Here is a 72089-nt window from a genome sequence, read left to right as displayed (position 1 = left end):
TGGCTTGATTTTTCTTTTTTCTTTCTTTTCTTAGAAAGGGAGGTGGGGGAGGCGCCTGGGTGGCTCAGTTGGTTGAGCGACTGCCTTCGGCTCAGGTCATGATCCTGGAGTCCCTGGATCGAGTCCCGCATCGGGCTCCCTGCTCGGCAGGGAGTCTGCTTCTCCCTCTGACCCTCCCCCCTCTCATGTGCTCTCTCTCAAATAAATAAATAAAATCTTAAAAAAAAAAAAAAAAAAGAAAGAAAGAAAGAAAGAAAGGGAGGTGGGGAGGGGCACAGCAGGGAGAGGGAGAGAAAGACTCTTAAGCAGGCTCCACACCCAGCATGGAGATCATGACTTGAGCCGAAATCAAGAGTTGGATGCCTAACCGACTGAGCCAACCAGGTGCCCCCTGATTTTTCTTTAATCTCTCTATTCTCTAAAAATTTCAGAAATAATCTCATGCTCACCCACTGGCTAGTGCTACAAATCCATCCAGAGTGACAGAGTTTATTTTTTAAAAGCTCAAACGGAGGCTTCCACTGCTAGGAGAAATCCTTTTAGTCACACAGAAAGGACTTAGGTTTCTAGGCCATGCCCAAAGAAAGCACCAAGATTCTTTAAATCACTACTTAAGAAAATTTTAGTATCCAAAATGACATCCTAAGATATAATTTTGATAGTCCTGTGAACATTCTCTCAGACCAACCACATGGAGAACATTTTCATTCCATCCGCAGCAGCTAAAAATGTGAATTTATGCTACTCCAGCGGCTCTTGCTATGTCTCACTGGTTTCATTGACGTTTATATGGTGCTTAAAATATACCAAAAATAATTTTGCTCCAAGTAAGCCTCAATTCTAACACTGTCATTTATTTCATAATACTTTCCTATCTTCCTTCAAAGCTTACTCATTGATGGATAATTATTAAGCACCTTTCATATTCCTAACAATATGTGTGTTATGAAACAGAGCCTTGAAATCTGACAGGCCCTAAAACTCATTACAATCTATCCAAGCCATAGAAGCGGTGGATAATCTCGTACAACTCAATCAAGGTCATTCCTGGATGTGATGGCAGAGAAGGAGGGCTGGCTGAAAAAGGGCTTTACTTTTCCAGGAAAGTGGGAGAGACAATGGATACCCTGGGTCTAGGTGAGCAAGAACTCATGTCCAGAGACATCAACCAGAGAGGAAGGAGCCCATGATTATAAAGGCAGATGCAGAAACTAGCAGGTGAGAGGATCAGCAGGAACGGTCACCTGGGTACACATCTGCCTAGCACTTGCAATGGGGAGCTGCCCCTCCCAGTTCCAGCCTAATGGTCCCCGGCCATGGCTTCCTCTCCTCTCGTCATCTCCCCCCCACCCAAACCTGGGCACAGGTATGGATTTCTGAAACAGACTGTGTACATCATAGTGCTCATGCATTAGGGTTACCTGTGCTCCTGGCTTCTGAGCTGGTGTGACACCATCCTATCTTGAACTTCTGCTTCTACTCCATTGCTGGAACAAGATATCAGACGGGTGAGTGGAGACTGGAGAGGGGGAGTTGTAGGTAAGAGTTGGGCCAGAAGTGGACTGAGCCAGTCTCTTCTTCTCATCGAAGGCTTTCTCCAGCTGTAGCTCATCAACAGCTGAGGAAGCCGAGACCAACTAGCAAACCTAGAATAGTATTTATCTCTACCACTGCAGCCATGTTCTCCTGGCCTCCCGGAGAAAGGAAATCAAATGATTTCCTATTGTTTTTCATTTGAAGATGTAAGAAGTTATAGGAACAGAAAGGGTTGATGCCTTTGAAACACAGACCAAGAAAACTTGTACTGAAATAAATTTCCAGGCCCAAGATGGAGCTGCTCCCGCACTGGGGTGCTGTGTCAGGATACAACTTAAACAACTTCCGTGTCCCTGTAAATGTTCCTCTTGACCAGAAGTGCAGGATATCCAGTCAGCCAATCCCCAAACCCAAGCCACCCCTTGGGCCTTCTCACCCCCAACAAGGGTGACTATGTGGCCTCAACCAACCAGATATTTTTATCTGTCTTTCTTGTTCTTTGTTCTATATTCTATAAAAGCTTCTAGTCTTATGCCCTATTTGGCAGCTCCCCAAATGGAGACTGTCCACTCCATGAAGTGTCAAATTAAATTTGTATCACCTAATCTGTCTTCTTTAACCACTGTTTAAACTCTGTGATACCCTTTCACTCATAAATGACCTAGAGAACAGTAACACGGGTTTCTGTACCACAATTTAACATTGACATGACTTACTGGGGGAAAAAAAAATCTTAGAAGAGAAAATGAGAAAATAAAACTTATTTCTAAAGAAATTAAGATTTTTTTTTTTAAGATTTTATTTATTTATTTGTCAGAGAGAGACAGGGAGCACAAGCAGGGGAGCGGCAGGCAGCAGGAGCAGACTCCCACTGAGCAAGGAGCCCGATGTGGGACTCGATCCCAGGACCCTGGGATCATGACCTGAGCTGAAGGCAGACGCTTAACTACTGAACCACCCAAGAGCCCCACTTTCCATTATTTTATTTTTTTTAAAGATTTTTTATTTACTTATTTGACAGAGAGAGACACAGCAAGAGAAGGAACACAAGAAGGGGGAGTGGGAGAGGGAGAAGCAGGCTTCCCACTGAGCAGGGAGCCTGATGTGGGGCTCGATCCCAGGACCCTGGGATTATGACCTAAGCCCAAGGCAGACACTTAACCAACTGAGCCACCCAGCATCCCAAGAATTAAGATTTTTTACAGTATTATATAAAGAGACAGATATAGATGTGATACAGTAAGTGAGCAACCACTAAAATGATAGGACTCTTCTGACACAAAACCAGTACTAGATTTATATGTTTTCTATGACACTAGAAATAATATTCTCGTCTTTCTCAGTAATTGTAATTACGAATGAAAAATTCAATGTTCTGGGGCGCCTGGGTGGCTCAGTCAGTTAAGCATCTGTCTACAGCTCAGGTGATGATCACGAGGTCCTGAGATCGAGCCCCACATCGGGCTCCCTGCTCCACAGGGAGTCTGCTTCTCCCTCTGCCTCTGCTCCTACCCCTGCTCCTGCTCTCTCTCTCTGTCGAATAAATAAATAATCTTTTAAAAAAAAAGAGAGAGGGCGCCTGGGTGGCTCAGATGGTTAAGCGTCTGCCTTCGGCTCAGGTCATGATCTCAGGGTCCTGGGATCGAGTCCCGCATCGGGCTTCCTGCTCCTTGGGAGCCTGCTTCTCCCTCTGCCTCTCTCTCTCTCTCTCTCTGTCTCTCATGAATAAATAAATAAAATCTAAAAAAAAAATAAAAATAAAAAAATAAAAATAAAAATAAAAATAAAAAAATAAAAAAAAGAGAGTTCTGTCCCACTGCATTCTGTAAAACAGCAACAGTCCCGCCCAGTACTTGAGGCACACTCTCCTCTGTCCCTGCCCCGACTCCCTCCACCGGCACTCCAGGGCACCCCGGACTCAGGACCCAGTAATTCTGTTCTTGCTGAGCTACTATTTGACCCTCTGAGCTCTGAGATCCCAGTGGTTGTGCTAACCTAGGAAGCTGCACTGGCCAGTTCTCTCTGAGCTAGAGAACCTAGACCCAAACCTGCAAAACTGAGACCTGGGAGGGAGCAGAGAGCAAGGCAAAGATGAAACATGGAGCCTTGCTGCAGTTTCTGGAGCGGTCCTTGGTTATTTGGTTACCAAGCCGAAGGCAAAGTCAGCCCTGTGAGTTGACTGGCACACACTTCCAGAGGTGACAGATGCAATTAATCTTTAAAGCCAAAGACGTAGGCAGACTGGGCTTCATGGGTGTGTGACCTGGGTTCCACTTTCAGAAAGACAATGTCTTCAAATTATTTTATCTTTGAACTTGGGTTTTGCCAATGAGGTGTGATGGGGCATGGAGTGTGCACGTGAGCAGCAGAACAGAGAGAGGCCGGGCAGCACACAACTGTAAGCTCAGGTCCCCGAGCATGGCCTGCAGCACAGAAGTCAAGTCACGAGACCATGCATCCCAGTGACTGGCGTGCACCAGCGTGCCTCAGGGTTCCAAAGTGATGAGAGATGGGCCATGGCAACGGTAGTAGCAGAAGCAGCAGAGGAAAGAGGAAGAGTGGCTCCACTTGGGGACAGTGCTGGGACCCAAGGTGGGAGGGTATCAGCCAGTACATCCCCCAAACCAGTCCATCCTCTGAGCGTGTTCCTCCTGCGGGGCACAAGCATTAACTCTCTGACCTGAGGCTCTGGAACTGGAACTGCCAGCTCTCAGGTAGTAAATTCTGTCTGTAATTATTACAAAATAAAAGTATATGCACAGACTGTGGGCTCCTGGATGCAATTCCAATGTTGGGGGGCGCTTCTTGCCACATGCCACCAAGCTTGGTCTTGTGAGACTGCCCCCCACGTCCAACACACATGCACACTTCAGACGTCTGCAGCAAGCCCGGGTTGTTGCCTGTACATTTGACCAACTGGCTGTAAATCAGAGCTCCCCACAACCCCCATCTCGGGTTCGATTAATTGGCCTGGGTGGCTCGCAGAACCCAGAGAAACATTTTACTTACTAGATCACCGGTTCCTTATAAAAGGATGTAACTGAGGAACAGCCAGATGGAGGAGCTTCATAGGATGAGGTCCTGGGGCGCAGAGCTTCCGTGCCCTCTCCAGTGCCACTCTCCCAGCACTTCCACACGCGCTCGCCAACCTGGGAACTCTCCAACCCCGCCATTTTGGTTTTTTATGGAGGCAGCATTGCACAGGCATAACAGATTAAATCATTGGCCATTGTTGACGGCAGAGCTGAAGGTTCTAACCCTCTAATTACAGGTTGGTGCTTCTGGCAACTCAGCCCCTGCCCCTCAGTGGGGTCTAAATGTCACCTCATTAACATAACAAGAGACACCTTTGTTTCTCTCATCATTTAGGAAATTCCAAGGGTGGGGTGCCTGGCTGGCTCAGTCAATGTGTGATCTCACAGTTGTGAGTTCGAGTCCCACATTCGGTGCGGAGCCTACTTAAAAAGAAATTCCAAGGGGGGGCGCCTGGGTGGCTCAGTTGGTTAAGCGACTGCCTTCAGCTCAGGTCATGATCCTGGAGTCCTGGGATCAAGTCCCATATTGGGCTCCTTGCTCAGCAGGGGGTCTGCTTCTCCCTCTGACCCTCCCCCCTCTCATGTGCTTGCTCTCTCTCATTCTCTCTGTCTCAAATAAATAAATAAAAAATCTTAAAAAAAAAAAAAAGAAATTCCAAGGGTTTTAGGAGCTCTGTGCCTGGAATAGGACAAAAAGAAACATATTTCTTTTTTTAATTAATTAATTTATTTATTTATTTGACAGAGAGATAGCGAGAGCAGGAACACAAGCAGGGGGAGTGGGAGAGGGAGAACAGGCTTCCCGCCGAGCAGGGAGCCCGATGCGGGACTCCATCCCAGGACCCTGGGATCATGACCCGAGCCGAAGGCAGACGCTCAACGACTGAGCCACCCAGGCACCCGAAACATATTTCTTATTATAAATCATGATATCACAGACATGAGAATCATGAAGTCTAGATGGACTAAATTTTATATTCAATATAATTGATCAGAGGGGCACCTGGCTGGCTCAGTGAGTAGAGCATGTGACTCTTGATCTGGGGATTGTGAGTTTGAATACGACCTTGGGTATAGAGAATACTTAAAAGATAAAATAAAAAAAAAATGATAATAATTGATCAGAAATTTATCCCAATATGTCACAGCCTATAAAATACTCTTAAGATTTATTTGAGAGAGAAGAACACATGCGCAAGAGCAGAGTAGGGACAGAGTGGGGGGAGAGGGAGAGAGAGAAACAGACTCCCCTCTGATCATGGAGCCTGACATGGGGCTTGATCCTACAACCTCGAGCTGAAATTAAGAGTCAGCTGTTCGGGGAGTCTAGGTGGCTCAGTTGGTTAAGCATCTGCCTTCAGCTCAGCTCATGGTCCTGGGGTCCTGGGGTCCTGGGATCGAGCCCTGCAATGAGCTCCCTGCTCAGCAGGAAGCCTTCTTCTCCCTCTCCCCACTGCTCCTGTTCTCTCTCGCTATCTCCTCTCTCAAATAAATAAATAAAATCTTAAAAAAAAAAAAAGTCAGCTGCTCAACCAAGCCACCCAGGTGCCCCAGTACTCATAAGAGCTCCAGTAACAGTTGCATCGGCAGATCTCAAAATTTTAAATTATAAAAATATATGTGTGATCTTGCATTTGCCAAGTGTGACTGGTATTACTTTCAATTATATCAATTGAAAATAAAGTTGTTAAAAGTATAAATTTTAATGACCTAATAAATGTATTTGGAGAAATATGAGCAAGAAAAGTCTTATGATCAATCAAGATAGCACATTAATCAAATATTATGTATTGCAATAATAAAATGACATCAAAAATATTATTTTAAATTTTGTTAGTTATGTTGTTACTCAGTTATCACTATTTTCCCAATTACTTTTCATAAGCAATATAAGCATTTTTTAAAGGAAAAAGTTTTACATTTTAGTTCCTTTAATGGCACTTTTTCATTGCTCTTTGAACAAGGGATTCCACAATTTTATTTTGCGCTGGCAGCTGCCAGTTACGTAGCCAGCCTGGAGGTAGAATTAAACCAAAGAAATGGACCTCTCACAATTTAGTTTTCCACATCATCCCAGAACTAAGGGAGTAATTTTTTTTTTTTAAAGAGATGGAGCAAAAGAGCCTTCATAGTGTCTCTAAAGTTACATCAGAAAAAGGGACTACCACACCCACTCTGCTTATTCATAATTCCATTTTTAGTGACCTTACTCGTATCTCTGGTTTAAAAAACCCACTAACTAGGAGCAGCTGGGTGGCTCAGTCAGTTAAGCATTCACTGTGGATTTCAGCTCAGATCATGATCTCAGGGTCGGGAGATCAAGCCCCACCCTGGCTCCTCACTCAGCAGGGAGTCTCTCCCTCTGCCCCTTCCCCTGCTCTCTCTCTCTCTAAAATAAATAAGCAAATATTTAAAAAAAAAACCCACAAACTAATATTCAAAATAGGGAAAATAATTAATCTAAGACAATTATGCTTCGGCTTCCAAAGATACTATTGCATTTAATTATTTAATTCAACAAAGTATTTACTCAGGGTCACTATGACGAAGATGTGTGAAATATAAAGTAAAGTTAAAAATTAGTTAGGAGGGGCAGCTGGCTGGCTCAGTCGGTATAGTATGTGACTCTGGATCTTGGGGTTGTGAGTTCCAGTCCCACATTGGGCCTAGAGCTTACTAAAAAAAAAATATATATATATATATATATATATATATACTTAGGATGTAGAGGTCGGGATTTAGGATGGTATATGGGATAGTTAGACAAGAGGAACCACAGGAACTTCCACTTTAATTTTCCTAACTTTCAAATACCAGTAAATGAACTAAGTAATAGGACATCCAAGGAACAATTATTCAGTGCCAATTCTTGCTACTACAAATTTGAAACTATCTATACCATACCTTCAAAGAAGTGTTAATAATTATTCTTTTTCCTTTTTTAGCTTGGATCCTAGACATCATAGTGCTTAATTTAAAGATTTGTTTATTTATTTGAGAGAGAGAGGGGACAGAGGGAAAGGGAGAGACAAGCCGACTCCCCACTGAGTAGGGAGCCAGACATGGGGCTCGATCCCAGGACCCTGAGATCATGACCTGAGCTGAAATCAAGAGTTGGATGCTTAACTGACTGAGCCACCCAGGTGCCCCTGCAGTGCTTAATTTAAAGTTCTATCATAGTCATCCTATTAGTTTGATGCAATTACTGCTCTCTTTCTGTTTTTTATATTTCCATTTTTGTTTTAATGGTGTTAGTCTGTATATGACATGAAGCTTGGATATATATAGAGGGACTAATTGCTTCATCACTTCCTGATCACAGTGGTCGGACAAGGTGAGCCAACCTGAGCCAACCAAATGTTCTCTACTGTGAATATGAATCTGGAGAGATTTTAAAGACTCTGAAGAGCAGAACTAGGAAGCGGCATAGTTCTATATGGTTGTTTATAAAAACAAGGTAGGGCGGCGCCTGGGTGACTCAGTCGGCTAAGCGTCCACCTTTGGCTCAGGTCATGATCCGGGGTCCTGGGATGGAGCCTGCTTCTCCTTCTCCCTCTGCTCTTCCCCCAACTCATGTTCTCTCAATCTCAAATAAAATCTTTAAATTTTTTTTTTTAAATCTTTTTTTAGAAAAAAGAAAAAGGCGAGCGCCTGGGTGGCTCAGTTGGTTAAGCAACTGCCTTTGGCTCAGGTCATGATCCTGGAGTCCCTGGATCGAGTCCCGCATCGGGCTCCCTGTTTGGCGGGGAGTCTGCTTCTCCCTCTGACCCTCCCCCCTCTCATGTGCTCTCTCTCATTCTCTCTCTCTCAAATAAATAAATAAAATCTTTAAAAAAAAAAAAAGAAAAAAGAAAAAGGCATAAAGGAGCTAACAAAAAGACATAGTAATCTCTGATATTGTTTGTCTTTCCTTTTTGGGAAGATTATCATGATGTCTGGTCACCAGATGGGCAGTCATAAACTGATTGGTTAGATTTTGCCGTCTAAACATAAACTGTGAACAATACTCTGAAAATATTCAATGACAGAATCAATAACTTGTTAACATTAACAACTAGCAAAAAAATGCTATTATAATACCAAAATGGGAGATACTGCTTTCAGATGCCTGAGCACTCTTCCATTTGAAAAAGAACAGCTCGGGCACCTGGGTGGCTCAGTTGGTTAAGCGACTGCCTTCGGCTCAGGTCATGATCCTGGAGTCCCAGGATCGAATCCTGCATCGGGCTCCCTGCTCAGCAGGGGGGGTCTGTTTCTCCCTCTGCCCTCTTCCCTCTCGTGCTGTCTCTCATTCTCTCTCAAATAAATAAATAAAATCTTTAAAAGAAAAAGAACAGCTCATTAGTTATTACTTATATTTTTTCCCCTAAATCAAAAGGAGATTCATAGCAGTAAGGAACACTGTATTTACCTAAATGAAATGCAAACGAGAATTAATTTTCTGAAAATGTCTTCTTTATTTTCTGTATTGGAATGCTTTGAGATCTGGAGACTTGCTGACCCTGGAGAAACTGCCCCTCCCAGGGCTAGCCAATTCCTAGAGATAGTAAACAGTCTACAGTCTACCGCTCCAGTTAACCTTTCAAGTGCAAAGCAACCAATCCAGAGTCCACATCCCCAACTACCTCCTCTATCAGCTCCCACACTCAGGGCTACTATCCACCTGTCCTAATTACCCCAGGGCCAGCGACCACACAATGAAGGACAACTCCTGTGCACCAGAGCCCACAGAAATTCTTCAAACTAACCAGTCCTAAATGTGTTTACCCAGCCTACCCTGTTTCTTCCAGTGGAAACCACAATAAAGGCTCTTGCTCATTGTCCCCCTACTCCATCTGCCTCCTGGCTGACACTGGTGCTTCCTGGGAGCCCCACCCCTGGTGGTATGGCACGGCCCTTCCGCTTAGAGGGATCTATGAGTATAACAAATTATTTTTTCTATGGCATTCATCTCCTGATCTATTGGCCTTGCCATACCTACATAATATTAAAACCTATATTCTGGGGGCACCTGGGTGGCTCGGTTGTTAAGCGTCGTCTGCCTTTGGGTCAGGTCATGATCCCAGAGTCCTGGGATTCGAGATCGAGCCCCTCCTGCTCAGCGGAGAGTCTGCTTCTCCCTCTGCCCCTTTCCCTTCCCCCTGCTCGTGCTCTCTTTCTCTCTCTCTTTCTCAAATAAATAAATAAAATCTTTTTAAAAAAACAAAATAAAATAAAACCTATATTCTAAAACAGTCCTGAAAATGTCCACCGTGATTTCTCTTAATAGAATATTAGAGTTGCAAGCACTATATATAAGTAATCTAGGTCTATCTAGTTCACATATTCATTATACTCCAAGGCAAATAAGGGCATTGGTTAAGTTTAATAATATGATACAGGGTGGGCCCTGGTGTTCATCAGTCATGGCATGCTTTCCTGCTAAATCCAGATGTGGCCCCAGACCCTTCTGACTGGAGCACTCCACACAGCTTCTATCAGAGAGATCCGGCTTAAAGAGATGAACCTATTTACCACCCATGGCCCAGCACTGCTAGAAGCAATGCCCAGAGTGGACACAGGTCTTCTTTCCACTACTTTAGTCCCCTTTATGGTATGTCTACATCTCCTTCCTCCTCCCTCACAGAGCAGGGTAGGTGGTGGGGAAGAGAAAGTTAATGAAGAAAAATAGACTTTAACTGTTATTTTTCTTTAGGTTCCATGGTATATGAAGTTTAAAGTTTCAATATCTAAGTATTTAATTATAGATTGTTAAAAAAATTCAACTGAGTACATTTTTTTTTCAATTTTTTTGAAGTATAATTGACATATCCAAATCTTTTCTTCTTTTTTTAAGTAAATTGTATGCCCAACGTGGAACTCAAACTCATGACCCCAAGATCAAGAGTCACATGCTCTACCAACTGAGCCAGCCAGGTGCCCCAAATGAGTAAATTTTAAAGATCTTACCGGCTTTACTGAGTGATTCATGAATCAAGCAGCATCCAATCCAGCAGAGAGAAAGGAGCTCCAAAGAGCTGTACAAAATGAAAGACTTTCATAGTCAGAAGGGAGTAGGGAAAAGGAAGTTATCCTAGGCAAAGAAGCAGATTGGTTATTGCAAGATTACCTTCCTTTGGCGGGGGCAGGGGTCTATCAGGCAGATTATGTAACTAGTGCTGATCAGGTGATTCCTGAGTGACTGACTGATTTAAGATTCCATTTCTGGGAGAGCTGAAATTCTTAAGGTTTGGTGACATGGGGCTTAGCATAAATGATATCATTTTGGGTCTGTTGTCTTGTTTTTAACACTATAATGAGCATATACTACATTTAAAGTCAGAAAAAAATTAAAAACAAATAAAAAAATCTGTTTATTACATAACATGAAGACTTGATAAGCTGTTAAAGAATGCAGCCATAACATTTGGAGAGTGTTACGTTATGGCTGCATTCTTTAATAGCTTGGAGAAAATGTAATAGCCAACAAACATGAAATTTAACTTCCAAACACTTATAAAGCTTAGCTAATACAACATCATTTGTCCTTTTTGTCTTCATTTTTATATTCTGTAAATTTTTTTCTAGGTCTTAGCTTTCCCCTTTTAGTTACCTTTTAGCTAACCCAGATCTTAAAATTACTTATAATGTAATCTTCATTTATTTCAGAACTACCTCTAATTCTTTGTGAGACAAGGCAGGAAATGGCTAACTAAATGAAAGAATGAATTATTAAATTATAAACTTACAAATGAGTCCCCTTGTAAACTTACCTTTCAATCTATCTGCTACATATGAATATTCCGTTCTTTTTTTTTTTTTAATCTCTACACCCAACATGGGACTCAAACTCATGACCCTGAGATCAAGAGTTGCATGCTCTTCCTACTGAACCAGCCAGGCACCCCATGAATTTTCCACTCTTTTTTTGATTCTCAGTGTTTGGACTACCTCCAGCCTCTGGAGGATGTTATTTCAAATGTAATTATTTCAAATAACCTCAGTGAAATGCCTCTATTCTATAAAAGGAGATATGTAATATTTGAAGCATTAACCAACACCAAAACTTTGAGAAACACTCCTAATCAACTAAATGTTTACCCAATGGGCAGGGCCATGCATAGTGACAAGAAAGCTAAAAATATAGATTTTGATGGTTTATTAAGTATATCAATTTTTAGTTATTAATTTAGTTACTAATTTTTAGTTTATTTATTAGATGAATTCTTTCTTTTCCCTCATTGTTTTCTTATTATAAATGTGGCCCCTTTGACAAATGTATCAGTAGTTGTTGTCCATAAAATAAAACAAGGGGCAGCTGGGTGGCTCAGTCGGTTGGGCATCAGTCTCTTGACTTCCGCTCAGGTCATGATCTCGGGGTTGCAGAATCAAGCTCTGCGCCCGGCTCCACGCTTGGCGCAGAGTCTGCTTGGCATTCTCTCTCTCCCTCTGCTCCTCGCCTTGCTTGAGCTGTCTTTCTCTAAGTAAATAATCTTTTAATATATATATGTAAAACAAAAGACTTCATTACTTTTTTTAAAGTTTTATTTATTTAAGTAATCTCTGCACCCAACATGGCGCTCAAACTCATGACCCCAAGATGAAGAGTCCCATGCTCTCCTGACTGAGCCAGCCAGGCGCCCCTTCATTACCTTTTCTAATTAAACAAGAAAAAAAAAAATCTACTTAAGTAGTGTTGTTTTCCTCAGACTCCTGTTACGTTATTCAAAGATCATTCCTCAAATGGATAAAAAAACAAGATCCATATATATGGGGCCTTCAAGAGACTCACTTCAGACCTAAAGACACACAGACTGAAAGTGAAAGGATGGAAAAAGATATCCCATGAAATGTTAGTGGGGAAAAAAAGCTGGTAGCAATTCTTGTGCCAGACAAAATATATGTTAAAACAAAGACCGTAACAAGAGACAAAGAAGGGCATTATGTAATGATAAAGGGATCAATCCAACAAGAGGATATAACAACTATAAATATCTATGCACTCAACATTGGAGCACCTAAACACGTAAAGCAAATATCAACAGAAATAAAAGGAGAAATTGCCAGTAATACAGTAATAGTAGGGGACTTTAATAGCCCACTTACATCAATGGATAGATCATCCAGGCAGAAAATCAATAAGGAAACAATGTATTTGGATGACACATTACCAAATGGACTTAGATATATAGAGAACATTCCAACCAAAAATAACAGAATAACACACAAATTTTTTACAGTATAGTTTTGTGAATGTATTTTCTCTTCCTTATGATTTTCTTAATAATATTTTTTTTCTCCAGCTTGCTTTATTATAAGAATACAGTATGTAATACTGTATAGCATACAACATATGTTAACTATTTTTTATCTGTTAGTCTATTAGTAAAGTTTTGGGGAAGTCAAAATGTGGATTTTCAACTGCATGGGGGGTTGGCACCCCAATCCCCATATTATTCAAGGGTCAACTGTATTCGTGGAGATCCATCTGCTATGTGCTAGGCCCCTTACCATACTGGGATACAACCGTGAGCCACAAAAGACAAAGTGCTTCTCCTTAGGGTACTTACAGTCTAGTGGGTGAGAATAATAAAATAAAAGGATTACACAAATACATTTAAAATGCAACCTCAAAAAACACTTGGAAGAAAAGAATATAATTGGGAAGATCAGGGAAGTCAAGAAAGGTTTTCTTAGGTGATTGAGGTATCTGTGTTTCCCCATTATATTAGCTAGATTCAAATGATACAGAAGGGAATAGCTTGTGAGCCTACCACTGCGTGCCTCATTGTGCACAATCAGTTTTAAAATAGAATTTTTAAAAAAGATTTTATTTTATTTATTTGAGAGAAAGAGCAGAGCTAGAGAGAGAGAACACAAGTGGGGCAGGGGCAGAGGGAGAAGGAGAAGCGGGCTTCCCACTGAGCAGGGAGCCTGATGTGGGGCTCGATCCCAGGACCCTGGGATCATGACCTGAGCCAAAAGCAGACACTCAACTGACTGAGCCACCCTGGCACCCTTAAAATGGAATTTAACCTCTTCATCTGTGCTAATATTCTATTAACATACCCTCTTTTTTTTAAATTTATTTATTATTATTTTTTTAAGATTTTATTTATTTATTTGACAGAGACAGAGACAGCAAGAGCAGGAACACAAGCAGGGGTAGTGGGAGAGGGAGAAGCAGGCTTCCTGCTGAGCTGGGAGCCCGTTGTGGGACTCGATCCCAGGACACTGGGATCATGACCTGAGCTGAAGGCAGACGCTTAACCAACTGAGCCACCCAGGCGCCCCCCTCTTTTTTTTTTTTTCAAGATTTTATTTATTTGACAGAAAGAGAGAGAGAGCACAAGCAGGGGGGTGGCAGGCAGACGGAGAGGGAGAAGCAGGCTCCATCCCAGGACCCTGGGATCATGACCTGAGCCGAAGGTTGTTGCTTAACCAACTGAGCCACCCAGGCGCCCCTAACATGCATGCTCTCTTAATCTTTATCTTAGGGGACCAGCACCATTCCTTTCTACATCCTTCATCCCTGTTCCCCACTTGTACAAGCATCCTATTCTGTCTCAATTCTGTCTACAGCCACCACCATTACACACACACACAAATACACACACACACACACACACACACACACCCTTGTCCTTCTCATCTCCCCACCAGTTTCTTTTCCTGTTCCCAGTCAATTAATAAGGGGAAAATATTCAGTGGTGAATGACCACTACCATTTGCATTTTCAGAGCATATGTAATACTGACATTTGGAAAGTGTAAAAATGTGAAATGGTGACTTACAGACTGCAGATGAGAGCAGACTGAACATTAGGAACCTTCTAAGAATGTCTTTTGTTTTACAGGTGGCTGGCCTTGGTAGATGGTATTTGGCTGATACCAAGCTGGGAAATATGGGTTTTGGAACAAATAATATCATATTGTTTGGGAATATCTATGAGGTTCATAAAAGATATTTAAAACAGAATTTCTAGTTCTTTTCCATAAGAAATCATTCCTAAAACAAAACTCAAGGCAAACGTCACTGTGAGATTGCCTGTGATCACTTCAGGTACAAATACAGATCAGATTACATCATGGCTAAATTACAATGTAAAGAGCCTGGGCTTTTTCAGGGCTCATAAATAAAGTCTGGGCAACAACTTGGTTTAACACACACACACACACACACACACAGGCACATGATTTGTTACTAATCTTCCTCGAGAGTTAAGAAAATACATACCCTAAGATGTCATACAGTAAGAACTTTATAATTGTTTACACCATATTAGGAAAAAAGCTTATGCTATGATTAACTAGCATGTTTTCCCTTTTGATTTGGTAACCATCATACTGGTTTAGGAAAACATGAAACAATTTAAGTCAATTGTAAGTTATTTGATTTCCATGTTGTAGCTACGCAACTATAATTCTTTTCAGTTGTGATTAGAAGTAACCTAATTATATTATAATAATTCTCTCAAGGAATATTTGTTGGTAGACAAAACAAAATCAAAACATTTCCCTTTTTTATTTGTTTTTTTTTAAAGATTTTATTTTATTTATTTGACAGAGAGAGAGAACACAAGCAGGGGGAGTGGGAGCAGGAGAAGCAGACTCCCCGTTGAGCAGAGAGACCGATGTGGGACTCGATTCCAGGACCCTGGGATCATGACCTTAGCCGAAGGCAGCCGCTTAACGACTGAGCCACCCAAGCGCCCCTCTTTTTTATTTGTTAACACAATATAGTATTATAATTTATTGGCAGGAAATTTTTAATGCTTTTATTAGAGGCTTTTACTGTATTTTGACATAAAGGAAGTTTGAGGTACTTCCATTTAGAGATACTAGAAGAAAGAAATCATTATTTATTGAGCATTTATGAGGTGCCAAACTATGCTCTGGACATTAATATGTCAGATCTCATTTAATTAGCATGAACATTGTACCAAACCAAATGAAGAACCAGTCATTGTTAATACTATTATTACTTTTTCTAAAAAAAGATTTTATTTATTTATGAGAGAGAGTGAGAGAGAGCAGGGGGGAGGAGCAGAGGGAGAGGGACAAGCAGACTCATCGCTGAGCACTGAGGCCCCCGACTCGGGACTCGATCTCAGGATTTCGAGATCATGACCTGAGCTGAAATCAGAGTTGAACACTCAACTGACTGAGCCACCCAGGCGCCCCCTATTATTATTCTTTTTAAAGACAAAGCTTTTCTACTTTTTTTTCCTTTCCTTTTCCCTTTTTTTTAGAGGGAGTGTGCATGTGCAAGTGTGGGGGGTGGGGCAGAGGGAGAAAGAGAGAGAATCCCAAGCAGGCTCCACCCAGCGAGGAGCCTAAGGCAGGGCTCAATCCCTTGACCTGGAGATCATGACTCCAGCGGAAATCAAGGCAACCAGGTGCCCCTTTTAATACTATTTTAAGTTTCCAAGAATTCTTTTTTGTTCTCATAATTTTCCTTTTTTTACTCATCTGTTGTTTCACGGGTGTGTTATTTTTGTATTATGTCTCTGTAGATTTTAATGAGCTGTTGTGTGTGGTTTTTTGTTTTTAGCTTTTATTCTCCCTCTTAGTTTCTGTTTTCTCTAAGCTCTAGCTTACCCTTGGGTTTTGTCCCTGTCTTTGATGTTGGAGGCTTTGTTCAAAAGTATGGGGATCCTTGACAATTCATTCACATTTAAGAGCGGAACATTCAAACCTGACTTGAAGCTTTGTGTGTGCATGAGCAGGCCTTTGTCAACTAGGGATCCGGTTGAGGTGATTCCTGGGGAGACCCCCAGTTATCAGTATCTTTAGGCCTTTTCTTCGGGGCTTCTTAGATTTCCAGAGAAAGCATTTCCAGTGTTGTATGTGAAGGCTCCAAGCCTGCTTGCTACGGATCTTGGAGCTGAGTGGATCTAGAGTTTCTCCCTTCAGTATGTAGACTTGTACTTACTAGTCTTGTTTTCAGTGTGGTAGCCTCATCTAGCCGAGCCTGGAACTCCCCCTGGTCCACATTTATTCAGAAAGCAAACAAAATCTGCTGTAAAGGAAGAGGGGCAGTTGACAGGCTATACGTGCTGGTAGGCAAGGGTTGGGGGAGTAGAGAGATAGCAAACGAGAGCCGGAGTATCTAATGCTTCTTATAAAAACTTGCAAACATTCCTCCTGCTTTACCCTTCTTTATCAGAGATTCTTGGTTTTTAAAATTTAGGTCTTATTATTATTTAGATCAGGAGATAATTGCCATTGAAACGATAGTTTGTTATTCACCATTTCCAGAAGGAAGCCTGCCACACCTCAAAGAGCCACAGGGGAAACACCAGGGTTGGGCAGATGACAGAGGGAGCAAGGGAGAAGCAGCCTTTACTGCAATTTCATGAGAGGACTGGGAGAGGCAGGGTAAGCGGGCGAAGGACTGGCTAGTTTAAATAATTTCAGCAGGCTATGGGGCATAGGGACTGTCCTTAAGGGTCCATACTTGGCCCGGGATGATTGGGGCAGGAGAATGTTGACCCAGAATGTAAGAACCCCTTAGAAGTGGGGGGGAGAGGAGCCCTGGGAGGGGTGGTCTCCCCACTATCAGTAAGGCCTCAGATGTCAAAACATCAGAATAAAAAGTTATGCTTCATACACTTGGTACTGCCAATTTCTATGCCTCTGGGAGGTCTGTGGTGCAAGATGGCTCACTTCTGGGGCTCCTCCACGGCCTGCTGATAGTTCTGCTTTCCTGTATATAATATGATTATGACAAGTGAGGACTTACCCCAATCCATCCTCTCTCCAGCTTCCCAAATTTTTTGCTGTTGTTCTCTCCCTGTTCACTTTGAATATGAGATATTTATGCCTTTTTAAACATCCTTTAAGGTCATTTTAATGGGATTTGGAGAGGTGGCAAAGGTGAATGCTTGTGTTCAATCCATCATCTCTTCAACAGATAGTCACAAAGTTAGTACCAATATTTTCTTCTCTTAATTGAAAGAAGGGAAGACTATTTCACCACCATACTCCACCCCACCCCACACCTGCCCAAAACAGAGTATGTACGAGGCCATATAACGATCTTAAAATATTTGAAAGGCTACTGCATAGAAGAAAGAATAAACTTACCCTGAGCTCCTTCGGAGTGCATAACTAAGAACAATGAGTAGAAGTTTTGGAGAGATCTTTCAGTTCAGTAAAAGAAAAAATATTAGAGCAGTCTAAAAATGTAATCTGCTGCCTCATGAAATAAAGAGCCTTCCATCATGAAACATTTGTATTCACTCACGAGCCTCTTTCAAGTGCCCATCACAACCAACATAGTTCTCCCTGATCTCAAGCTGCTAATGGTCTAATGGAAGGATAGAAATGTCTGAGCCTAAAGATTTTTGATCTCCCAGGTCTTCCTGTTACACTTTCCATTGAATATCGAGTTCTCTTTTGGAGCACTTACAATTCCTTGCTTAATGTCCACCTTCTTTTCAGTCTCTGAGCTCCATAAGGGCATAACTGTGTCTTGTTGATCATTACTTTACCACTTACATTTAGTATGGTGCCTGATACACTGTAGGTACTCTGAAGCAGACCAAAATTTAAATAACAGATTAAGGAGTAGTATGATGTAAATATAATCATGCACTAGAGTATTCTAGAAGTAGAATCAAATGAAGACACTTAATTTAGCCTGGGATGATAAGGGAGGACTTCCTGAAGGGTGATGGCACTGAAAGGAATCCTCAGAGAACATTAAAGAGTTAGTAAGGTGGGGCTCCTGGGTGACTCAGTTGGTTAAGCATCTGCCTTTGGCTCGGGTCATGATCCCGGGGTCCTGGGATTGAGTCCCGTGTCAGGCTCCCTGTTCAGCGGGACCCTGCTTCTCCCTCTCCCTCTGCTCCTCACCGCACCCCTGCCACTCCCCCCTCCCCCCTCAATGCGCATGCTCTGTACTCTCTCTCAAATAAAATCTCTAAAGAAAAAGGCAAGAAAGGAGAGGAAGAGAATTCTAGAAGAAACAGAATGATCAAAGTCACAGAGATATTAAATAACATGATGCAATCTGTGAACTACAATAGCATACCTGCTATTCTCTATAGCAGGTTAACAAGGAGCACAGTGAAGGACATAGAGTGAAGACCAGAGAGCAAAATCAAGGCAAGGTCATACTAAAGAGTTTGACAAGATGGCAGTGAATATTATGCAAGGCTCTGAAGCAGAAGATTTTATAATTTAATTTAGAAAGATCATTCTGGTGGCAATGTGTAGGTGGCATGAGAGGTGGTAGGTAGAGGCAAGGAGACCAGTTGGGAATGTGGAAGGTGGAACAAAACTAGAACATGAACATAATTCAGCCAAATTCTTTGCCACTCTATAACAAAGACTGCCTTTCCTCCAGTTTCCAATAACAGGGTCCTCGTTTCAGAATGGCCTCTACTATCCACATTTCTTTTCCAAATTACTTGGGTATTCTCTAATTGGATGGAAGCTCCCTCTACAGTTCTCATTTCTTTCCAAGTTCTCACCAGCCAGAATCACCCTTAGTGGCCCATTCATGGCAACACGGGATTTTTCTCGCATGCACCTCAAAATCCTTCCAGTCTCTGCCCATTACCCAGTTCCAAAGCCAATGTCCACATTTTTAGGTATTTGTTACAGCAGCACCCCACTTCTCAGTACCCATTTTTTGTCTTAGTTCTTTTGGGGCTGCTATAGGAAAACACCATAGAATCCATAGAATGAATGGCTTAGAAACAACAGATATTTAATGCTCACAGTTCTGGAGGCTGGGAAGTTCAAGATCAAGGTGCCAGTAGATTTGGTGTCCAGCGAGGACCTGCTTGCTGGTTCACAGATAGGCATCTCTTGCTGTGTCCTCACATGGCAGAAAGGGCAAGGGAGAGCTCTGGAGTCCCTTTTATAAGGGCTCTAATCTCATTCCTGAGGTCCCTGCTCTCATGACCCAATCACCTATGAAAGGCCTTACCTCCTAATACCATCACACTGGAGATGAGGACTTCAGTGTATGAATTTTTGGGGGTGGAGGGGAGGGGACACCAACAATCCGTCATAGCATCTGGCATCTATAATTAGTCAAAGATAGAATCCACCATATCTCTTGCCATGCTGTCTGTTCCCTGTTATTTACAGAATTAGTCTTCACTACAAACCCACAGACTTCTTCAGTGTTATTTCCTGACTCTTTTTTTTCCCTTCAGATTTTTTTAATTTATTTATGAGAGAGAGAGAGAGAGCATAAGCAGGGGGAGGGGCAGAGGGAGAGGGAGAAGCAGGCTCCCCACTGAGCAAGGAGCCTGATGCGGGACTTGATCCCAGGACCCTGGGATCATGACCTGAGCTGAAGGCAGACGCTTAACTGACTGAGCCACCCAGGTGCCCCTTCCTGACTCTAATTAATCATTAGCTGACACTGCTCATGCCTTCACCACCTAGTGCATCATGATCTGGTTCAGGGTGACAGTTTAGCTCACTTTCTTACATGTGGACCACGGGCACTAACTCAGCTCATGTGTCAAGAGATGGGCTCCACATACTGTCACAGTTTACAATTTGATATTTTTAAGCATCTGAACACACAAAATATAGTTTTGATCAAAGAAAATATTACCTTCCAAGGTCTATGATTGGTTTAAAATGACAATATTACTATTTACAGTGTTTGGTATGTGGAAGGCAGTCAACAACTATATGATAAATGAATGGGCATTTCAGGTCAGGAAATCAATAAAAAGGCCCAAGATGGCAAACTGTCGGTATTTTCTAGAAATGGTAATGGTCAAAATATCGGATACATAAAAGCCCACAGTAAGAATGTGAGCTAGAGTGAAACGCTGAGGAGTCCTGAATGCTCAGATGAGACATTAAGATTACCATCTGAGGGCGCCTGGGTGGCTCAGTTGGTTAAGCGACTGCCTTCGGCTCAGGTCATGATCCTGGAGTCCAGGGATCGAGTCCTGCATCGGGCTCCCTGCTCGGCAGGGAGTCTGCTTCTCCCTCTGACCCTCCTCCCTCTCATGCTGTCTCTCATTCTCTCTCTCTCAAATAAATACATAAAATCTTTAAAAAAAAAAAAAAAGATTACCATCTGAGCGTTCACAGAACCATTAAAGTTCGGTTATAATCAGATATCTGCTTAAGAAAGATAATTCTGAAATCTCCCATTTCAGAGAGGCGCTTTCAAATGTCATTAAAATGACCAGTATAACACAAACATAGCAACAATTCTGTTTAAGGGACGGAAAAAGAGAAGGTGTGGACCAGAGCAATTTCTACAAGACAATGTGCAAACAAGACCAGAGTTGGGGGGGGGGGGACATGGAATGAGCAGCCTGAAATTCAATAAATGAAAAAGGAAAAGCCTGCTTGGGAAATAAGTAATGGTGTCCATGACAGAACCCAAACCCTCACACGGCGAGCGGGGGTTGCAGAGCTGCAGGGCTGTCAGCCAGAACAGCCGCTCATTCAACCTGCCCCTACTAAGGGGAGCACAAAGGGGACTGATGGAGTGAAGCTCTAAAAGGATTGGTGCCTGTTGCCAGGGAGAGTGTGGGAAGGTGAGGATGGGGGTGGGGCAGTACCAAGGAAGAAACCTTGAGAAGCAACCAATTGGCACATCATTGAAATTCTCTGAGATAGCTTCCTCCCTACTTCAAACAAGCTGTTTATACTCTAAATCTTGCAAAATCACCAAAGAAAATACAAACTTTTACCTCTTCTTTGAGCCCAAAAGATTTGCCCAAGATTTGCCTAAAGCTCCTCTGTTAGGATGAACCACCAGAAAAGTTAACAAATTTCAACGTTTACTGACAAATACACACACACACACACACACATACAGACTTGAGTAAATCAAGTGACACTATGATGTTCCTCAATCGGAAGACTCAGTATGACAAAGATGACAATTCGCCCCAAATTAATCTATATTTATGCAACCCCAACCAAAATCCTAAAGGGTTTGTGTGAAGCATTTCATCAGAACTTCACTCTCTGAAGTCCAACACTCCTTCCTCAGGAAAAGGAATTATGAGCAAGCCCTACATGTCCTCCTTTGATCTGGTTCCATATATATCATGTGGGAGGAATTCCTTGGAATTTGTGCCATGTGGGTGGTATCTTTCTTATCCCAGTATTAATGCAAGTTGTTTTTAATTATCAGTTGCTATGTAATACACAACTCCAAAATTTAGTAACTTAAAGCAATAATCATTTTTGTAGCTTGGGCAGGGCTCAGTGGGGCAGCTTATCTCTGCTTCATATGGCATTAGTAAGGTTGGTTTGACTGAGGCTTGGGGGATCCTTTTCCAAGATGGTTCCAGGTTGGTGCTGGCTGTCACATGGGAGCTCAGCTGGGACTGTTAGCTGGGGCCCTTTATCCTTTGCCACATGGGCCTTTCCACTTGACTCAAGTTTCCTCAGCGCATAGCCACTGGGTTTTAGAGGTAGGAAGCAGAGGCTTATTAATGCCTTGGTTCAGAGATCCCAGGATGTTACTTTTCTGCGTTCAATTAGATGAAGCAGTTACAGGCCCATATCAGATTCAAGAGGAGACATAAGCTCTCCCTTCTGATGGAAGTAGCTGCATGCAGGTATAGGGAAGGGCAGGATTATTTGGGGGCCATCTTTGGACACTATGTACTACTCAGGTTAGGTTGTTCCTCGATTTTATATTCCATTGGCCATTTGGTCAGTTTCCATAAAGGATATCCAAATGTTAGTGCTTAAGCCATCACCCTTCTTAGAAGTAGTCCCAAATAATAATTAAACATAACTCAACATTAAAGCAGCATTTCCCAGAAAAGCACATTATTTTTCTAATTTTTTATTGAGGTGTAATTTACAGTGAAATATACAGATCTTAAGTATATAATTCAATGTGTTTTGACATACCCATATAGCTGTGTATGCACACATACATATGCATATGCATAGCTGTGTAACACATACCCATATCAAGATCTATCTCCCTCACCCAAGAGTATTCTCTGTGCCTTTTTCTTGTCAATGCATGCTCCCAGAGGCAACCACCGTCCTGATTGTTTAATTTTAGATCTGCCTACTTTAGAACTTCATATAAATGAAATTTATATAGTACATAGTTTTTTGTGTCAGACTTCATTCATTCAGCATTAAGTTTTTGAGATTCATGTTTTATATAGTAATAATTTGTTCCTTTTAATTATGAGCAGTATTTCATTTTATGAATATACTACAATTTGTGTAACTATTCATGGGCTGGTAGATATTTGGGTTGTTTCCAGTTTGGGGCTATTTTTATTTTATTTTTAAAAGATTTTATTTACTTATTTGAGAGAGAGAGAGAGAGGGTGGGCGAGCACAGGTGGGGGGTGGAGAGCCAGGGAGAGGCGGGGGGCTGGGTAGAGGGGCAGAGGGAGAAGCCCGGGACCCTGGAATCAAGACCTGAGCACAAGGTAGATGCTTAACTGACCAAGCCACACAGGCACAATCTGGGGCTATTTTAAAGCTGCTATGAACATTCTTGTACAACTCTTTTCATACACATAAGACTTTATTTCTCTTGGGTAAATACCTAGAAGTGAAATTTCTGGGTCATACAGATGATGTATCTTTAATTTTACTAGAAATTGCCAAAGTTGTCAAAGTGATTGAACCGGAGTTCCAGTTACTCCACATCTATACAAATATTTTGTCAATCTTTAATTTTAGCTATTTTAGAAGTTTGTGATGGTATCTTATTATTGTATTAATTTGCATTTTCCTGATGACTAATGATTTTGAACATTTTTCCGTGTACTTACTGCCCATTCATATACCTTTCCTTGTAATGTGTCTGTTAAAGTATTTTGCTCATTTTTATTTGAATTGTCTTTTATAAATGAGTTGTAGGGTTTTATTTTTGGTTTTTAAAAAATATAATATAGCTATAAGTCCTTCATGAGATATGATTATACAAATACATTCTCCTGGTATATGGCCTTATCTATTCATTTTCTTAACCATGTCTTTTGTTGAGTAGAAGTTTAAAAGTTTTTATTATGTACAACTTACTAATTTTTCTTTTAGGAGTTAGCACTTTCTGGGTCCTAAGATATACTTTGCTTACCCTAAGGTCATGAAGATATTTCCTCTTTTCTTCTTGAAGCCTTAGCTTTATAATCCACCACAAATTATTTTTTGAGAATAAGATGAGGTAAGGCATGAGATTCAAAATATCTAGTTATTCCAGCACATTTTCCCTTTCACCATGGAACTGTTGTGAAATCTTTGTTAAAAATCACTTGACCATATTTGTGTGGGTATACTTCTGGAATCTAGTCTGTTTCAATGATCTATGTGTCTTGTTTACTGTACCCATACTGAGAGTCTTAAAATCATGGAGTCTCAGTTCTTCAACTCTGTTCTTTTTCAAAACTGTTTTGGCTATCCTAGGTTCATCACATAACTTTTAGATAAACTTTCCAATAAAAAGCCTATTGGGATTTTGATTGGAATTGCATTGAATCTATAGATCAATTTAGAAAGAGCTAACAACAAAACAATACTGAATTTTCCAATCATGTACATAATATATCCATTTATTTAAATCTCCTTTAATTTCTCTCAGCAATAAGTATCACACATTTAAATTGTGTTTGTTTATAATCTGCTCTAACTAGTGTGATTTATAAATCTGTGTAAAAGACATACTAGGAAATTTCAAGATTGGTATGACATGTTATTTTTTCTTACAATCTAATAGAAGAGCAAAGTATTCTCATTACAATTTTGAAAGTAGAAAAACTCGAGTAACATTTTAATTAGAAGAGATGAAATATGTACACATTTAATAATAACATAAAGATAGAATATAAGAATTATAGAGGAGTCACACATACTACAATACAAAAACCAAGGGGTAAGCAAATTCAGCCTTTGATTTCTCTTAAACAATTAAAAACAATAGAAATATATTTAAGTCAATCTCTCACTTGAATATAGGAAAAACTGAATTCTATGAGATAGAAGAATTGGGAAAATAAAAAATCTTTTTATGACAACTTCTGCATCCAAGTTGGCATTCAGCATGGATAACATTCTTTTTTTTTTTTTTAAAGATTTTATTTTTAAGTATTCTCTACACCCAAAGTGGGGCTCAAATTTACAACTCCGAGATCAAGAGGTGCATGTTCTACCGAGTGGGCCTGCCAGGCGCCCCTATTTTTTTATTTAAAAAATTTATTTATTTATTTTTTATTTATTTTATTTTCATTTATGAAGATTGCTTAAGTTACTTCATTAAATGATTGCAGCATTTAATAATGAATATAACGAAGCTAAATCCTTTACTTTGATCTTTAATTAAAAATGGCTGGTCAGGGCGCCTGGGTGGCTCAGTTGGTTAAGCGACTGCCTTTGGCTCAGGTCATGATCCTGGAGTCCCAGGATTGAGTCCCGCATCGGGCTCCCTGCTCGGCGGGGAGTCTGCTTCTCCCTCTGACCCTCCTCCCTCTCATGCTCTCTGTCTCTCATTCTCTCTGTCTCAAATAAATAAATAAAATCTTTAAAAAAAAAAAAAAAATGGCTGGTCAGAATTCTCTTTACATAAGCTTTTCATAACGTAATTGAGAATGGTTAACTTATTTCTTTTTTTTTGGTACATAATCCCAATTCAAAAGCTTTTCTTCATATTTTTAATTATTTAATTTTTTGGATGAAACTATCAAATATACACTAAAATATGATTAAATCATTCTTTTGGGATACTTCCTTCCTCATTTCAGATGAGAAATTAGACTTTTGATTGAAAAATAGTTATTCTTTATTATTTTAATTCTCTCTTTAAAACAAATGCATCAAATAAGAAATCAATATTATGTTAGAACATTCATAAGCTGAAAATGTTCTTAGCAGTAGTAATTCCTCCATAAAATATAACTGCATATGTAAAGCAGTATCAAATCCACTCATATATTAGACTGTAAAGTATAATGGAAGATAGCACATCTTTTTATGTCTGGGTTGCATAAACATAATAGTTACAAAATGGGATAGAAAATGGCTTTATCGCTATCAAATATGTGACTTTGACAAACTTATCTCAGCTCTTCATTCTCCTCCTCTTTTGAAAAGAAGGGAAGGAATAATAATACTCACCTCCATAGAACTGTTGTAAAGATTAAATTATTGTTTGCAAGGTATTTTGTACAGTTCCCACCTGCTAGTAAATACTAAATTAATGGCAACGAATTCCATCTTATGGCACTAATAAAGCTAAAATACAGTTGATCCTTGAACAACACAGGGACTAGGGGCACCGACCCCCCACACAGTGGAAAATCCAAGTATAACTTTTGACTCCCCCAAAACTTAACATAGCCTACCGATAACATAAGCTGTCCATTAACAAATATTTTGTATGTTGTATGTATTATATACTGTATTCTTATCATAAAGTAAGCCAGAAAAAAGCAAATGTCATTAAGAAAACCATAAGGAAGAGAAAATACATTTACAGTGCTGTAAAAAAATCCACATATAAGTGGACCCGTGTAGCTCAAACTGGCGTTGTTCAAGGGTCAACCGGATACTGCCTTCTCTGGGCTACTCCGTGAGCTATTCAATTCGCTAGGCGGACTGAGAGAGGAAGGAGAGCTGAGGGACCAGGCAATATGGCAGCTACCTCACAGCTCTCTCTGTATACTAACCCCCAGCCAGCATGTAGCAGAGTACGTGAGAGCACAAACTGCACAAACAACATCTTACACAGTGTTTTCTTTCGTATCCATTATTCATTACAAATTAACAGTAAAGTTATTTAAAAGAATTAAGGGTCTGGGGTGGGGGGAATTTAACGTCAATTTTGGAGGTTTTAGAATTAAATTGAGAAAGTATTTAACATATCACCTGTGACTGATTTTCAGACTTACTTCGTTATTTAAAATGACCAATTATGGTTAGGTTTAAAATACACGAGTGCAAATAAAAATTCAAATGGGTAACAAAAGATCTCTCTTCAGTTCCTATAAAAAAAAAAAGGACAAAACTAAATACATAAAATTATATTACAAATATCAGGGAACTTAAACCATCAACGGTGATTATCTTTTTTATATAGAAAAGTAGCAATCTCTTCCCCACATACATTTAATTAATATGAAATAGAACTACAACATATTACATAACATGATTTTTTTTTTGGCTACTAAAGACCACAAAAGTACTCGCCGCAAAGCATGTTTTGTGCAAAAATTAAAGAGACTGTATTTGAACAGAGCAGAAAAGGAAAGAGGAATCATTAACAGGTACCCATTGTTAGGAATGGAGTTGCTTCCCCCCAACACCTAACCCACTGCCAGCAATGGGAGTGGAGGCAACGGGTGGCAGAAAAATGAACATTTTATATTACTTTAAAATCGATAATGCCAGATTGTTTCAGTATTATGAAAAGCAAACATTCACTCTTGACCATTTAGCAAGGACACGCCCAGAAAATTCTATTATCTTCTCAACATGAATCTGGACAGAGGGATGCGGATGGTGCAGATGGAAGACTTAAAGAGAGAGAGAGAGAAAACATACAGAGGAAATACATACAACATTATGCATTTAGTACAAATAATGAAAAACAACTTTCATCACACGTTTTCCAAGAAAAGTTATTTTTACAGGTTTTGAAATCCTGTAAAAACCAGGTATATAGCAAGGGTTAAAAACAAAGTCACTGATGAATGATAATCACTTTTTAACAGAGTTCATGCAATTATCTTAGTTGGAAAGCTACTGTCCCAAGTCACAAAATGTATGCTCTGCCGCATGATAACATATGAAAATCAGTTCTTAAAAGAAATTATTTTGCATTTGGTGCTGACAGAGCTCTTGAGAAAGTGCTATACAAACTGAAGTTTATAGAAATTTTTAAGTGATAATCTTAAAATACCATACAAAAATGTGTAAACAAAAAGATGTTTTAGAGTTGCAGGGCATTATAAAATCCGCAATGCAGATTAAGATAAAAGATCGTCTCTTCTGCATTTAAAAAAATCATTAGCATAATCTTACAAGTTCAAAATTGCATTTTCAGTCAGCAGCAAAAGGTGCCAGGTGCACCAGCACACTTCACAGGACCCCACGAACGACCATAGGGGCGCTGGACCTTTGGAAGGGCTCGGCCGGCACAGCTCCCCATGCTCATGGGTGCACATGGGAGAAAGAGTTTGCAACAAGTCTCACCTGGGAGATACTCTAGCATTAAAACGTTTATACCCCTCTTTTATCTACCCTGTCAGAGAGGAAAACTGCTTTTTAAAGATATTATAAACAATATAAATTCTGATAGTAAAGCACTGTAAAAATTAGGTATGATATTTTTGGCACAAAGCACTTTTAAAATCTGAGCTCATTTTGCAAAATATATGTCTGAAATTTCTTACTTGAAAATAAAAACTTTTAACATACACACAATGTGTAAATGATTTTATGAATGAATGAATTAGATTCTGTGTTTCCTTATATACTGAACATCCCTTCAGTATACTTCAGTACCAGATATCTGCATGCAGACCTCCACATTCTACATCATACAGATATTGCCTTTCAATATTATCTTTTTGTATGTATTTGGATTCAATACTACTTTCCAGAAAAGCTATATGACCAATTTCAGACATACCATGCTTGCTATCTTTCATGGACCAATAATATTAAAATCTGCACCAATATATTCAGGCATTCCATTTATGTTTTCCAGCACTTAAAATTCAGCAAAACCTGTTTTTGACATTTCTTATAGCATTCCTTCAAAAACAGGAGAAGCTTCGTCTGATGTAAAAAAATTAAAATGAGTCCACAAGGCAGTAATTTTTCCACCAAAGATCTCACTCCATCTGAAAAGCACTGCAGAACAATATTTAAGGCTGTCAACTTTGACAGAGCCATTAGGTGCAAAGTCTGCTAAAAAAAAAAAAAAACTTGTAACATACCATGACAGCTGGGTGTATTTCTTACTGAATTGCACAATATAATTCAATTTTTTTCCTCCCTAAAATGTTTTAGGGTATGCTACAGCTGCTAAAAGGATTTCTGTTTTTCTTGGTCCTTTGTTTGTTGGGTCTAAGATTGATGACATCTCCACCATTAAGGGTACTTGAATTTTGACCCGAGTGACTTCCAATAGATGTATTAAAGACACCTGTATAAATGGAGGGAAAACAAGAGAGTGATACTGATATAGCTCAGAGTTAGCAATTACAGATGGTGCATCCAGCATCTTAGTAAATCAGTAATATTTTCAATATTTACAATTTTAAGCTTTTGTTTTCATTTCATATATTTTTTAAAATAAAGTAAATTCTACCTCCCCCCACCCGCTTTTTAAGTAAACATGGGCTCGAACTCACAACCCTGAGATCAGGAGTTGCATGCTCTCCCAACTAAGCCAGCCAGGTTCCCCACATTGAACTTACTTTTAATAGCCAGTACACATTGTTTGTCAAAGTTCAAAGGTTACAAAAGGGATTAAAGTCTCCCTTTCAAATCACTAGTTTACCTTCCTAAAGCATGCATCTTTTAGCAATTTTCTCATGCATCCTTCCAGAGATATTTTATGTATATTTAAGCAAAAATGCATACACATTCTTTTTTCCTCCCTTAATTACCAAAATGATGATTAACTGTACACACTGTTCCGCATCTTTTCATTAACAATCTATTTCTGAAATTTGGAAACAGTAAATATGATAATTTTAATAATTTCTCTTATTATCTTTTACATCACATAATTTCCTCAAGCATATCAGATTTGTATTGACAATAGTATTTGTGAGATTTTATGTTAATAAAAACACTGCATATGTAAAAGCTGCAGTAATGTAGGATTTTCCTATCTTGGCTAAAACAACAACGAAATGGTCTACAGATAATTAAAGTGATAAGTAGGTAAAAAGATGAACTAAAAGAAAACTTTTAACTGTTATAGTTTCCCTTCTGAACTGTGCTGCTCTTAAACTATAATCTCTAATTTATAAACTACTTATCACCCACGATACACAAAAGTCTGGGCCCGGGACACTGTCAGCAATACAAAGATGACTAAGGCCAATTCCTGCCCACAACAAGCTTACAATCCAGGAAGTGAGGTGAGCTGGAATACACATAAGAAATGCTATAGATCCTCTAGCTTAAGTGTCATAAAAGAGACCCAAGATCCCACAGACGGGTCCAAGGAAGGACCAGTTATAGCTACTGTAGAAGAAAGGACAAGCTAATAAAAAAGGTAGCACTGGACAGCTGGTAGTGCATTGGACTCACATCTCTCTTCGCGGAGAAGCAAAGCAGAGTGGCCATGGCTCTAGCTAGATACATAGTGAGCAGAGAGAGCTTTCTAGACAGTCCTTGAGGAATGAATAGTTCTTTGACAGGGATAGGAAAGAGAGAGGTCATTCTTTCCTTTTTTTTAAAAAAAAGATTTTATTTATTCGAGAGAGAGAGCACAAGCGGGGAAGCGGCAGGCAGAGGGAGAGGGAGAAGCAGGCTCCCCACTGAGCAGGGAGCCCGATGTGGGGCTCGATCCCAGGACCCTGAGATCATGACCTGAGCCGAAGGCAGACGCTTAACTGACTGAGCCACCCAGGAGCCCTGAGAGAGGTCATTCCTGATGGAAGAACCAAAATAAGCAAAAATAAAGAAGATAGTACTAGAATGTTTAAGAAACAGCAAGACCTCTGGCAGAACTGAAAAACGGGGTACATAAATAATAGTGGGGCATAAGGCCACACAGAAGGATAGACAATATTGTCTTTAGATCTCAGAATGAAGAGAGCTGCATTTAAAATTCTCCACAATATGAATCTATCAAAGGGCTTTACTCAGTGAACTGGAAGAGACAAGAATGGAGCCCAGAAGACAAGACCAGACAGAAGCTTATTACAACTGTCCTATTTTTGTTTCACAGAGCATTTGAGGTGTCTGACAGTAAGAACATATGCACTAAAAATGGCAAAATAACAACAAAAAAGAAGCCAGAACCAAGGGGAAAAAAAGTTAAAAGAGGTCAAGAAAATAAAGTATGTGATCACATGTATGTAGTGGGGGAGTTGGGGACAGAATACAGATATGAAGTCTCTAAGGGACTACACAGAAGCTTTAGAAACAGAAAACTTGGATCTAAACTTCCTGGAAGCCAAAACAAAGAGCAAGACATGGTCAGTCAGTTATTGTTATAGAGAGACAACATACTTATTCTTCAGGAAATGTTAGACTTTGCAGGCATTTATTTTTTATTTGCTTGTTTGTTTACTCATTTATTAAGATTTTACTTATCTACTTGAGAGAGAGAGAAAGCTTAAGAGAGAGAGAGAGCATGAGCAGGGGGGAGGGGGATAGAGGGAGAAGCAGGCTTCCCGCTGAGCAGGGAGCCCAATGCGGGGCTCGACCCAGGACCCTGGGATCATGACCTGAGCCGAAGGCAGACGCTTAACTTACTGACCCAGCCAGGTACTTCTTTGTAGGCATTTAGCATTAAAAAAAAAAAAAAATCAGTAAAGTGTATGGAAACAGTACAAGTATAGAATCAGAAGAAAAAGTGTTAAGACCTCCTTTATGCAGAGGACAGATCTTTATAAAAAGTCTTTATCTCTGCTCTCTTAATATAGAAAATGGATTTAGAAAATTCAATAGTTAAAAAAACCTTTTAACTCAATATACCTTTTAATTTGAGACCTGATATTAAGTTTAATAACTGCTGATCTAATACTTTCTAATCACATTTCTTAAAGAAATGAACATATTATATTAAAAAAAAAAATAGTAGGGGTGCCTGGGTAGCTCAGTCGGTTAAGCATCCAACTCTTGATTTCAGCTCAGGTCATGATCTTGCGGTCCTGAGATTAAGCCCCGCATCAGGCTCTGCGCTCAGTGTGGAGTCTGTCTGTCTCTCTCCCTCTACCCCTCCCCCCACTTGCTCTCTCTCTCTCTCTAAAATAAATAAATCTTTTTTAAAAAATAGTAAATATGGGTGCTTGGATAGCTCAGTTAAGCATACACTTTTTTTTTTTTAAAGATTTTATTTATTTGACAGAGAGAGACACAGCGAGAGAGGGAACACAAGCAAGGGGAGTGGGAGAGGGAGAAGCAGGCTTCCCGCAGAGCAGGGAGCCCGATGTGGGGCTCGATCCCAGGACCCTGGGATCGTGACCTGAGCCGAAGGCAGACGCTTAACGGCTGAGCCACCCAGGCGCCCCAAGCACACACTCTTGATCTCAGCTCAGGTGTTGATTTCAGGGTTTTGAGTTCAAGCCCTGAGTTGGGCTCTACGTTGGGCATGGAGCCTATTTAAAAAAATTTTTTAAAAGATGGTTAAGAAAATAATGATAATAATGAATGGAAAATAAATTTACTAGGTAAACATGGGATTAAAATTTCTTGGGTACTTACCAATTTTGTTACTACTTGAATGCATTAATTCTGGATCCTCAGCTATTTGCTGTTTGAGTTTTTGAAGATATTTTTCAGCCAAATATTTAAAAACTAGAATAAAAACAAAAACAAAATTCTTACCAGGTCCGTATAATTTATGCATGTAAAATCTGTTGTTTCATATCACTCACTATAATACTGTATACTTGCTAAAAACACTTATTTTTAAATATTTGTATTCTTTCATTCATCCTTACTAAACACATTTAAAATTAAATTGGAAGTATACAATCTAGTTGAAAAAAATTCAACTTTTAAAAATTACTTGAGCAGGAGCGCCTGGGTGGCTCAGTCAATTAAGGGTCTGCCTTCGGCTCAGGTCATGTTCCCAGGGTCCTGGGATCAAGCCCCGTATCCGGCTCCCTGCTCTGCAGGAAGCCTGCTTCTCTCTCTCCCTCTGCCTGCCACTCCCCCTGCTTGTGCTCTCTCTTTCTCAAATAAAATAAAATTAAATAAATAAATAAATAAATAAATAAATAAAATATTTAATAAAATATCAATGTCAAATAAATAAATAAAATCTTTAAAAAATTATTTGAGCAATACCTAAGAACAATGGTCATAATAAATATATATGGCATTTTATTAGCAAAGAAATGAAATAATACTTGTAGTCACTAGTTTTAGGTACTTGAATAGGGATCAACATTCAGCAACACTACGCTAACTCAGTCTTAAAAAGATGGCTCCTTTTTTTTTTTTAAAGATTTTATTTATTTTTGAAAGAGAGAGACAGTGTGCACTCACGAGCATGAGCGGAGGTGGGGGAATGGGCAGAAGGGCAGAGGCAGAAGCACGACTCCCTGCTGAGCAGGGAGTCCGATGCAAGACTAGATTCCAGGACCGTGGGATCATGACCTGAGCCGAAGACAGATGCTTAACCAACTGAACCACCAAGGCGCCCAAGATGTCTCCTTTCTTTAGGTGAAAAAAACTATGCAGAAGACACTTGAGCAACAATCAAGTTGCAATCTAATAAAATAAGTGGCAGTTCTGGAATGAGAAAAATAATCATCTTTCTCTACTCTCACTTTCTTAAACTAGAAAATGTTACTAAACAAATTAAGGATAGGGGTGCCTGGCTGGCTCAGTCGGTAAAGCATAGGACTCTTGATCTAGGGGTCATTAAGTTTGAGCCCCACACTGGGGATAGAGATTACTTAAAAAAAAAAAGCCCCAAAAAACCCCAAAAAACAATCTGGGGTGCCTGGGTGGCTCAGTCAGTTGGGCGCCCACCTCTTGGTTTTGGCTGAGGTCATTATCTCATGGGTTGTGGGACTGAGCCCCTCACTGGGCTCTGCACTCAGCAGGAAGTCTGCTTGATAATTCTCTCCCTCTGCCCCTCCCCTGCTCTCTCTCTCTCAAATAAATAAATAAATCTTTTAAAAAACACACACACAACAACAACAAATTAGGGTCATTGTAACTACCTAATGGAATATCCACTATAGAGTAGTCCTTAAACAAGTCAGTAACTTTAAAAGGTATGCATGAACAACACATACATGCATATACACTCATATATATACAGTTATATTTTTAAAGATAAAAAACAAAAAAAAAACCCACCAAAGTTTTTCTGTAGAGAGTAACAAGTATTCAGAGTCATTGGTAATTTAGTTAAGGACTCTAAGAAGTATCATGCCTCTAAATTTTACTTGATTGTTGAGAAGAAAATTCTGTTCTTATTACATATATGATTTCTGGAAACCACAATAGAAAAAACATAAGAAGAATAAAACAAACTTCCTGCTATTAATTTTTTTTAAAAGGCAGTTTACCTTCAGTCACATTCAGATCTTCTTTCACTGATGTTCTGTAGAATCTTAGCTTCAACTTTTTTGCCAGTGCCTCAGCTTCCTCACTATATATTGATTAAAAAAAAAAAAGGCACTTATCAGGGTACTTTCTGATAGCTTGTTTTAAAAAATCATTTTCATTACATTTACTGAATACATGTTGGGGGTGGGGTGTCAGACCTTCCAGACCAGTTGAAAGCTATGTTCTTAGTGCTTAGACAGGATTTTTGATTTTCAGTATTCTTGGGGGATAAATACTGTCATTTCTATAGTCACTAAACTCTAGCCTTAAAATGGCTAAATATCACTTTACTTTATATAATACTTAAATTAACTTTCTTTTGTTTTTAAAAACATTTGAATTTAATTGCCCTCTGAAAATCTTACACTGCATTCCTTACTTTACTCGTAACTGGCTATGAAACTACTTTGCTGCCAAAGCCAAAGTCATTATATTAACAACTGTGTCTATGGGAGCAGACTCCTAATTTTAGTTTTATTATGACTCCCGGTCTTAGTTTTATTAAGACTGTAGTAGCTCTGCTCTGTAATCATTCCCGGTGATTCCACCCCACCCCCCACCTTCCTCCTGGTCCTCACATTCTTGTGTAGCCTCCTCCTACACCGTATTCAAGGTTAGTCTGTGTGATCAATAATACACAGAAGGCATAGAATGTGACTTCTGAGATGAGGTCGTAAGAGACATTATGGCTTCTGCTTTGCCGTGTCTTGAATCCCCTGACAGGGGAAGCCAGCTGCCATGCTGTGCCAACACTCAAGCAGCCCCAGGGAGAGGTCCATGTGGCAAGGAACTAAGGCCTCCTGACAAGAGCCCAGTGAGGGAGCCATCCTGGAAGTGGATCCTCCAGCCCCAGTTGAGCCTTTACACGACGACCATTCTGGGCAACATCATGACTGCAAGCTCAAAAAAACCCGAACCAGAACCACCTGGCTAATCCACTCTCAAATTCCTGACCCACAGAAACTGAAATAATAAATTTTTGTTGTTTTAAGCCACTAAGTTTTGGTTATACAGCCACAGATAATATAAGAACATACAAAAAAATAAGAAGATAACAAGCAAATATTTTCAAAGTTGGCAAATCCGTACAGACAGAAATTATCTATATGCTCTGTTCACATATTTGAGCATAATGTTTCTGAATACACAAAACAATATGAATCTGAACTACTTACCCCTTTAAACTCATCAACACAAGATAGCTACTTGCTCTTGATATTAAAACATACAGGGATATTTTTCTTAACATACTTACTATATCTAGATTTGCTTTAACATCAGGAGCTGGATTTGTGGTATAAGACTTAAAACTGGAATTCTACAAGGGCCTTCAAAATTTATTTCCTTTAATTTTCTCTACTTACGATTTCATGTGAACTTTTTTTTAAACCCAAACCAATCACATAGAATAGCTCACAGAAAATTTAAGGATAAGGCAGTCTCTATAAAAGGTGTCCTAAATTTTTTAAATCTATGCAAAAATTAAAACAGGTTTTAACTTTATAGAATTACCACTTCCCCCTCAAAAGTGGGCATCTTACTTCTTTATACAAGAATCGTCCAAGAGGTCAATCTTGTTTTGCACAAGTACAGTTGGTATGTCTCCAACTTCAGCTACTACTTTCTCTCTCCAACTGGAAATTGCTTCAAAAGATTCCCTATCTGTGGTAGAAAATACGAGCACACAAGCCTGGGCTCCTGTAAGGTCACAAAATAAAAATGTTATTTACATTAATGAAGCAATCCTATACAGGATGAGAGCAACTTTTACCTATTCAATTTTTTTTTATTGAAGTATAAATAAGATACAATGTTATGTTAGTTTTAGGTATATCAAAACAATTTTTATGTAAGTGAATATTAAGCTCATCTTTGCAGCACTCTGCTTATGTTTATTATTATTTTTTTAAGATTTTATTTACTTATTTGACAGAGAGTGAGAGAGGGAACACAAGCAGGGGGAGTGGGAGAGGGAGAAGCAGGCTTCCCGCGGAGCAGGGAGCCCGATGCGGGGCTCGATCCCAGGACCCTGGGATCATGACCTGAGCCGAAGGCAGACGCTTAACCGACTGAGCCACCCAGGCACCCCTCTGCTTATGTTTTAACATATAAACTCTATTTTCCTACTCCAAGAACCAGTGGTTCTCAAAATTGTGTACAAGTGTCAAAGTACCCTCAAAACTATACATTCTTGTTAACTAATTGTTAAATAAGAGCTTGGAAGAAAAAAAACCTGTACACATTCTTTTTGGAACACCATGAAACACTGCTGTATTGGATATTACAAAAGCAAGAGAGAATGGTAAGCCAAGTATGAATGATAGGCTATTGCCAAGTTCTTCCTATTAATATCTATCATTTGCTTCTGAATTTCTTTTAGCACAGATTTAAGAAAAATCTATGAGAAAAAAATCATAATTTTCTCATTCTATTTAATTTAAAAAAATCTTTATTATTATTATTATTATTTTAAAGATTTTATTTATTTATTTGAGAGAGAGAGAGAATGAGAGAGCACATGAGAGGGGGGAGGGTCAGAGGGAGAAGCAGGCTCCCTGCCGAGCAGAGAGCCCGATGCGGGACTCGATCCAGGGACTCCAGGATCATGACCTGAGCCAAAGGCAGTCGCTTAACCAACTGAGCCACCGAGGCACCCAAAAAAATCTTTATTATTTTATTTTAGTAGCAGAATACCAGTGATGTTAATGAACATAATTTAAGAATTAGTGTCAAAGTTAAAAAATATATATATATATTTAAAATAGAGGAAAATGTTTAATTTCATTTATCCTGTTTAACTGCATAATTCCCATGCTCAATGACAATATTTTAACTTTCAATTATCACATTAGGTTGATAATATCTAAGATTAAAAATAAGCAGCAACCTTCTGAAAAAAGCCCTTTTGTTTTATTTTTAAGTAGGCTCCACGCCCAATGTGGGGCTTGAACTCACGACCCGGAGATCAGGAGTCACATGCTCTACTGACTGAGCCAGCCAGGTGCCCCTGAAAGTTATTTTATAAATGATTAGATGTTAAATCAATCAGGCAGCATGGTGACAAAAGCAGATACATAGGCAACAAGAGAAAATCGCCTTGGGGTCAAGAGGATTTCCTGGAATCAAGGGACGTTTTCTTACTGTTATCCTTCCTTCCAGATCCCTCAGGTATAAAAGTTTCCTCTAAGACTCAAAACATACATACCTGGGCTACCTAAGACACTTGAAAGCCAAAAAAGGCCTGTGTACCACCAAAGGGAATATTGTAGTAGAAAACAAGAGCATAAAAGAGAAAAACCAGCCATTCATTATTACTGTAAAAGCAGAGGCTTCATACAGGAAAATCTTCCCTACTCTAAAGCAGGTTTTATTTATTTATATATTTTTAAGATTTTATTTATTTGACAGAGAGAGAGAGACCGCGAGAGAGGGAACACAAGCAGGGGGAGTGAGAGAGGGAGAAGCAGGCTTCCCACCAAGCAGGGAGCCCGATGCGGGGCTCGATCCCAGGACCCTGGGATCATGACCTGAGCCGAAGGCAGATGCTTAACGACTGAGCCACCCAGGCACCCCCTAAAACAGGTTTTAAACCAAAGAATATATTAATTACAAAAATTGTCTAAGTTAATACAAAATTGGGTCAGGGACAGGATACAACACAGACAGAAGCACCTTAACACTTTCCAGGAATTTGAGAAGAGATAAAACTGACCAGGGGCGCCTGGGTGGCTCAGTCGGTTGAGTGTCACAGACTCTTGATTTTGGCTCAGGTCATGATCTCAGAGTCGTGAGATCAAGCCCCGTGTCTGGCTCCATGCTAGAGCCTACTTAAGATTCTCTCTCCCTCTCCCCCACCTCTCTCTCTCTTTCTCAAAAAAACAAAACAAAAAACCTCAACACTGACAAGATCACACTAGATACTAGTAAGTAAATTTATATTTACTTGAACTCTAATATTTACTTCAACTATTTATTTCAACTTAAGAAAAAAAAACAACTCTTAGAGGAAGTATATTTTAATAATAATATATAAAAAAACTAAGCAGATGACAAATACCAGATTCCAAATATGTGTGGAAAGATCATTCTTTGCAGAATTTGCAAAGGAAATGCCCATAAATCCATTATACAACTTTGGAACTCCCTCACAAGCACTCCAAGAAATTATTATTATTATTATTTTTTTTTAAAGATTTTATTTATTTATTTGACAGAGAGAGACACAGCGAGAGAGGGAACCCAAGCAGGGTGGGTGAGAGAGGGAGAAGCAGGCTTCCCGCGGAGCAGGGAGCCCGATGTGGGGCTCTATCCCAGGGTCCTGGGATCACGACCCGAGCCGAAGGCAGACGCCCAACAACTGAGCCACCCAGGCGCCCCCCAAGAAATTATTTTTTTAAGAATTGAGAAGAAGGGGAAAGGATTTCTTTTGAGAAAGTGCTGTCCACACCAACCATTCTCTCTCTCTTTAAAAAGATTTTATTTACTTATTTGAGAGAGAGAGAAAGAGGGGGGGGGGAGCAGAGGGAGAGGGACAAGCAGACTCCCCGCTGAGCAGGGAGCCCAACATGGGACTCCATCCCATGACCCTGAGATCATGACCTGAGCCGAAATCAAGAGTCAAACATTTAACCGACTGAGCCACCCAGGTGACCCCTTTCTCTCTCTTTTAAGGTGGGGTGCTATGGGGGAGAGTACTATCATTACCTCCCTCATCTCAATCTAGAAGGAATGGACCTCAGCAAGACCACTTAAGTAGCCTGGTATGTGTTCCCAGCAACTGGGGGACACTCTGGACTGAGGGTGCCTTGATTCAAGCCTAAGGAAGATGCAGTGGCTGGAAATGACAGCAAAAAGGCAAGACCAATAGACAAAAAGAAAAGAGTTGCCTTTGGGAGTAACCGCGACCCTGCCAATGACAAGACAAAGAGTGCACACGAATTTCATATGGATAGAGGTGAACCACATCTCAGAGAAAATGGGGTCATTTTAACTCATGTCCCATAGGACTGCTTATTGGATGACGGGAGTTTAGCATAAAGGAGGGTAGAGGTGGAAGGCAACTCTCACAAAGGGCAGCAAGGAGGAAAAGCAACTGCAAGAATCAAACATACATGTGCCCAAAACAAATATCCCCAAAAATGGGAACCTTGGAGGAATCCAGGACAATCTCCTAGAGAAAGAATCATCTTGGAACGCCTGCCACCCAGACGGCCCTAACATCAGACAATACCACCCGTAACAGTGCTCCTGTCTGGGGCATCTGGCTGGCTCAGTAGGTAGAGCATGCGACTCTTGATCTCGGGGTTGTGAGTTTGAGCCCCCATGTTGGGCAGACAGATTACTTAAAAAAAAAAAAAAAGTGCTTTTGTCTCCCAATTCCATTTCTTCCTGGGCCTGACTGCGGAGAAGACACACCTCCAGCAAGTCAAAGACAAGTGAGAGGATGGAAGCAACCAACATTTTCTTCCCAGACCACAGATACTAACTGGCCTACTAAAACCCCAGAGAAGATAAGAGATTTAATGCTAAATTATATTTGTAGTTTTCATTAATGCACAAGACTGGCTTTCCAACTACCAAAATGAGATTATGTTTATGACTAGAAATAACTATGAGGCAGTTGAGAAAAACTACTTAAGAGTGACCAGAAAAGACATGAGCTAAAGGGAGTTTTCTTCGAGGGACAAGAAAGAATTTCCCCTCCCCCTACTGCCTACTAAAAACAAAGGGATGGTGACAGACAAAAACAGAAGTTGCATTTTGGTATCTCCATGAACTCTGTTCAACGTATCAACTACTATGAATATTCTTTTTTTTTAACATTTTATTTATTTGAGAGAGACAGAGATAGCGAGACACAGCACGAATGGGAAGGAGGGGGTGAAGCAGACTCCCCACTAAGCAGGGAGCCCGGCGTGGGGCTCAATCCCAGGACCCTGGGATCATGACCTGAGCCGAAGGCAGATGCTTAACTGACTGAGCCACCCAGGCGCCCCTATAAATATTCTTTTTTTTTTTTTTTTTAAGATTTTTTATTTATTTATTTGACACAGAGAGACACAGCGAGAGAGGGAACCACAAGCAGGGGAAGTGGGAGAGGGAGAAGCAGGCTTCCCGCTGAGCGAGGAGCCTGATGCGGGGCTCAATCCCAGGAACCCGGGATCATGACCTGAGCCGAAGGCAGACGCTTAACGACTGAGCCACCCAGGCGCCCCCCCCTATAAATATTCTTAATGAAAAATGATCCTATACTGTTATCCTTTCTTTTTCTTCCTTTGACCTCCAGTTCTGTGTTGGTACCAGTCATCTTTAAGAAAATTAATAAAGTAGGGCGCCTGGGTGGCTCAGTTGGTTAAGCGACTGCCTTCAGCTCAGGTCATGATCCTGGAGTCCCTGGATCGAGTCCCGCATCGGGCTCCCTGCTCGGCAGGGAGCCTGCTTCTGCCTCTGACCCTCCCCCCTCTCATGTGCTCTCTCTCTCTCATTCTCTCTGTCTCAAATAAATAAATAAATAAAATCTTTAAAAAAAAAAAAGAAGAAAATTAATAAAGTTTTTAAAAAAATGTTAATAATGCTTTAATTTCTCTGATGCAGTCATTTGGACATATCTTACGCCCTTGATATTACAGGCAGCCACTGTTCTCTAACTGTATATTTTAAAAAGACCTTTATTCTTCTAGTAGTCAATCTTCCTTCAATACTACATACTCTAAGAATCACACCATTAGAAGTTACTTTGTTGGGGCACCTGGGTGGCTCAGTTAAGCGTTATTTTTTATATATATATAATTTATATATACATATAATTATATATAATTATAAGATTACCACTGGCAATTTCTTTTTTTCTCATTTATAAATTTTTTAAATTTTTTATTGTTATGTTAATCCCCATACATTACATCATTAGTTTTAGATGTAGTGTGTTCCATGATTCATTGTTTGTGTATAACACCCAGTGCTCCATGCAGAACATGCCCTCTTTAATACCCATCACCAGGCTAACCCATCCTCCCACCCCCCTCCCCTCTAGAACCCTCAGTTTGTTTTTCAGAGTCCATCGTCTCTCATGGTTCGTTGGCAATTTATTTCTAATTAATAAGATCTTTCAAAAAAAAGTTACTATTTCTGAATGCAATTCAGAAAAAACTCAAGACACATAATGTTTAGAGAGTAACTCTGTCCTCAAATTCTGAAAGACCCTAAAAGATGGTCTCTAGTCTTGCGAGAGTGGCTGAGGACCAGCAGCATCAGGTCACGGGGAGGTTGCAGAAATGCAGAATTTTAGAGCCACCCACAGATCTACTAAATTAGAGACTGCATTTTAACAAGTTCCCCAGGGGATTCATGTGCACACAACAATTTAAAAAACAGTGCTCTAGGGCACCTGGGTGGCTCAGTTGGTTAAGCGACTGCCTTCGGCTCAGGTCCCTGGATCTCAGCAAGGAGCCTGCTTCTCCCTCTGACCCTCTCCCCTCTCATGTGCTCTCTCTCTCTCAAATAAATAAATAAATAAATCTTAAAAAAAAAATAAAAAAATAAAAAAAATAAAAAACAATGCTCTATATAAGATGGCACAAAATTTAGTAGAGCAGGCCAATCAGAAACAGAGGCTTTATAATTACATATATATTATTCTAGATTTTAAATGCCTGTCCCTTATTCTTGTTACACTCTATATAATGTGAAGCACACAAATTAATGAATCAATCTATCACAGATTCCACACTCACATAATTTAAAACAAATCTAAAGGACTTGCATAGTCTAATTCTGTTGTTCCTTAATTTTTGCATTTATAACAGAAATTTATAAACAGCTTCTTGTCCAGAGCCATTTCATTTCCAACAATTTATATTCAACTTACATTCGTGAAAGATGATCCTTAAAAAAAATGTTTCCTTCTATTTATGAGCATAATCTCACATAATAGGCCTCAAGTCTATAACTTCATTTCTCCATATTGTTAGTCAAAAACATTTTTTTCTTAGAAACAAATCACAGTAAAAAAAACCACAATGAAAATGTTTTATATTGTACATAACTTTCTGTACTAAGTATGGCTTCTACTGCCTAGGGTGGATTTCTTAAGAATTTAAAAGGAGTCACTTGGGATCCCGTAAGGGTTTCTAATGTGATCTGTGTTCTGTTCTTTACAAAGTCATGTTTCAACATGTCTCACTATACAATTAATGCAGCATTCTAAAAATATAACTGTGCCTTTATTTTTTATTTTTTAAAGATTTTATTTATTTGACAGAGAGAGATACAGCGAGAGAGGGAATACAAGCAGGGGGAGGGGGAAGTGGGAGAGGGAGAAGGAGGCTCCCCACCGAGCAAGGAGCCCGATGCGGGGCTCGATCCCAGGACCCTGGGATCATGACCTGAGCCGAAGGCAGACACTTAACGACTGAGCCACCCAGGTGCCCCTAACTGTGCCTTTAAACAATGGTTTTTTATGGTAGGTCTTTTAAATGAATTATAATAAAATTTTTCTTCTTTAAATATAAATTTTTAAAATTTTTATGTATTTTGAATAATACATTTCTAGGACATAAATCAGTAAGTCCTAATTTTATAAGGCATGGTGTTTCCATCAATAAATTGATATTTTAATGCATTTTTCCCAGCCCTTACATTCTCTTCCTAATCTTTGTTTCTATTTAATTGTATCATCATATTTGAATCTACACTAGTAACAGATGATTACCCAGTTGCCTAGCTGGCGTCCAATTACCCTCCCTCCCTGAGAACACCTCTCCCTTACTGTATAGTAGCCTATGGTTTAGGCAGGCTGAACCTACCCTCTGCTCCCGGGGAGTAGGCCCTAAGTGCACCAAGCCAATTAGGGTAATCACATTCCTCTAACTACTTACAGTGATCTGGTCAAGGGTGATCTAATCAGATAAAAGCTCAGGACTTTTGATCCATTGTTGTGGGAATTAACTCTCTCCCCCCAAGGACGTGAACAAAGCACGTGGCTTCCATTGCTGATGGTAGCAATCTTGCAACCAAAAGGAAAATCAGCATGAGGAACCCTACACTGGGAGTGAGGCAAGTTAGGAGAATCAGTGGGGTTACAGTAAGAACAAACTATAACTAAAAGCTACGCTACTTCCACTTTTCTTTGTAGTTTAAGTTAGTTTGAGGTTGCTTTTCTGTTCTCAGCAACCAAAAGCATTCTGATGGAACCTCAAAGGAAAGCATATAAGAATATTCAATATGCCATTTCCCAAATTTACATATAATTGCCACTTTCTATTACTTAATTCATTTTGGGATGTGATGTTTATTCTTATAACTTAGAAAAAGAAGATGAAACATAAGACCTGTCTCAGTATCCTATGTTCTTTGCCGTTTTAACATGGTTGAACTAAAAAAATTACATTTTAAGAAAAGCCTTTTTTTTTTTTTTAAAGATTTTATTTATTTGACAGAGAGAGACACAGTGAGAGCAGGAACACAAGCAGGGGGAGTAGGAGAGGGAGAAGCAGGCTTCCCGCGGAGCAGGGAGCCCGATATGGGACTCGATCCCAGACCCTGGGACCATGACCTGAGCCGAAGGCAGACGCTTAATGACTGAGCCACCCAGGCGCCCGAAAAGCCTTTTTTTTTTTTTGACATATAATGTATTATTTGTTTCAGGGGTACAGGTCTGTGATTCATCAGTCTTACACAATACACAGCGCTCACCACCACACGTAACCTCTTAAGAAAAGCTTGTAAGAGATAATCTATTTATAAGCTTAAGATCAACTTTAAGTTAAAATGTTAAGTATAGGGGCCCCCTGGGTGGCTCAGTTGGTTAAGCATCTGTCTTGGACTTAGGTCACGAGTCTGCTTCTCCCTCTCCCTCGCAAATAAATAAAATCTTTAAAAATAAAATAAAATGGGGGCGCCTGGATGGCTCAGTCTTTAAGCATCTGCCTTCGGCTCAGGTCATGATCCCAGGGTCCTGGGATCGAGTCCCGCGTTGGGCTCCCTGCTCAGCGGAAGGTCTGCTTCTCCCTCTTCCACTCCCCCTACGTGTGTTCCCTCTCTCGCTGTGTTTCTCTCTGTCAAATAAATAAATAAAATCTTTAAAAATAAATAAATAAAAAATAAGAATAAAATAAAATGTTAAGTGTAGGGAAACCAAAGCTGTTTGAAGCCTTGTAGTCTAAATGAAACAAAGTGGAAAAAAATTTAAACATCACCCACAGTAAATTAAGATAAAACAAGTAAATACTAACAATTATGGGTCCTCTTTTTAGTTTCTGGCAAAGAATGTTTTTGCAGACATTGTTAAGAGAAACTCTGATTTGTGGACACTTAAAAAGTACTAAACAAGAAGCACACAACAAGCCAGATGAGTCAAATTTTAAAAATTAAAAGATAATAATGTTGAACATCCCATAGTCTCATGGGATAAAATTTAAGAAAGCATTAATTCCTCAACTACAGAGGAAATAAAAATATTTTTAGCTACCTGGTCTGTTTTTGTTTTTTTTTTTTAAAACCAAGGACCCGGGGCACCTGGGTGGCTCAGTGGTTAAGCGTCTGCCTTCAGCTCAGGTCATGATCCCAGGCTGCTGGGATCGAGCCCCACATTGGGCTCCCTGCTCAGCGGGAAGCCTGCTTCTCCCTCTGCCTGCCGCTCCCCCTGCTTGTGCTCTCTGTCTCTGACAAATAAATAAAATATTTAAAATAATAATAAAGTAGACTACAGACTTTGTGCTTTGAGAGGAAGTCCCACAAATAAATGACAGAGAACATGGAGTATGTGATTCAGAGAAGTGGCTTGAAAGAGCCAAGGCTCAGCCCTACTCCTCCCTAGTCACATGATCATGGGCAAATCTCTCCTCTTCTCTGTTTGCTTCCATATCAGTGAAGTGGGGATAACTCTACCTACTCTGCTAGCCTTACAGGACTCCTGTGAGCCTCAGACACATGAAGGATGTGAAAGATACCTTTGTGGGGCACCTGCTCAGGTAATGATCCCAGGGTCCTGGGATCTGGCTCCCTGCTCAGCGGGAAGTCTGCTTCTCCCTCTGCCTCTGCCCCTCCCCCCTGCTCTCTCCCTCTTTCTCTCAAATGAATAAATAAAATCTTAAAAAAAAAAGGCGGGGGAGAACCCAAGCTATCTTTTTTCCTCACAAAAGAACACATATTTCATGCTGAGAATTTAGAGGAAAAAAGCTAGGTAAAAATGATGAAAATCTCATGTACTCCTACTATTTTTTTATATTTCCCCTAGGGTTTTTTGTTTTGTTTTCTTTCTGTATGAATGGGGTGAAGAGGTATGGTGGTAACAACCCCACTAAGAAAATACAAATAATTTTTACTCAAGAATTAACTTTAGGGTGCCTGGGTGGCTCAGTTGGTTAAGCATCTGCCTTTGGCTCAGGTCATGATCCCAGGGTCCTGGGATGGAGCCCCACATTGGGCTCCCTGCTCAGTGGGGAGGGAGCCTGCTTCTCCCTCTCCTCCCCACTTGTGAGCTTCTCTCTCTCTCTCTAATAATCTAAAAAAAAAATTAAAAAAAGAATTAACTTTAATTTTTGGGCCTGTTAATCAATAGTGCCAATGCTCATGAAATTAATAATTTGATAAAAATGCCATCTAGTCTAAGAGCTTTGAGCCGTAAGAACATAATTCCTGCCTCACGCCATGTTACAGGTGCTCAAGATCCAAACTAGCATCCACAGGAGAGCAACAGTCAAAACTACTGCCCCTGGGAAGGCTTTAAGGACACAGTAAATAGAATGAGAAGTAGTGGTGGCACCATTAGAATGATACCTGAGAGGTGTACCTCTCTTAATTTCTCAAGAAACCAAAATGTCTTCTTAGAGGAGGCAGTGGAAATCAGGTTTCCCTGGTACCAAGTCAGAAAGGCAACTTCTTTGGTTGTTTTAAACTTTTTATTTATTTATTTATTTATTTATTTATTTATTTATTTATTTATTTATTTATAAAGATTTTATTTATTTATTTGAGAGAGAGAATGAGATAGAGAGAGAGCATGAGAGGAGGAAGGTCAGAGAGAGAAGCAGACTCCCCACCGAGCAGGGAGCCCGATGCGGGACTCGATCCCGGGACTCCAGGATCATGACCTGAGCCGAAGGCAGTCGCTTAACCAACCCGCCACCCAGGCGCCCCTATTTTATTTATTTATTTGCCAGAGAGAGAGAGCACAAGCAGGGAGAGCAGCAGGCAGAGGGAGAAGCAGGCTTCCCGCTGAGCGGGGAGCCTCATGCAGGGCTCAATCCCAGGACCCTGGGACCATGACCTGAGCCGAAGGCAGACGCTTAATGACTGAGCCACCCAGGCGCCCCAAAGGACAAAATTTTAGAGGAAAATATTAACGGAAACTTTAGAAATTTCCATTTAGAAATTTCAGCTTTCCTTGAGGAATTTAACCCCACATTTTAGACTCTTAAGTGCTACAGCTGGAGTTCTTTCCTTTTACGTGTATCTCACACTTCTCTGAACTCTTAGAGCACTGAGACGGCTTTATCCCCGCAATTTCATGCGTCTTAACAAAGTGTCATCTTATTTGCAGGAACTTTACTTTTTCATGCCAGTTTCCACTCTCTGACCATAGAGTCATCTCCATGTGGTCGGAAATAGGCACTGAGCAATTTCTAACTGATTAGAACTGGGAATGCCGGGGCGCCTGGGTGGCTCAGTCGTTAAGTGTCTGCCCTCGGCTCAGGTCATGATCCCAGGGTCCTGGGATCGAGCCCCGCATCGGGCTTCCTGCTCGGGCCTGCTTCTCCCTCTCCCACTCCCCCTGCTGGTGTTCCCTCTCTCGCTGTGTCTCTCTCTGTCAAATAAATAAATAAAATCTTTAAAAGAAAAAAATAAAAAAGAACTGGGAATGCCTATGTGAGTCATATAATTCCAAGGCAGAGACAAACTATAGTACACAGCGTTATTTGCCACTCAACAAGATCATTAAGAGAATAATGACCTAAGAGGTTTTTAAAAATACTCTGAAATTAATTCAAGTCTTCTTATAAAGAAACCCTTCTATGTGGAATAAAGCGAAGCTCTTTGTTTAGCCGAAAGAACATGCCCAAACAAACCCCACAATTTACCTACCTCGATAGTAGGCCTTTGTTATTGCATCAAATTCCTCTTGACCTGCTGTATCCCACAACATCAGTCTGACATCTTCATCATTAACTCTGAAACAAGAGATGAATTCATTTCATATGTAAAGAAAACATCTTTAGTAACATAGCTTTGTGCATATTTCTGTTTTTCACGTAGGAAGGTTTTAAAACTACACTGCTGGTTTCCACTCTGAAAAAGTCTGAGTGATTTTAAGTGCTGACACGACTACCAGCAGTGAAACTAAAGGGGTAAAGACATTCCCCCAAAGCTGTAACTTCCTACATGATTTGAGTTTACCTGTCATGTTTTCTCCCTTAACAACAGTCACAGACAGTGGTGGTTCCAGGACCAGCAGCACGGGGATTCCCTTAGGTCAGTACTTGCTCTCCTCTTGCTCTAACATTCAGGTGCACAAGTGATTGAATAAGAAGAAGAAAGGAAAGAAGCAAAAAAGGAAGAAAAGAAAGAAGGGAGGAAGAAAAGCAGCTTGGTTGCCCTACAACTTAGAAATTTACTCTTATTTTGTCATATAGTGCATTGCCTTATTCACAGTAGTTACATCTATAAAGTCACTGCAAACACTGAATTATCAAATACTAAAACACTGCTCCTAGGGCAAATACAGGGTTAGGTTCCTGTGACCCCTAGTTACATTTTCCCTAACGAATCAATACATAACCTTGTTGTGTTTTTTTTGTGGTTCTGTTTAAAGATAACTTATTTAATATATATTGTTAGTTCATTAACATTGAACCCAAGACCAATAGCACTGTAACTCATGCGTAAATGAAGTGTACCTAACATACATATTTTCTCTATAAGGCACATCATAGCCTTCTTGTACTTAGGAAAACTAGACAGCACTATGCTTGGGGCCATTTTAAACAGTGACATCATCAACAAGAAGTACAAAAATGTGGCACAAAAACAGACATGAGAAAACACTTGTTTATAGTGTGAGGGATGAAGAAAGAAGGAAGAGGGTAGCCTTGTTCGACCTAAGCTGAGAATGTGTATGTAGGGTAGCAAATATTTACTGCTCTGTGCATATCCACGAATGACCACCAAAGCAGTGGAAGTATTGACTCTGGGGATACAAATAGATTTTAGCAAGTAGATCAGTTGCAAATATGGAACCTATAAACAATGAGAACCTTAAAGTATAACTATGGAATCTACAAATAACGAGGATCACCTGTATATTTAAAATATTAATTTGGTTCAGATAACAAATATAAAAATGAACATCATGAAGGCTTAAAATGAATCCTCAAAATATCTGAGAAAGGAAGTAAACACAGAAGTGTTTATAAAAGAAGGCAATAGGGGGATGCCTGGGTGACTCAGTCGTTAAGCGTCTGCCCTCAGCTCAGGTCATGATCCCAGGGTCCTGGGATGGAGTCCCGCATTAGGCTCCCTGCTCAGTGGGGAGCCTGCTTCTCCCTCTCCCTCTGCTTGTGCTCTCTCTGTCAAATAAATAAAATCTTAAAAAAAAAAAAAAAAAAGACAGCAATAGAATACAAATTAGAAATCGAACAATCTTTAAAACAATGTACACACCTACCTTTAATGCTAATGTCTAGGCTAGTCAGATTTGTTTAATGTTACTTATTTCTTTAGTATCTGTCAGTGTCTCTACAATTTAAAATATGCTTGGGGTGTGGGAGAATGGGCAAAATGAGTGAAGGGGAGTGGGAGACACAGACTTCTAGTTATGGAATGAATAAGTCACAGGAATAAAAGGTATAGGGAATATGGTCAATGACATTGTAAGAGCATTATATGGGGACAGATGTAGCTACACTGTGGTGAACACAGCACAACCTATACAGAAGCTGAATCATTCTGCTGTACACCTGAAACTAATGTAACGTTATATGTCAACTACACTCAAATGAAATGAAATGAAATGAAATGAAATGAAATGAAGTATCTTTAAAAGTTCTCAGGACTGGGGCGCCTGGGTGGCTCAGTCGTTAAGCATCTGCCTTTGGCTCAGGTCATGATCCCAGGGTCCTGGGATCGAGTTCCACATCGGGCTCCCTGCTCGGTGGGAAGCCAGCTTCTCTCTCTCCCACTCCCCCTGCTTGTGTTCCCTCTCTCGCTGTGTCTCTCTCTGTCAAATAAATAAATAAAATCTTAAAAAAAAAAGTTCTCAGGACTAATGACAAAAACTTACTTTTTTTTTTTTTTTTTAAGATTTTATTTATTTGACAGACAGTGAGCAAGCACAAGCAGGGGGAGTGACAAGCAGAGGGAGAAGGATAGCAGGCTTCCCGCTGAGCAGGGAGCCCAACATGGGGCTCAATCTCAGGACCCTGGTATCGCGACCTGAGCCGAAGGCAGATGCTTAACCAACTCCGCCCCCCCAAAAACTGTTACTTTTGATGTGTTTTAGAATCCAACTGGATTTCATGAAGTAAGATTTCCTTTTCAGGGGCACCTGGGTGGCTCAGTCGGTTAAGCGTCTGCCTTCGGCTCAGGTCATGATCCCAGGGTCCTGGGATTGAGCCCCGCATTGGGCTCCCTGCTCAGTGGGAAGCCTGCTTCTCCCTCTCCCACTCCCCCTCCCCCTGCTTGTGTCCCCTCTCTTGCAGCGTCTCTGTCAAATAAATAAATAAAATCTTTAAAAAAAAAAAGATTTCCTTTTTATTGGAGTATTTAGTCCTGCCAAATCTGCTCTTATTTCTTTAAAACAAATTATTAATTCTCTAACTTTGAGATAGTCTTAGGATCCTATAATAGTTGAAAACTGTTCTGAGAGACAGGTAACTGTCCTTCCAAATAAAACAGGCATGCCTTGTTTCATTGCACTTTGCTTTACTGTGCTTAAGAGAGACTGGTTTTTTTGTTTTGTTTTGTTTTTTTACAAATTGCAGGTTTATGGCAACCCTGCATTCAGCAATTCCATCAGCACCACTTTTCCAACAGCATTTCTCACTTTGTCTCTGTGCCACATTTTGGTAATTCTTACAATTTTTCAAATTTTTTCATTATTATATTTGTTATGGTGATCTCTAATGAGTGATCTTCATGTTACTATTATAATGGTTTTGGGGTGCCAGAGACTGCTTCCACATAAGATGGACAACTCAGTGGATCAATGTCTTGTGTGCTCACACTGTTCCACCAACCAGCCCTTCCTCCATCTCCCTCCCTTTTCTTGGGTCTCCCTATTCCCTGAGACATAGCAATACTGAAACCAAGCCAATTAATAGCCCTACAGTGGCCTCTAAGTGTTCAAGTGAAAGGAAAAACCACACATCTCTCACTTTAAATCAAAAGCTAGAAATGATTAAGCTTAGTGAGGAAAGCATGTTGAAAGCTGAGATAAGCTGAAAGCTAGGCCTCTTGTGCCAGGTAGCCCAGTTGTGAAGGCAAAGGAAAAGTTCTTGAAGGAAATTAAAAGTGCCACTCCAGGGGCACCTGGCTGGGTCAGTCAGTAGAGTATACGACTCTTGATCTCAGGGTCATGAGTTTGAGCCCCAAGTTGGGTGTGGAGATTACTTTAATAAACAAACAAACAAATAAATAAATGTGCTACTCCAGGGAACACACAGATGATAAGAAAGCAAAACAGCCTCACTGGTGTATGGAGGAAATTTTGGTGATCTGGAGAGAAGATAAAACCAGCCACACATTCCCTTAAACCAAAGCTTAATCCAGAGAAAGGTCCTAACTCTCCTCAATTCTCTGAAGGCTGAGAGAGGTGAGGAAGCTACAGAAGAAAAGTCTGAAGCTAGCAGAGGAGGGTTCATGAGGTTGAAGGAAAGATGCTGCCTGTGGAACGTAAAAGTACAAGGTGAAGAAGCAGGTGCTGATGTAGAAGCTGCGGCAGTTTACCCAGAAGCTCTAGCTAAGAGAATTCCTGAAGGTGCTACACTAAACAGCAGATTTTCAGGGTGGATGAAACAGCTTTCTACTGGAGAGTTGGCATTAAGGATGTTCATAGCTAGAGAGAAGTCAGTGCCAGGCTTCAAAGCTTCAAAGGACAAGTTGACTCCCTTGTTAGGGGCTAATGCCACTGGTAACTTTAAGTTGAAGCCAATGCTTATTTACCATTCTGAAAATTCTAGGGCCTTTAAGAATTATGCTAAATTTACTACTCACATCTGTTTACATGATGGTTTGCTGAATATTTTAAGCACACTGTTGAGACCTACTGCTGAGAACAAAAATTCCTCCAAAATTTGATTGCTCATTGACAATGGACTGGTCACCCAAGAGCTCTGATGGAGATGTACAATGAGAGAATGTTGTTTTCATGTCTGCTACCACAACATCCATTCTGTGGCCCATGGATCAAGAAGTAATTTTGACTTTCAAGCCTTTATGATTTAAGAAATACACTGTGTAAGGTTATAACTGCCACAGATGGTGATTCCTCTGATGGATGTAGGCAAAGAAGATTGAAAACTTTATAGAAAAAGATTCACCATTCTAGATGCCATTAAGAACACTCATGATTCACTGGAAGAGATCAAATATCAACATCAACAAGACTTTGGAAGAAGTAGATTCCAACTCTCATAGATGAGTTTGTGGGGTTCAAGACTTCTATGGAGGAAGTAACTGAAGAATGGGTGGAAACAGCAAGAGACCTGGAATTAGAAGTGGAGACTGATGATGTGACTGAATTGCTGCAATCATGTGATAAAACTTAAACAGATGAGGAGTTGCTTATTATGAACGAGCAAAGAAAGCGGTTTCTTGGCATGGAATCTACTCCTGGTGAAGATGCTGTGCAGACTGTTGAAATGACAACAAAGGTTTTAGAATATTAAATAAACTTAGTCGATCAAGTAGCAGCAGGGTTTGAGAGAATTTTTTTTAAGTTTTTAATTTTAATTCCAGTATAGCTAGCATACAGTGTTACATTAGTTTCAGGTATACAATACAGTGATTCAATAGGGGTTGAGAGAATCGACTCCAATTTTGAATGAAGTTCTACTGTGGGTAAAATGCCATCAAATGGCATCATATGCTATAGAGAAATCATTCCTGAAAGGCAGAGTGAATCAATGAGGCAAACTTCACTGTTGTCTTATGTTAAAAAATCACCACAACCACTCCCACTTTCAGCAGCCACCACTCTGATTGATCAGTCAGCAGTCATCAACATCGAGGCAAGACTCTTCACCAGCAAAAAGATTCAGACTTGGTGAAAGATCAGAGGATGCTTACCATTTTTTAGCAATAAAGTATTTTTAAATGAAGGCATGTACATTATTTTTTTTAGACATAATGGTATCACATACCTAACAGACTACAGTATAATGTAAACATAACTTTCACATGCACTGCAAAACCAAAAAAATTCATTTGACTCGCTTTTTGCGGTGGTCTGGAACTGAACCTGCAAAATCTCCAAGTTGAGCTTGTAGTGGACAGAAATCTCATTAGAGTCAAGCATCAGTTTGTGTTTAAGAAGTATGAAAGGTGCCACCAATAAATATAAAACTGATACAAGATAGAAAGGGTGGGGAAGGAAGTATGAAAAAAGAGGGGAAATGAGGAAGGGAAAATAGATGAAAGGTGAAAAAAAGACAGAAGGATAAAAATACACACAGGAATGTGTTAACTAATTAGAATGTAAATAAAAACTTTAAACATTAAAGAGAATGGAAAAAGAAAAAGAAAAAAAGAAAGATACACACAGGACTGAGTATTTGAAAACCACCACCAACTGTCTCATTAGCCACTGCCATCAGACTGGATCCTAACCTTGGACTGTACTGCAATCAGTATTATTCCAGTGAAACCCTGGGAGAGAGTTCACAAATCAAAACTGAGGGGATAAAGTAGCCAAGTACATACTGGATCTGTCGCTCCAAAAAATCAACTCCAATGGTTTTCTTGTAGTCTTTTGTAAAAATGCCTTTGCAATATCGCTGAATCATACTTGATTTTCCAACTGCTCCATTCCCTACAACCACCATCTTGATGGCCACTTCCATATCTTCCTCCAACATTTTTGCAGTTGAAAAGGCTTCTGAACCAACGTTAATCCAGGTGATCAGATCTTCTCAAATCTGTGGTTTAAAATGAAATTATTTTTCATAACATAGAAATTGTACAGAATATTACAATTTTATTTTATTTTTTTTAAGATTTTATTTATTTATTTGACAGAGAGAGACACAGCAAGAGAGGAAACACAAGCAGGGCGAGCGGGAGAGGGAGAAGCAGGCCTCCCGCGGAGCGGGGAGCCCGATGCGGGGCTCCATCCCAGGACCCTGGGATCATGACCTGAGCCGAAGGCAGATGCTTAACGACTGAGCCACCCAGGTGCCCCAAAATATTATAATTTTAAAAATTGATTTATTTATTTGAGAGAGAATGTGTGCGAGCAGGGGGAGGGGCAGAGGGAGAGGGAGAGAATCTCAAGCAGACTCTCCGCTGAGCGCAGAGCCGGACCTGGGGCTGGATCCCAGGATCCTGAAATCATGACCTGAGTTGAAACCAAGAGTCGGACGCTTAACAGACTGAGCCACCCAGGCACCCCCAAAATTGTACAAAATAAGCCATAATTGTTTTATGAAGAAATAACTATAGTGCATTGCAAGAATTTTTCCATGATGGAGGTCCCCTTACCACCCTGTTTATATCATGTAAATTCATTGAAAGGAGGTACAATAACATCATTCACTTTTGAATCCTGAACAATAGCACACAATATATGACATCAGGTATTAATAAATGCCTAGATTACGTAGTTCTACCTTTCAATGAGACTAAGACTAAGACTGCAGTGTTAGAATTGAGGTCTGATTGAAAGCTGCCACTTACTAGTTCTGTGCTCTAAGTGACGTTACTGGCTAACCTCTTTAGGCTTCAGTTTAACTGAGGATATTTACCTCAGAAGATTGTTGATCAATGGTACATATAAAGAACTTAGCATAGTGCAAATTAAGCATTCAGGGATGCCTCGATGGCTCATCAGTCGGTTTAAGCATCTGCCTTCGGCTCAGGTCATGATCCCAGGGTCCTGGGATCGAGCCCCGCATCGGGCTCCTTGCTCAGCAGGGAGCCTGCTTCTCCCTCTGCCTGCCGCTCCCCCTGCTTGTGCTCTCTCTCTCTCTCTCTAACAAATAAATACATAAAAATCTTAAAAAAAAAAAAAAAAGAAAATTAAGCATTCAAAAAATGGTAGTTTAGTTTTATACAACATAATAAATCCTCCACAGTTACCACCGCATGGGCAACAAATACAAAATCTAAGGAAACTGCTTGTTCGATCTCACAGGTAATAATTAATATCCCTAGAAAAGCACCCCAAAGAAAGATTTTGTGTAATAATATACAACTGTAACAGCACTAGACTCTTACTGTTCAGGTTACAATGACTCCTTCACAAATAATCTTATACCACTCATTCTTTCTTTAGTTTCAGACTAGTTACAGTTACTCATATAATGAAAGTAATACAATGTGTACTGTTTGCATTTTAGATTGAAAAGAACAGAAAATCAATTTCTTAGGAAAATTACTAGTTAAGTTCCTGACTACTGTTATATGTTATAATATTATATTCCAACTCCCTTAACTGAAAATCCATCTATACCACCACTACACAAAACAAGTCTGAAACATGAAGAACATTCCTCTCCGCTCCACATGGAGTCTCAATAATTGTCCCTAGTGCTTCACAAACTTGCACAATCATAAGAATCATCTAGGAAGATTTGTTAAAGTATAGGTTCTAGGTCTCCACCTCAAACATAATTAAATGATGTAAAAAAATAGAATATCAGAATGAAAAGAAGAATGTGGTAGGAGCAAAAATACAGGTAAATACAACAGATGTCTCTTGAGCATTCTAAATTATGTTTGACTCAAACACAACTGTGTGGTTTTCAATATGTATAGAGAAAATATTTAACATAATTAATTATAAATGGGAGAGGTCAACGGAATGTAAAGGGAGGTAAGATTTCTATGCTTCCCTTGAACTGGTAAAATGTTGACACCAACGGACTGTGATAAATTATATATATGTAGTGTATACAGTATAACACCTAGAGCAACCACTAAAGAAGTTACACAAAGAGGGGCACCTGGGTGGTTCGGTTAGTTAAGAGTCTGCTTTAGGCTCAGGTCATGATCTCGGGGTCCTGGGATCAAGCCCCCGCATCTGGCTCCAAGCTTACCATGGAGCCTGCTTCTCCCACTTCCTCGGCCCCTCCCCCAACTCATGCACTCTCCCACTCTCTCTCAAATAAATAAAATCTTTAAAAAAAAAAGTTATGCAAAGAGATATACTCAAAAACACTACAATAAAACAAAATGAAAGTCTAATAACACAATAAAACTATCAGAATCTAATTGGCATTTTTTTTTTAAAGATTTTATTTATTTATGTCAGAGAGAGAGCACAAGCAGGGGGAGTAGCAGGCAGAGGAGGCAGAAGGAGAAGCAGGCTCCCCACTGAGCAGGGAGCCTGATGCGGGACTCGATCCCAGGACCCTGGAATCATGACCTGAGCCAAAGGCAGACGCTTAACCAACTGAGCCACCCAGGCGCCCCTCTAATTGGCATTTATAGAACTGTCCATACAACAGAATATACTTTTTTCTTTTAAAGATTTTATTTATTTATTGAGAGACAGAAAGAGTATAAGCAGGGGGAGAGGCAGAAGGAGAGGGAGAAAAAATCTCAGACTCTGCACGGAGTCTGTCTCGGGGCTTGAACTCACAACCTTAAGATCATGACCTGAGCCAAAATCAAGAGCCGGACAATCTGACTGAGCCACCCAGGCGCCCCAGAACATACTTTTTTTTCAAGTACCCATTAAATATATACCAAGATAAAACAGATTCTAGGCCATAAAACAAACTTCAATAAACTTAAAATAATGAGACTACAACGCAATCAAACTAGAAATCAGTAACAGAAAGATAACAGGAAAACCTACAAACATATGCAAACTAAAAACACAGACTTCTAACTTCTAAAGAACCTGTGGGCCAAAGAAAGAAGCTCAAAAGACATTTTTTTCAAATAATTAAACTGAATTAAAATGAAAATACAAAATGTGAAAATTTGTGGGACATAGCTAATGTAGTGCTGAGAGGGAAAATTATAGCACTAAATGCTTACCATAGAAAAGAAGTTAAGTCTCAAATCAATAATTTAAACTCTCACCTCAAGAAACTAGAAAAAGAAGAGCAAAATAAACCCAAAGCAAAGGATGGAAATAATAGAAGCAGGCAGAAACCACTGAAATTGAAAACAGAAAAATAGGGAAAATTAAACAAAAAACTTTCTTTAAAGATAAAAAAAAAAACTGAATAACTCAGGGGGAAAAAAAAGAGAAGATACAAATTACCAGTATTAGGAATAAAATCAGGAATGTCACTGTGGACTTTGCAGACTCAAAAGGATAATGTAACAACTCTACACACATAAATTTGACAACTTAGGGAGGCCTGGGTAGCTTAGTCCGTTAAGCATCTGACTCTTGATTTTGGCTCAGGTCATGATCTCAGGGTCGTGAGATGGAGCCCCGCACACTCTCTCCCTCTGCCCCTCCCCCCCTTAAAAAATTGACAACTTAGATGAAATGGACCAATTCCTTAAAAAGCATTAAGTACCACAACTCACTGAAAATGAAACAGATAATCTGAATAGCCCTGTAACTATAAAGGAAATTGAACTTGTAACTTAAAAACTCAAAGACAAATCTCCAGGCTCAGGTGATTTCACTGGAGAATTTTACCAAACCTTTCAAGAATTGACACCAATGATATACACTCTCTTCCAGAATACAGAAGAGAAGGGAATACTTCCCAACTTATTTTATAAAGCCAGTATTTTTGTTTTGTTTTGTTTTGTTTTTTAAGATTTATTTATTCATTTGAGACAAAGAGATACAGAGAGAGAGGAGCATGAGCAGGGAGAGAAGCAGAGGGAGAGGGAGAAGCAGGCTCCCTGCTGAGCCAGGAGACCAATGTGGGGCTTGATCCCAGGACTCCGGGATCATGACCTGGGCCGAAGGCAGACGCTTAACCATCTGAGCCACCCGGGTGCCCCAAGCCAGTATTATTTTGATACCAACACAAAAACAGTACCAAAAAACAAAACAAAAACAACTGGACAAGGATACACAAAAGTCCTCAACAAAATCTTAGTAAATCAAATCTAGGAATATACAAATAGAATAACTAGGACCAAGTGGGCTTTATTCTGGGAATGCAAGGCTGGTTCAATACTCAAAAATCAATCAGTGTAATCTACCAAATTAACAAAGTAAAAAAGAAAAACCTCATCACCATATCAACTGAAACAGAGGAAATATATAACAAAATTCAAATCCGTTTGTCAGAAAAATAGTCCACAAACTAGAAACAGAAGACTTCTTCAGCCTCATAAATGTCATCTATTAAAAAAACTCCACAGCTAACATTATACTTAACTCTGAAAGCCTGCTTTTTTTTTTTTTCAAGTAAACTCTACGCACAACATGGGACTCAAACTCATGACCCAGAGATCAAGAGTCGCATGCTCTACTGACTGAGCTAGCCAGGTGCCCCTGAAAGCCGGACTGCTTTAACCCTTAGACTGAGAATAAGTTAAGTATTTTCACTCTCAGTACTCCTATTCATCATACACAAAGTCTTAGCCAGAAACTAGGTGACAAAAATAAATAAAACTCTTACAAGTTAGAGAAAAATTAAATAAAACTACCCTTTTTCACAAATTACATGAGTGTCTTTACAGAAAACTCCAAGGAATTAAAAAAAAAAAAAATCCCAGAACGAATAAATGAGTTTAGCAAGGACACGGGATACAAGGGCAACACACAACACTGAATTGTATTTCTATACCTTAACAACATACAATTTGAAAAATTGTACATTTTTATTTTTTAAATTTATTTTATTTATTTAAGTAATCTCTACACCCAACATGGGGCTGGAACTCACAACCCCAAGATCAAGAGTCACATGCTGTTCCAACTGAGCCAGCCAACCACCCCTGAAAACAAAATTTTTAAGTGACATTTATAAAAGTTCCCCCCAAATTAAATACTTTGGTATAAATTTAACAAAACATGTACAGGACCTATATACTGAAAATTATAAATCACTAATGAAACAAAGACCTAAATAAATAAAAAGATGTGCCATGTTCACAGATTGAAAGACTCAAAAAAGTAAAAACAGCACTTCTCCCCAAATCAATCCATGGTTTAATCCAATTCCAAAGCGCCAGCAGGATTTTCTGCAGTTGAGACAAGCTGATTCTAAACGTTATATGGAAAGGCAGATAAACTAGAATAGCTAACACAATTTTTAAAAAGAATAAAATCGGAGGAAATCATAGTAGCCAATTTTAAGACACCATAAAGCTATACTAATTAACAAAGTGTGATACTGGGGGTGCCTGGGTGGCTCAGTCGGTTAAGCGTCTGCCTTCAGCTCAGGTCATGATCTCAGGGTCCTGGGATCCAGCCCGGGGTGGGACTCCCTGCTCTGCGGGGAGTCTGCTTCTCCCTCTCCCTCTGCTCCCCCAACTGCCCCCTGCTTGTGCTCAGGTACTCTCTCTCTCAAATAAATAAATAAAATCTTTAAAAAATAAAATAAAATAAATAAAGTAAAAGAATAATTTTTAGAAGAAATCTTTTACAAGCTGAAAATGTTGATCTGTGGTTAGGCAGAGTTCTTAGACATCATACCAAAAAAATTTCCACAAAAGGAAAAATTGATAAATTAGACTTCACAAAAATTAAAAACATTTGCTCTGTGAATGATACTGTTAAAAGAATGAAAAGACAAGCTACAGACTGCGAGAAAATATTTGCAAAGCACATATCTACCAAATAACTTGTATCCAGAACATATAAAGAACCCTCAAAACTCAACATAAGGAAAAAAAAAAAAAAACCGTAAGAAAGCACACAACCCATTTGAAAAATGGGCAATACTCTTGCCCAGATACCCATCAAAGATTATACATGCCAAATAAGCACATAAAAAGATATTCAAAATCATTAGTCATTAGTTAAGACACACTAAAACCATGGGATACCACTACACGCCTATGAGATGGCTAAATTTAAAATTACTGACAATACCAAGTGCTTACAAGGATGTGGAACAATTGGTAGTCTCACACGGCGCTGGTAAGAATGCAAAATGGTAACAGCCACTCTGGAAACCAGCATGACAGTTCCTTACAAAGTTAAACATCTTTTATATGACCCTGCAATCTCATTCCTAGCAATACCCTACAGAAATGCGAACTTATGTTCACACAAAAACCTGTACACGAATGTTTATAGCAGCTCTATTCATAATCACCAAGAATTGGAAACACTCCAAATGTCCTTCAGTGGATGGATGTTTAAACAAACTGGCACATCCATCTAATGGAACATTACTTAGCCATAAAAAAAAGAAGACATTGTTGATACATTCAACTTTGAGGAATCTCAAAGGCATTATGCTGAGTGAAAGAAGTCAGCATCAAAAGGTTACATATTGTATGATTCCACTTACATGATATCTGGAAAAGTTTAGTAATTGCCAGGGGTTAGGGGAAGGATAAAAAAAGATAGCATGAATTTGGGGTGGGGGGTGATAAGCACTGTTCTATGTCCTGATTGTCGTGGTGACTGCATTAATCTAAAATTCATAGAACGGCACACTCCTTAAAAAGTCAATTTTAGGGGCGCCTGGGTGGCTCAGTTGTTAAGCGTCTGCCTTCGGCTCAGGTCATGGTCCCAGGGTCCTGGGATCGAGCCCCGCATCGGGCTCCCTGCTCCGCGGGAAGCCTGCTTCTCCCTCTCCCACTCCCCCTGCTTGTGTTCCCTCTCTCCCTGTGTCTCTCTCTGTCAAATAAATAAAATAAAATCTTAAAAAAAAGTCAATGTTACCGTATCATTTTAAAAATAAAATTTAAAAAAGAAAAGCCTAATCAGATTTTAACACAGCCAGTCTGGTGATTATCAGCTACTACTGCCCTGTAGACTTAATGCACTCTATCAAAACAGTTAAGTTCTTAGAAAATAAGATAATTCTGAGTATGATAATTAAAGGCTTACCGCAATGCTCTGCATAAATACTCTTTTCTAAATACGTTTTCCCCAAATTTAATTTTAAAAACTTCTCCAACCAATGCAGTCTAATAAATTAGAAAAGGTACTGAAGCACAGGTACGACTGTGTTTCTAACGCTGAAAAACTTGTTAGGTCCAATGAAATTACCCAGAACACGTTAGGAGTTACATAAAACCCAGAGAAACGACCCTTTCCGACTCCACCGGTACTCCTGAGAGTGAGGTTAATGCTCTCTCACGCACCCTCAGGTTCTAACCTCTGGGAGCTGCCGAAGGCTCCTCGGTTCTCCGAGTTAAGTGATTCCGTGGCAGCCAGTCTCAATGAAAGCGTGCCGTCTGGCTCATTCACATTCTAGCAGCCTCTGAGCAAGAAACTAGAGACGGGTGGGGCCGCGGGAAGGAGGGGGCCCCGCCGCAGGGAGGAGGGGGTTCTGAAAGCCAGGGCAGGGCTTGGGACCCCCTCCTGACCAAACCGCACCCGGCACTTGACGCCCCTTGTTGGTGTCTCGCCCGGCCGGGGTCGCCCCTTCCCCATGTGGGCGCTGGGAGTAGGCAAGAAGCTGGGTGCTCAGCCAGGCTGCAGGCCAGCGCCTCGCCCCCGCTGCGTCTCCCTCCTTCCCGCCCAAGGGGCAATTCCAGGGACCCACACCCTGGGGGCCCGGGCCGCTGGGCGCTGAGAGCGGCTGCCGGGCAGGTAGTGCCGCCCACCTTCTGCAGCCGGAACTTGGCGACGGCGCTCAGAGGCTGGGGAGCGGGCGCTCAGCGGCCGGGGCCGGGGGATGGGAGCCCGGGCCTGGAGGCCCCTGCCCCCACACCCCTCTACGTAGAGTCCCCGGAGTACGGCATATCCCGGGACCCCGGGAAGAAGCGGGTCCTTCCCAGCGGAGCCGGGGGAGCCCTCAGCCACTGCAGAGGGCGGGTCAGAGCCGCGCCGCTGCCCGGGAGTGCAAGCCGCTACTCACCGTCCCCCGCCCGGCGCGACCGGCTGCTCCTGGTCGCGGCGCAACCGCTACCGCCGCCGCCGCCACCTCCTCCTCCTCCTCCTGCTCCTCCTCCTCCTCCTAGGGCGCCGCTCCCCGGCGGGGCCGCCTGGCTGGCTCGCGGCTCCCTTCGCTCCTTTAAGAATGACTATGATTTTTTAACGCACTTTATTGGCAGCCAGGGCTCGGAACAAGCGTCTTGGCAGCAAACCCGGCAAGGGTGGCGGGGCGCGGGAGACTCGACTCCCCTCATCTGCGGACCCGCCGCTCTGCGGAGCATGCGCTGGGCTTGGTCTGCGCATGCTCCGCAAGGACCGGGTCCGCCGCCCCGCTCCACCCCAGTTCTGGCTGGTGCCGCGGAGGGCGGCTCCGTCGCGTTCCCGGTGCCTCCCGGGCCCGGTGGCAGTGGGGAGACGAGCGGCGGGCAGGGCCGCCTAGATCGTGGACCCCAGTAAAGAACTGACAGGAAGGTCCGCCTAAGTTTCGCCTACTAAGTGACCAGCTTTCCAGACGACTTGCCCCGCCTTGGACACACACCTTATGTTCTTCGCCCGATGACATCCAAGGAGCAGAGTGAGCAAAAATGTTGAGCAAAACCGAAAACGCACTCACAGCCCACACCTGGCGGCTGGACAAAGTAGATGTCTGAGATGGTTAACAATTGAGAGAACCAAGCCAACAACTAAAAGGTCCCCCCAAAAGCAATCTAAACTTTGCTTGAGTTGTTCTTATGTTTCAAAATACAATAGAAAAGGGAATAAAGGAAGATACCAAGTGTTGGCAAAATACTCCAAGTGATGTAGGAAATGTTGGGGTTTGGGGCTCATGACTAAGAAAATTCTTGAGAGGTCTTCCGTGCTCAGGCAGAAGACTGGTGGGCAGAAGGAGCTACACTGGGGTCATGAGGAGTGGCCCGTTATATACTTTCAAGTTGAGAGGGGGTTAGGGATGGTAAGTCTCTGAGGAATTTTGGAAGCAAGGTCTCTAGGACCTTGAGGGGGCTAGCTATTGTTGGGAAAAGGTCATTATCATCTAATAAAACCTCAGTCGTGAGACCCTTCAGTTGTATATCAGTGGGCCATATGCTTGGGGGATGATTGCTAACGTGTATCATGGGGGTTAGAGATAAAGGAAGTTTCCAAAGGAATTTTTATATATTCTTTAAATTTTTATTGTTATGTTAATCACCATACATTGCATCATTTGTTTTTGATGTAGTGTTCCATGATTCATTGTTTGTGCATAACACCCAGTGCTCCATGCAGAACGGGCCCTCCTCAATACCCATCACCAGGCTAACCCATCCCCCCACCCCCCTCCCCTCTAGAACCCTCAATTTGTTTTTCAGAGTCTGTCATTTCTCATGGTTCGTCTCTCCCTCCGATTTCCCCCCTTCATTCTTCCCCTCCTGCTATCTTCTTCTTTTTTTTTTAGGAATTTTTATATGTTAAAGTAGACTTACAGGATCCTGGGGTGGGGGGGGAGCGGGATAATGTTAAGCTAAGATGGCCCTTTCCCCTTAGCAAAGCATTAACATTGAGGCAGCTGAGTTCCTAGAGGAAGGGCACTCTGCCTGTTTTGAGGACCTGTCAGTGGGCTGTAAGTAGTAAGGAAATTTAGTTTTTTCTTTTGCCTTTGTTTCCCACACCACAAGGATGTGGAGTAACTGAATTCATCTACCTTGCTTCTGAAATGTAAACTAGAACAACTCCTTTAAAAAACAATTTGGGGGCGCCTGGGTGACTCAGAGGGTTAAGCGTCTGCTTTCGGCTCAGGTCATGATCCCAGGATTCTGGGATCGAGCCCCGCATCAGGCTCCCTGCTCGGTGGGAAGTCTGCTTCTCCCTCTCTCATTCCGCCTGCTTGAGTTCCCTCTCTCGCTGTGTCTCTCTCTGTTAATAAATAAAATCTTTAAAAATAAAATAAAAACAATTTGGCACTATCTACCAAAGAAGCCTATCCTATGACCCAGCAAACAGGGTCCACTTCTACAAATCCAGCGAGGATTAATGGTGCACCAACAAACAGGCACAAGAATGTTCACAGCTGCATTTGTTTGAATGGCCCCCAAATGGAAATAACCCAAAAGACCAAAAACAACAGAATAACTTAATAAATATAATTCAAATAATGGAATGCTATGCAACAAAGAGAAGACTGACCCGAAAGGACCAACATGAAATGGCTTACCTGCAGAAATGTGAATTTGAGCATAGAAAGTAAGGTGCAAGTCACCTGGGTGGCTCAGTTGGTTGAGTAGCCGACTCATGATTTCGGCTTAGGTACTGATCTCGGGGTCCTGGGATCAGGCTCCGAACTCAGCCGGGAGTCTGCTTGAGGATTCTCTCTCTCTCTCTCTCCCTCTGCCCCTCTCCCCTGCAGACAGTGTGCGTGCATGCACTCACCAAAATAAATTTTAAAAAAAGAAAAGAGGGGGGCCTGGGTGGCTCAGTCGTTAAGCGTCTGCCTTCAGCTCAGGTCATGAGCCCAGGGTCCTGGGATCAAGCCCCACATCGGGCTCCCTGCTCTGTGGGGAGTCTGCTTCTCCCTCTGCCTGCCGCTTCCCCTGCTTGTGTTCTCTCTCTGACAAATAAATAAATAAATATTAAAAAATAAAAAAAAGAAAAGGCGCAAAAAGTACATACTGAGTAAGCCCACTTCAGCATAAAAACAGGGAAAGTTATCTGCTAAAATTTGGAATAATGGTTACCTTGGCAGGAAAAGGATAGTGACTGGGTGAGGGATTTCCAAGGTGTTAGTTAGTAAGGCTCTCTCTGTTGAACTTGGCCCTAGTTACACATGCGTGTTCATTTGTGAAAATTCACCAAACTGTACTCTTATGTACATTTCTCTGTGGGTGAATTTTATTTCATGTGCAGTAGTTCTTAGAATTAAAATTTTTAAATTTTAGGGGCTCCTGGGTGGTTCAGTTGATTGAGCGCCTGCCTTTGGCTCAGGTTATGATCCCAGGGTCCTGGGATCGAGCCCCACATTGGGCTCCCTGCTCAGTGGGGAGTCTGCTTCTCCCTCTCCCTCTGCCCCCCTACTCATGTTCTCTCATGCTCTGTTCTCTCCCAGATAAATAAAACATCTTTTTAAAAATAAATAAAATATTTAAAATTTAAATTTGTTTTACCATATAATTGCAATATAGTTTTGTAAATGTAAACATAGTGATTATTCACAAGAAATTTAATGTCAAGTAGACAATGGATTTATCTCCAGGATTTGGTTGGTAGTCTCTTAAACTTGACTAATGTACTCACCACCTTTAAAAGAAAAGGAAACACCCCCCCCCTTTAAAAGAAAAGGAAAATCCTTAATTAATTTCTTAATCCTTATTAAGAAATGGGCATAGGACTTAGACATTTCTCCAAAGAAGATGTACAAATGGCTAATAAGTACACGAAAAGAGGCTCAATATCACTCATCATTAGTAAAATGCAAATCAAAACCACAATGAGATACTATTTCACACCCACTAGATTGGCTGTTATAAAACAAAAACAAAACAAAACCAAAATAACAAGTGTTGGCGAGAATGGTAAGAAATTGGGGGGGTGAGGTGGCTGGGTGATGGACATTGGGGAGGGTATGTGTTGTGGTGAGCACTGTGAATTGTGTAAGACTGATGAATCATAGACCTGTACCCCTGAAACAAATAATACATTATATGTTAATTTAAAAAAAATTGGGGGGGCACCTTGGGTCGCTCAGTCGTTAAGCGTCTGCCTTCGGCTCAGGTCATGGTCCCAGGGTCCTGGGATTGAGCCCCACATCGGGCTCCCTGCTTGGCGGGAAGCCTGCTTCTCCCTCTCCCACTCCCCCTGCTTGTGTTCCCTCTCTCGCTGTGTCTCTCTCTGTCAAATAAATAAATGAAATCTTAAAAAAAATAAAATAAATAAAATAAAAAAATAAAAAAAATTTTAAAAACAAAAACAAACTTAAAGAGCTTTAAAACAAAAAACTAACAAACAAAGAATGGTGAGAAATCGTAACCCCTGTGCACTGCCAGTAGGAATGTAAAATGGTACAGCTGTTATGGAAAACAGTCTGGCAGTCCCTCACAAAATTAAAAATAGAATTACCATATGATCAGCAATTCCACCTCTGGGTGAACACTCAAAAGAATTGAAAGCAAGGAGTCAAACAGATATTTGTATAACTACGTCCATATCAACATTATTTACAATAGCCAAAAAGTAGAAGCAACCGAAATGTGCATCAACAGATGAACTGATAAACAAAATGTCATATAAACATACAATGAAATTGAGCGCCTGGTTGGCTCAGTTGGAAGAGCATGCAGCTCTTGATCTCAGGGTTGTGAGTTTGAGCCCGATGTAGAGATTACCAAAAAAAAATTTAATTTAAAAATTTTTTAAATTAAAAACTAAACAACAACAACAACAACCATATAATGAAATATTATTCAGCCTTAAAAAGGAAGGAAATTCTGACACATAGTACATCATGGATGAATCTTGGAAGACATCATGCTGAGTAAAAGGACAAATACTGTTATGATTCCACTATCTAAGGTACCTAAAATAATCACATTCATAGATATACAAGGTAGAATAGTGGTTGCCAAAGGCAGAGGGGAGGGGAAAATGGGGAGTTAGTGTTTAATGGGTCCGGAGTTTCCATTTTGCAGGACGAAAAATGTTCCAGAGATGGATGGTGGCGATGGTTGCACAACAATGTGAATGTGCTTAATGCCCCTGACACAGTATCCTTAAAAATGGTCAAAAATGGTGAACTTTATGTTAAGTATATCTTACAATTTTTTAAATAGAAAAAAGAAAATTCTAGTGGGTAGCAGAGAATGAATGTGAGGATTCAAATCGGAGAAAAACTTCTTGAAGGACTTTTCCATATCCATGCGATTTTTGGACATTCTAGTGCAATTAAGGCAACATTTTATTTGACTCAAGGCTATACCCAAGGACACAGCAGAGATTGTTAGGCTTCCTTCAGTGAGATAATGAAAGCCTACACGGAAACCTGGCCTTTTAAATCCTGCAGTTGTGTTGAAGCAAAAATGGCAATAGAATTAGCCTAAAGGACTTTGTTTTTTGTTTTGTTTATTGTTTTTATAAAGATTTATTTATTTGAGAGAGAGAGAGCATGTGCGTGTGAGCAGGGAGAGGGGCAGAAGGAGGGAGAAAGAGAGAGAGAGTCAGAGAGAGAACGTCCAGCAGACTCCCTGCTGAGCATGGAGCCCACTCAGGGCTCCATCTCAGGACCCTCAGATCATGGCCTGAGCTGGAATCAAGAATTGGATGCTTAACTGACTGAACTACCCAGGCGCCCCAGTCTGAAAGACTTTGAAAGAAATTTTACCTGCTGTGTCTGGAAATGAGTTACACAAAATTATTTAGGGAAAACATTCTAAAAAGTTATTAAAAAAATTTTTTTTTAAGCAACCACTATGCCCAAGGTGGGGCTTGAACTCACGCCCCCAAGATCAAGAGCTGCCTATTCTACCTACTGAGCCAGGTAGGCACCCCTGAAAAGTTACATTTTTTTAAAAAAAGATTTTTTTAATTTATTTGACAGAGAGAGACACAGCAAGAGAGGGAACACAAGCAGGAGGAGTGGGAGAGGGAGAAGCAGGCTTCCCACTGAGCAGGGAGTCCGATGCGGGGCTCGATCCCAGGACCCTGGGATCATGACCTGAGCTGAAGGCAGACGATTAACGACTGAGCCACCCAGGCACCCCGAAAAGTTACATTTTTAAGTCAGTTAGTGATTGTTCAAACCTAGTACCTTCACTGACCCAGCAAAAAGTATCCATTGTCGTTTGCTAGTTGTTTTACTTTGTCTGACTCTAATGAGCTAAATACTTTTTAGGGATCATGAACTGTTGTTAATGAGTGAAAGAAAAACATTAAAGAAAAATTTATGTATATATGAACAAAAATAACCAGTGTATAAAAAGGGGCCCTAATTTAAATTGGAGAGCCAGAGAGTCCTTTCCGACAAAGTAACATTTCATCATTTATCTGAGGGATAAATGTGTTAGCTGGATAAAGAATAGGCAGAAAAAGATTTTAAGTAGAAGGAGCAACAAGTACGATATGACCAGAGGCAGGAAATAATTTGGTGGGTTTGAGGAATTGAAAGGGAGCTAGTGTGCAGGAATAAGGTGGAAAGTCGGATAAGATGGAGTCATGAGTGGGGTGCCTGGGTGGCTCAGTCGTTAAGCGTCTGCCTTCAGCTCAGGTCCTGATCCCAGGGTCCTGGGATCGAGCCCCACATCGGGCTCCCTGCTCGGTGGGAAGCCTGCTTCTCCCTCTCCCACTCCCCTGCTTGTGTTCCCCTCTTGCTATGTATCTCTCTGTCAAATAAATAAAAAAATCTTTAAAAAAAAAAAGATGGGAGTCGTGAGGGAGGCAGGGGCCAGAGTATGAAGACCCTGTGGGTCAGGATAAGCAATTTGGATTGTATTGCAAGTACATTGGGAAGCCTTTGAAGGGTTTTTTAGTGCAGGGATAAGGAGATCCACGTGGCAGATTCCTCTGGCTGCTGTCTAATGAAAGCACAAAACAGATGAAACGAAGAGACCAGAGGAAGGCTGGTCCAGGTGAGAGACGATGGAGGCTTCACTGAGGTGATAACAGGGGTAGTGCAGAAAAGTGGATGGATTTGGTTTTAGTTTTGGAGGTAGAATCCATAGGACTTGGCTATGAAACAGGAACAAAAGGGAATGTCAGGATTGATTCACAGGTTTTTTTTTTTTTTTTTTAAAGATTTTTATTTATCTATTTGACAGAGAGATACACAGCGAGAGAGGGAACACAAGCAGGGGGAGTGGGAGAAGGAGAAGCAGGCTTCCCGCGGAGCAGGGAGCCCAATGCAGGGCTCGATCCCAGGACCCTGGGATCATGACCTGAGCCGAAGGCAGACGCTCAACGACTGAGCCACCCAGGCGCCCCTGATTCACAGGTTTTTTAAATGACCACTGAGATTCTGGCTCCTAATTCCAATGTGTGGGGGTTTCCCCACATGGAGTAATTCTTGGACACTAACTGGGTGTCCTACAATGTAACTCAATTTTGATACTTTCCATCTGGAGATAGCCTAAGATTCCACAGGTTTAGGGTTCAGTCCTACAAGACAGTCTTCCACCCCCCCCCCCCGCCAACACACACACTTCAGAGGCTAGTCACAAGCTCAGGTTATTACCTGTGCTCCTGACCAATCCATTATAGACTGGAGGTTCCAATGATCTCTTCCTTGGTTTTGATTAATTTCCTAGAGCGGCTCACAGAACTCAGAAACATTTGGAATAAACTCTGGAACAGCCAGATGGAAGAGATGCATAAGGAAAGAGCAAGGAGCTTCATGCGCTCTCCAGACATCCACTCTCCCCACATTTCCATTGGCTCATCTATCCAAAAGCTCTCTGGCCCAGTCCTCTTGGGTTTTCATGGAGGCTTCATTACATAGGCATGATTGATTAAACCATTGGCCATTGGTGATTGAGTCAACCTCCAGGCCCTCTCCCCTCTCAGAAATAATGGTGGGGGGGTTTGAGTAGGTGGGGGAGGGGTGAGACTTGAAGTTCCAACCCTCTGATCACATGGTTGGTTCTCCTGGCAACCAGCCCCCACTCCTTAGGTGGCAAGCAAAATCCAACTCATAAACATAACAAGAGATGCCTCTGTCACTCTCAACATTTAGGAAATTCCAAGGGTTTTAGGAGTTCTATCCCAGGAATAGGGACAAAGACCAAATATATACTTCCTTCTTATAAATCACAATATCACATGAACTTGCTGATAGTGGTCACTATGATACTAATCATAATCCCTAGCCAGTGTGAGTCAGGGAATACAGTCAATGCTTTCTAGATTTCCTTTTTTGGTTTGTTATCGATTGTTCTTGTCTCATATGGACTAGTCTGTGCCATCATATACACTTTTGGGTTTATTGTGCTTATCATATTAGAACATAAAAAATCTTTTTTTTTCCTTCACTGCCAGGTCATTCTCATATATAAATTTGCTTTTGTTGAAATAGTGTGCTGAGAGATGTCCTCTCTGAAAGGGCTGTACTATTTGGGCAATTTTCTGATTTTTGAGGACCTCACTGATAGTGTATTTGTGTGATGCTCTTCCTAGTACAGCTATTGGAACATTTGTTTAGACATCGTTCCAATGACCTAGCAGTTAATGCATTTCTTTTTTTTTTTTTTTTAAGATTTTATTTATTTGAGAGAGAGAGAATGAGAGACAGAGAGCACGAGAGGGAAGAGGGTCAGAGGGAGAAGCAGACTCCCTGCCGAGCAGGGAGCCCGATGCGGGACTCGATCCCAGGACTCCAGGATCATGACCTGAGCCGAAGGCAGTCGCTTAACTGACTAAGCCACCCAGGCGCCCAGTTAATGCATTTCTAAGAGGCTTATTCACAATTAGCATTTTGTTATCCACCCTTTGATGTAAATTCTTAAAATAAGGAGGGAATATATGATTAACCCTATGTTTAGAAGTGAATAAAGTGGATATTATATTAAGTTTTCAGCTTGTAATTCCCATATCACATAGATAGTATACATTCAGAAACCACGCCTACTCGTGGTACAGGTGTGGGGGTTTGATTCTCCCCAGAAATGTTCTCTCCATTGAGAACCATAGGGGATGGCAGGCTTCCTTGCTGCTTCTCTGTTCCACTGGAAAGAATTTTTCTAGTTCCCTTCTCACAGATTTGGTGGTTCTTCTATGTCTTGTCTTTCTTTATGTCAATGTCTCATTTTCAGCTCCCTCTTTCATCTAGAACAGGACATATCTTTAGTCCCTGGGGGCATTACAGCCTCTGTTCTGAGCCTCAGTTGTGGCACTTTCCTGGACTGTCAAGGGCACTGGGGATTCATCAACCACCAGGAAGCTAATTCAATCGTTTCAATTCTAAGGACCCATCTCTTGGTGAACGTGGTAAGGACATTTGAAAACGTGGTTATCTGAATGGCTTGAGTAGGTGCCTAGAAACCAGGGATGCCCAACGAAGCTTGCCCCAAAAGGCCATGAGACTTCTCTTTGGAAAGCACTGTCTATTTCATTCATCTCTGGATGATTTAGTTTAGTCCCCTTTGAAGGAGCTAAACTTAATTTTTTTTTTTTTTTTTTTTTTTACTTCAGGGCACCTGGCTGGCTCAGTTGGTAAAACATGCGACTCTTGATCTCGAGGTCTTGAGTTCAAGTGCCATGTTGGGTGTAGAGCTTACTTAAAAAGAAAAAAAAACCCCAAAACTCCTTTTCTAAGTGTCTTCGCTCCTCCAGTGGCCATAACAAAATACCATGGGGGGCTTAAACAACAGGAATTTATTTCTCACAGTTCTGGAAGCTGGAAGTCCAAGATCAAGATTCCAGCTGATTTGGTTCCTCGTGAGAGCCCTCTGCCTGCCTTGCAGATAGTCACCTTCTGTGTTCTCTGGTCTCTTCTTTCTCTTTCCTTTTTTTTTTTTTTCTTCTTTTCCTTATAGGGACACTAATCCTATCATGGGGGACCAATTGTCATGACCTCATCTAAATCTAATTACCTCACTAAAGCCCCACTTCCAAATACCATCACACTGGGGAGGTTGGGGGGTCAGGGTTTTTCTATACTAATTGGAGGAGGGAAACACAAACATTTAGTCTATAATACCAGGTGTAACGAGCTCGGACGTTTTATAAATACCATGTCAGGTTTCCTTTTATGTAGGAGGAGGAGAAATAGATTACTTTTATTTTACTTTATTTATTTGACAGAGAGAGAGAGCACGAGCAGGGCGAGTGGGACAGGGAGAAGCAGGCTCCCCGCTGAGCAAGGAGGCCGATGCAGGACTCACCCCAGGACTCTGGGACCATGACCTGAGCTGAAGGCAGACGCATAACCAACTGAGCCACCCAGGCGCCCCCCCCACAAAAAAAATTTTTTTAAAGCACTCTTCACACCCAGCGTGAGGCTCGAACTCACAACCTTGAGATCAAGAGTTGGATGCTCCACCATCTGAGCCAGCCAGGTTCCCCCTGTTCAAATTTATTTAACAAGTGCTTTCTGTGTGAGCCACCATGTCAAGCACCTTGCGTACTGCATCTCATTTAAAGTTCTAACTCACAAGAGCATTATCATCCTGACTTTACAGCTGGGGAGGTCAGGGACATTCTTGGGGCCCTCGGCTGATAAGAGCTGGGGTTGGGAGCTCACCAGGTATTTCTGCAGCAGGGCTTAAAGCCACTGCGTGTATTCCGTCCCAGGGCTGTACCATCTTCAGACCCGAGGTCTGACGATTACATTTGGAAGTGTATTTATAATACTCCCTGGATCTGAATTTGAGGTCAGTTTTCCAATGCCAGGTTTTTCAATCTTTTCTGACAGCCTTTGTCAAATTCCTGCAGAAATTGTGTCCAATTTAGCTGCATATTAAAGCTGGACTAGATACTGAAATTGGCCCTCACCAAACTGCTGTGAATGCCATCGTGATTCGAATGCCAACTATATGCAAGTGAAATATGTTTGCTACAATATCTGTTTTTTTTTTAATTTGTTAAGTTTTTAAGTAAGCTCTACACCCAACGTGGGGCTTGAACTCACAAACCTGAGATCAAGAGTTGCATGTTCTATTGACTGAGTCAGCCAGGCACCCCCAATATTTGGTGGTTTGAGGTGGATAATTGAAGATTGGTGTGGCCCAATTCAAGTTGTTTACTCTTTGGTCATGATAGAAAACTTAAGAATGTGGTCATATCCCTAAACAGAAGTCCATGTCATTTTGCTTGCTTGTTCTGATTAGACACAAACAAGTTCAAGCTCACTACTGTCCTCATTGCCTTTTCTTTTCCAAAATTCTCAGCTTTTACTTTCATTTTTGTCTTTGAATAATTGCGAAATCCAGCCTTCAAAAATAGCATTATCACATATGTGCGCTCCAAATGTATCAGCATTTGTCACAATCAGTCATTTGAAAGGGACACATGCATGGATATTTCCTACTTAAAAATCATTGCATGTAATTGTTTGCCAGATCCTTACCCTGTTACTTTCAGGAGTTGATCTTTCATGCTTTCCAATTTTGAAATGTTGAAGCAGAGTTCTCTTATTAGTTGATCATCTCTTTAGGGTGAATTCCAAGCATTTTGAGTCGGAGTGCTAGATTGAGCTGCATCAATACAGAGGACCTTGTACTC

At 40.7% G+C, this 72089-nt stretch overlaps 1 protein-coding gene across 4 annotated transcripts; it reads right to left on the bottom strand.

Annotated features, from left to right (window-relative positions):
• Window positions 1–27239: 27239 nt before the first annotated feature.
• RAB23 (RAB23, member RAS oncogene family) lies at window positions 27240–68420 on the bottom strand. 4 transcript variants are annotated; one of them, XM_034991641.1, is made up of 7 exons: window positions 68107–68420; window positions 52694–52908; window positions 46862–46947; window positions 35320–35476; window positions 33739–33821; window positions 31916–32008; window positions 27240–28673 (listed from the first exon to the last, which is right to left on the bottom strand). In XM_034991641.1, the coding sequence occupies exons 2-7, from the start codon at window positions 52846–52848 to the stop codon at window positions 28534–28536; spliced, it is 714 nt and encodes a 237-aa protein (XP_034847532.1). In that variant the 5' UTR covers window positions 52849–52908; window positions 68107–68420; the 3' UTR covers window positions 27240–28533. The 4 variants fall into 4 exon arrangements, with proteins under 4 accessions (XP_034847532.1, XP_034847529.1, XP_034847531.1 ...); XM_034991638.1 differs by lacking the exon at window positions 68107–68420 and adding an exon at window positions 60898–61183; XM_034991640.1 differs by lacking the exon at window positions 68107–68420 and adding an exon at window positions 60644–60745.
• Between the last annotated feature and the right edge of the window lie 3669 nt (window positions 68421–72089).

The sequence above is a fragment of the Mirounga leonina genome, unplaced genomic scaffold (assembly GCF_011800145.1).
Source record: "Mirounga leonina isolate KUSES-001 unplaced genomic scaffold, KU_Mleo_1.0 Mir_53, whole genome shotgun sequence".
NCBI lineage: Eukaryota > Metazoa > Chordata > Mammalia > Carnivora > Phocidae > Mirounga > Mirounga leonina.
The sequence above is the reverse complement of the archived record's forward strand: the minus strand, read 5'-3'. Positions and strand labels throughout refer to the sequence as shown.

Coding starts and splice junctions, on each gene's coding strand:
- RAB23 (XM_034991641.1), bottom strand. CDS start 52,848: ATGTTGGAGGAAGATATGGAAGTGGCCATCAAGATGGTGGTTGTAGGG. Junction 46,948..52,693: donor TTTTTGGAGCGACAGATCCA/GTATGTACTTGG, acceptor CTCTTGTTTCAG/AGTTAATGATGAAGATGTCA. Junction 35,477..46,861: donor AACAAAGGCCTACTATCGAG/GTAGGTAAATTG, acceptor GTGACCTTACAG/GAGCCCAGGCTTGTGTGCTC.